The sequence below is a fragment of the Nelumbo lutea genome, chromosome 4, assembly GCF_056320005.1.
Source record: "Nelumbo lutea isolate HS-2025 chromosome 4, American lotus-T2T, whole genome shotgun sequence".
Lineage (NCBI taxonomy): Eukaryota > Viridiplantae > Streptophyta > Magnoliopsida > Proteales > Nelumbonaceae > Nelumbo > Nelumbo lutea.
This window is the reverse complement of record NC_142687.1, coordinates 29,751,296-29,823,384: the sequence shown is the minus strand read 5'-3', so window position 1 is coordinate 29,823,384 and position 72,089 is coordinate 29,751,296. Positions and strand designations below refer to the sequence as shown.

At 39.0% G+C, this 72,089-nt stretch overlaps 2 protein-coding genes across 9 annotated transcripts; one reads left to right on the top strand and one right to left on the bottom strand.

Annotated features, from left to right (window-relative positions):
- The first annotated feature begins 4,188 nt into the window (after nucleotides 1-4,188).
- Nucleotides 4,189-34,962, top strand: LOC148854907 (LEAF RUST 10 DISEASE-RESISTANCE LOCUS RECEPTOR-LIKE PROTEIN KINASE-like 1.2). Of its 8 annotated transcripts, none has more exons than XM_088986549.1 (4): nucleotides 4,189-5,119; nucleotides 33,343-33,654; nucleotides 33,765-34,597; nucleotides 34,734-34,962. In XM_088986549.1, exons 1-4 carry the CDS (start codon nucleotides 4,342-4,344, stop codon nucleotides 34,773-34,775), a joined length of 1,965 nt encoding a protein of 654 aa, XP_088842675.1. In that variant the 5' UTR covers nucleotides 4,189-4,341; the 3' UTR covers nucleotides 34,776-34,962. The 8 variants fall into 8 exon arrangements, with proteins under 8 accessions (XP_088842675.1, XP_088842671.1, XP_088842672.1 ...); XM_088986546.1 differs by lacking the exon at nucleotides 4,189-5,119 and adding an exon at nucleotides 11,989-13,171; XM_088986550.1 differs by lacking the exon at nucleotides 4,189-5,119 and adding an exon at nucleotides 28,680-30,210.
- An 11,824-nt stretch (nucleotides 34,963-46,786) lies between these two features.
- LOC148854906 (nicotinamide adenine dinucleotide transporter 1, chloroplastic-like) lies at nucleotides 46,787-65,672 on the bottom strand. Its single transcript, XM_088985104.1, has 9 exons — nucleotides 64,919-65,672; nucleotides 64,571-64,666; nucleotides 62,461-62,567; nucleotides 61,311-61,359; nucleotides 61,055-61,167; nucleotides 48,884-48,978; nucleotides 48,543-48,631; nucleotides 48,363-48,457; nucleotides 46,787-47,315 (listed from the first exon to the last, which is right to left on the bottom strand). The coding sequence occupies exons 1-9, from the start codon at nucleotides 64,989-64,991 to the stop codon at nucleotides 46,920-46,922; spliced, it is 1,113 nt and encodes a 370-aa protein (XP_088841230.1). The 5' UTR covers nucleotides 64,992-65,672; the 3' UTR covers nucleotides 46,787-46,919.
- Nucleotides 65,673-72,089: the final 6,417 nt, after the last annotated feature.

The window sequence follows — 72,089 nt, the reverse complement described above, 5'->3', positions numbered from 1 at the left end:
ACCACCCATGTACATTCCTAGTCCTTGGACGACAACATGTTCATAGAATAGCTAAAGAATCCTCCTTCTACAATTGCAACTCCAAGGGACCAGCCAAAGCCGATCTCCGAGAACGTAGATCAAATTGAGTGGGGAGACTGTCACAAGTGACTCGTCCACTGCGCCTACAAGCACCTTTGGAGTGTCACCATGTACGTCATGGGTGGGCTATGTATGTATTTTGTATGGGGGGGGATGGCCAATGACATTATTGTAAATACTTGGTATAATTTTCACTATTTTGATGTTTCCTTTTATCACTCCTCCAAAAGATTAACTTACTCTTTTAGATGAGGTAGGTACTTGAGTGGTACCAATATCGTGTAAAGGTTGAGGCCGGATCTGCTCCTCACACATGCCTCACACGCACATCCTACAACGCATTCAGAACATCTCTCATACATATAAGTTATTATTCATGGGAGATGTTTCTAATGCACGGTGGATGTGCCTGTGAGGTGCCCATATGTGAGGAGTAGATCCCGTTCCACAAAGGTTAAGCACGGGGTCCCCTTGACACAAACTTGTATGCTTATACTTATCAATATTTAATGTAATAAAAAGTGCCTTTTGACTAATTTGTATGTCTTCTTATTGTCTTTTGTGTATTGTTGCTTGCATTCGTAGGCTTAGAGGTTGTTTGTTATCGATGGCGTTTATAAGATAAATGTTTTGTACAATTTTGTCTTGAAAAAGGAGACAAAATCTGCTTTAAACGTTTTGTACGATTTTTTTACACCTCAACGCCAATAGGCGCCGCTAAACGCCATTAGGCACCATACAAATAGTGAAAAATCGGTATTGAAAATGAATAATATCAAATTTGGTGTTTTTTTAATAAACGGTTTACACAATTTTTGAGAGCATATAAATGACTCAACCAAATAACTTTTTAGGTGTTCTTCTATTAACCGCATATCCAATGATGAGCTGACACTGTTTCTTCAAAAAGCTACATCAATACCAAATACCATCTTATTCGAACCTATTGAGTGCCGCATTGTCACGGTGGTAGTTCTACAGCGGAAGAAACCTGTGTGGCATCCAGACCAAGGTAGGCCAGGACAAGCCTTTGTGTGCTCGGAGGGTAGGAGTTGCCTGATGAGATCGCTCCACCAAGGTCAGTAGCACTAGATCATGACCTCAAGTTGCATGGCCGAGGCACTCGGTTGGCTCTGGCCGGTCCATGGGAGGCGCCACTTACGTGGTAAAGGGGGAAGGCCATGATGTGAGGCGACTGTGTGCCGAAGAGAGGTGACTGGGCACTGATGTAAAGGGTCTCTTGTATGCCGATGATGATGGGCACCTGTGTGCCATGTTGAGAGGCAAACACTTGGGCCGGAACACACCTATGCGCTAAGGGCAACGGGATAGCTCAATCAGCTTGGGCAAGGGGCTGGCGTGGTGAAGGGTCATGCATAAGCAAGGCCCGCCTGCCAAGCCTTCCTTGAATGTCGGTAGCGCAGTGGCGATCCGTGCACTGTCCCCATGAGCATGTGTGCGCTCATGAGGAACTCAAGTAGCCATGCTAACCATTAACCAGGGCCACCCCGCATGGGATGTTGGTTTAGGAGTGCCAAGGTTAGTTACCCAAGGAGGTCGACCACCCCTCCTCAAAGAGTATGTTAAGCTTTTGGTGGTTTGCCTGAATATAACGTCAATTCTCCCAAAAATCTTACAGGTGAAAATGACGGTGATGTCCCTTAACGTAAGCCTGCCAAGCGTAAGCAAGGCTAAGCCTGTGTCAGACCGTAACAGTCTCCCCCCACTCAACCCATTGTCGTCCTCGATAGTGGTCCTTTTGTGAATGGACGTCTGTGTCCCACACCATCCACTTGTCTACCAGTTCCTAGGCTCGCCTAGCCAACCCGAGTCTTGCCTATGTTGGTGTCCATTTATGGGGACGTAACCATTTCACCATGCCGGCCTACCTGGACTTCACCCCCTGTGTTGAGGTTACTCAAACCGCGCAATGGCTATGCCGTTGAATTGTGTGAGAAGGGCCCTCGAAGAAATTGGATGTGTGTGCTTCGCGGAGGTCCACCCCATGTCTCATCTTTATCTCAAGGCTCGACCGTCTTCTTGGTAGCTTTTCGGTGGTGCTACCGAACACATTGATAGGTCTACTCCTGCTGTTGGCGATGTGTCCTGGGTACCCTTTCACCATGCTGGCATGCAGACTTCACCTCGCCGTGTGCGGGTTACTCAAACCTAGTCCATGGCTTATGCTCTCTTGGCCCTCGGAAGTACACTTCACCACGCCGGTTCGGGCTACCTCTTCGCTCTGAGGGGGCCTCAATGTGTTGCTGCCTCAAGGAGATTTGACCACAATGAACGCGAGTGGTGGCAACTTTTACCCTGATGTTGCCGAACATGCACTCGCCTTGTGATGAGCTGTTGCTACTGCGAATGTTCCGACTTATTGTTGAACTGAGCATGTCCTCCTGATACCTTATCGATGCAGGGCCGCCATGCTCCAACGGCTAGTGTACCCACATTCCTATCATTTTAATATGTGGCTTCAACCGATGACCCATGATGCAAAACTGCCACCTTAGTGATATAATCCTTGACCAATCGTCAACACCAACCAATTTTGGACTGTTGTCCATACCTTAGTAGTGCCTTAGATAAACCTACGAAACAATGGCTCATCCGTCATGAAACCAAGATGTAGGCGCATCACCCAACAACTCACTAAAATGAACAGCAACTGATGTCCATGAGGGAGCATGGCACTCCCCCACTCAAACTGCCACAATATGCCTTCCACAAAAAGGCTCACGCATCTGCCCCCGCATGAGCACATCAACCAATGTGTCTGCCCTCACAAGGGTGCTGATTTTGGGGTCATTGGAATGGGGACACGAATGAATGGCCTCTTGGCAGGCCTGATTTGAATTCTAGCTTGAACCCGAGTGGAAATGCCTAGGAACCACACCCCATGATGTGCTGCTTGTCGGGATGACCGCTTCAACTGGCTCTGGGCTAATCTTCTTTGACAACTGCGACAACACTTGCTAGCTCGCTCTAATACCAACTGTCACGGGGGTAGTTCTACAGCGAAAGAAACCCATGTGGCGTCCAGGCCAAGGTAGGCCAGGACAAGCCTTTGTGTGCTCGGAGGCTAGGTGTTGCGTGATGAGATGGCTCCACCAAGGTCAGTAGCATTGGATCATAACCTCAAGTCGCATGGCCGGGGCACTCAGTTGGCTCTGGCCGGTCCATGGGAGGCGCCACTTACGTGCTAAAGGGGGAAGGCCATTATGTGAGGCGACTGTGCGCCAAAGAGAGGTGACTGGGCACCGATGTAAAGGGTCTCTTGTATGCCGATGATGATGGGCACCTGTGTGCCATGTTGAGAGGAAAACGCTTAGGCCAGAACACACCCGAGCACTAAGGGCAACGGGATAGCTCAATCAGCTTGGGCAAGGGACTGGCGTGGTGAAGGGTCATGCATAAGCGAGGCCCGCCTGCCAAGCCTCCCTTGAGTGTCAGTAGCGTAGTGCTGGTCCATGCACTGTCTCCATAAGCATGTGTGCACCCATGAGGAACCCTGGTAGTCATGCTAGCCATTAACCAGGGCTGCCCCGTAAGGGATGTTGGTTTTGGAGTGCCAAGGTTAGGCACCCAAGGAGGTCGACCACCCCTCCTCAAAGAGTAGTTAAGCTTTTGGTGGTCTGCCTGAAGATAATATCAATTCTCCCAAAAATCTTATAGACGAAAATGATGATAATGTCTCTTAACATAAACCTGCCAAGCATACGCAAGACTAAGTCTGTGTCAAACTGTAACACCACGGTGCCTCCTCAAATAGAATTGTGAGAATGAGTTCAGGCTAATCATCACAAGGACAGTCGGTTTGTGCCAAGAGTTTTTCCACATCCTAAGCTATGTCTGTTTACACTCGAATCGAATCAGATGCGACCAATTTTTCGCTAGCTCTTGTCATATTTAAAAATTAAAATACACCAGACCTTTTGATTTGATTACTCACAACGATACCATTTAAATATGTTTGGGTGGAATATCTATGTGGGCTAGCTGGGCCCAAATCCAATCGCGAGACTAATCCAAGCTAACACGCACAATGGAGGTCGACAACGACTCCAGGACCAAGTATTAGTGCATGCATTATACAGCAAACACTTTGAAGAGTCTTGAGACTCTTGACCAGATACACTGAGAAGGAGCGGTTTTGTGATTCCCATTGGAAAACGAAAAGCCTGTCCAGTCCAGCAGAACACAACAGAGCTTATTTCTCTTAAAATTTGTTCTCTGGTTTTGCCTTCCGACCCAGCAATGTCTCGACTCTCTCTCGTCGTCGTTTCCCTCATCCTTCTCGGCCTCCAAACAAACAGTGATACCGTAAATTCATCGTCGGTGGTTTGCAGATCATTTTACATGTGCGGTAGCGTTAACATCAGCTACCCTTTCTGGTACCAAAATGATAGTCTAAGCATAAGCGACACCGACTACTGTGGATATCCTGGCTTCGGCCTCTCCTGCTCAATTGCCGCCGGTGGAATCTATAAAACCATCCTCCGTCTGCCCAAAGATACCTACCATGTCACCAACATCAATTATGCCCTTCAAACTCTCACCCTGGTCGACGCTGACGTTACGATCAATGAATCATGTCCAAAAGTACGGCACAACATCACCCTCAACACCGTACCTGAATTACACTACTCCAAATATGCTTTAAACCTCTCCTGTTTCTATAATTGCTCTTCGATCCCTTCTGATTTCTATTTATACTATAGTGGTAATAGGCTCTCCTGCCTTGCAAACCATGCGAATCAGCAGTCGTTCGTTTTCCAGGAGGGAAAAGTTCCGAGGGGGTTTGATTGGTACAAGAATTGTGAGGAGCACGTTGTGACCACGGTTACCTCGCCGAATTCGGTTTTGATTAATAGGATTAATCGGTTGCTGCTAGCTGGGTTTGAGTTGTACTGGGGAAGATTAAAAGATTGTTTTGTATGCGAAAACTCTGGTGGGCGTTGTTTATACAAAAAGAAGGAGCTGCTCTGCTTTTGCAAGAATGGAACCCAAAGGACGGAAAGCTGTTCCGGTTACGGTATGTTTAATTCCTCTCTACCCCTTCTTTTTCTTTCTTTGAATTATTGCGAAAATTTCCGTCATAATTCCATGATCAGTGCTGGTTAGAAGTTCAGTCCACTTTGGTTGGCTCCTTCAAATGGTGGATAACGCGCATCAACGTAGGCCATATTTAAGAAAACCTTAAACTTTGATGATAACATGGAATATCCATCATGGAAATTAAAGGAGCATTCCCTCAGAAAAAAGTGAAATTAGGTCCTACCTCTCAAATCTAATAATATTGCTAGTTGCTACTGCTCCTGCTGTTATGTTAATTTATGTGGAGTATTATTATTATTATTATTAATTTATGTGGATGGATTGTTTTTGTTTTGACATGCATTTACTGAATCATTCTTTAAGTTTGAAAATATGTTTGCGTATGTTGATAAATAATCCTAGGTTGCTCTCAAAGAATGAATCATTGACTGAATCATTCTTTAGTGTCCCTGTACTTGTCTACTGTCCGAAGATCAGAAGAAAAGCCTCATGGCTTATTCAGGACGTTTGTGGCTTTCGCAGCGAGCAGGCGACTAATGCGATTGAGCCATGACAATTGTTGTTCTAATTTCTAGAGCAACTTCTTTACTTCTAACTAGCATGAGCCTATTTGTGCTATAACAGTTGGGAGAATAGTTCTTAGCCCTTAAGACAGATGTAATTGATTAATCGCGGTTCAGTTTTATGGTTTTTATTTTACACTCAAAATTAAGAAAAAAAAGGGAGATGAGAGATGAGAGAGACAGAGACAGAGCGTAGGAGGTGGCGGTCCTGGTGGAGTTGAGGCGGCTAAGCTGACTTGGTGCTTGCCGGCGAGGCAGCGACCGGTTTTGCTGTATGGCTGCGTGCTTGTTTCCTTGATGGTTGGCGCGATGGAGATGGAGATGACATGCAAGAGAGAGAGAGAAAGAGGCACAGGAAAGCACCGAAGCAAGAGGAAAATTGGCCACTATGTGAGATTTGAGACGCCATCGGTCGGAGGACGACTGGCGTCCGAGGAAAATTTGGGGATTGGGAAAGACGAAGAGAGTCAAGAGGCAAGAGAAAGTGAGAAAGCCAAGGGTTAGTGACTATTGCCTATTACCTTTACTGGTCCCGGTGTACAGGGGGATGAATCTTGGCCATGGGTTGATGTCAAATTCACAGGTAGGATGTGGTTTATAGGGGCTACTAGTAGACTATGGCGGGTTGTAATTCAGAATTCTGCATTGGTCTGTAGTGTATTTAACCCTTTGCTTTTTTGGTTAACTAGCGGTGACTCTGCGGTGCACGGGATGATGTATTTTTACCTTTTTTATGTGTAGAATAATAGAAAAAATTTCTTTTCTCTTTTAGTTATTAAGCTTCAAAATTTTCTTTTTATATAATTTATATATTATGAGAAGCACATAAATCAATTGATGGTGTAATTATTAAAAGTACTATATTAATTAAAAATGCTATTAATTAATAAATTTAGTATTTTAATAATTACTTTTAATTAATTAATAAAACTGTAATTATTAAAAATACTATATTAATTAAAAGTATAGTTAATATTGTTAATTAATAAAATACTGTAGTTGTTAATGTTGTTTTTTAATAAATTATAACTTACATTATATTAATCAATAAATACATTAATTAATATTATTTTTGAATAAATATTGATAATTATTTAAAAATGCTATTAATTAATAAATACAATTAGACTGTTAATTATTAAAAAGATTTTAATTATTATTAATACTGTAGATTTTAAAATACAATAATTATTGTAATATGTGTGGGTTGGAAGTACTATTTTTAAGCGGTGTCTTTTTTCTGTTTGGAAACGTTGCTGCCAGGTAAGATGTTTCCTGGAGTAACAACAACACTTTCTGTTTGGTACCAATGCTCTATGTTTGTTTTTAGCACTAGTACCCATTATAGGAAGTCCATGTCATTGACACATCACATCATTGTTGGCAGCAACAAGCTGCAATATGAGAAAATGCCAAATTCGGCATTGCTCCAAACCACACTTTCTCGATTGCATAGCTTGGAGCACCGATTTTTATGGAAAACGGTTCCAAACAAATAGACATTTCTTGGAGCACCGTTTTTTTATTTTTTTTTGATGTGGCGTTGATATATCACCATTTTTTGGAGCAAAGACATCAATGCCAAATAGACGCATTATTACTACCCGTCTCTCTCTCTTAAATGTCTTTTTTCTCTATTTAATAGTGTGCAATATATATATATATATATATATATATATATATATATATATATATATATATATATATAAGGAAGAAAATTTGGTCAATAGGGTTGTGGTTGTCATTGATCACCAATCCCACTTGTGGTTAATAAAATAGATCACTGATTTTTTTTGGTAATTAAATAGATCATTGATTAACTTAAGAAACACTTTTTCACTTACCCCATACACATGGTTTCCTGAAAAATGAATGGGCCGTAATTAGTTTTTTCATAATTGGATAGATGGTAAAGGCTGTGTTTGATTTAATAGAAAACAAAAGAGAACCAGAAATATGGGGAAAGATTTTAAGAAAATTTGGTTTTCTATCAAAATCAAAATGTTTCTATCTCGATAAAACACAGTTGGTCATGGAAAGTATTACAGTATAAAATTACTATACTGTCACCGTCAGACAAGCTTTAAAGATTTGTTGGCGACTTTCCGGCGTTATCGTTGCACTGGGCCTGGAGCGCATTTCAATCCCATTCTGTCCTCATGCATGCGACCGTACTGTTTATATGAAATGAACTATCAACCACACACCCTCGCCCTTTTTATTTGCAATTTTGCATGTGTCCCGCTTTACGATCTCAGGTTTTTTTATTACCTTATGTTAGGGGTGACCATGGCCAAGCTGAATCGGGTTTGGCTCAGGTTTTGTACTAATGATAAGGGCTTAAGCTTAGGTTTGGGCCCGGCTTGGCCTGGATTGCAAGTTCAAGCCTAACCTTTATACAGGCCCGGACTGGGCTTACGGGCTTTCAAGCAAGTGATTCATAGGAAAAAGTTGCCTTAATAGCTTTCGGTGTTGTGTTCGGTTGCGCTTCCATTTACTCGAGTAAAGACAGACGGGAGAGAACTAACGTTTTTGGCGTGTGGCCACCCTCCACAGGAAAATTCTTTTTTCCCTAAAGACCCATTATAGTGATGCGAGAACACTGGAAAGTTGCTCAATTACACAACCTAGACATGTGTTAAGCAATTAAACCCATTACAAAGCTTCTAGAGCACTTCAGTCATTTGGAGAACACCGTAAAAGGCTATAGAAAACTTCCGCTTTGGCTAGTAAATTTACATATAGACAGGACAATGGGCATGACATTAGGGTTATAGACCAACGTTATGGAAAATTAAAGACTTGTTGGTGACCGACTTATAGGATCTTCGTTGCCTGGGCCTGGTGTGCATTTCCCAAACCCATTCTACCCTCATGAGTTGCAGCCACTACAGAATGGGATTGGCCACTTCCTTTGATATTCTTTTTTATTTTTATTTTTTTTTATTTTTCCATTATTTGTTTTTCCTTAGTTCCTAGCCGGAAGATGACCTAGACCTTAGTCGTGTAATGAGCTGAACCAAACTGCAAGATAGAGGACCAAAGAATTCGGGGTGGTTAACTCGGCGAGGTCGTTCTAATGCTTAAGTCAGTACTGTATTATGATTGCGAGCTGGACACTTGAGTGTTAGAATGCTAGTGAGCAAATAATTGTGCATACCTGAGTCTTGGGGGTTGAGGCCCTTATATAACTGAGATGCTGTAGGTCTCTCGAAACGTTCCCAGAATCTTTGGCCCGTGAAGTTAGGATTCGTTCTGTTTTGGTAGGAGAGTAACATGTCAATTAATGAGATTTATCGTTTCCCTCTGATTCGGACGGGGAGAAGATAAGGCATATGGTTATGTGATGTGATCTTGGGAGATTTAGAGATAACTGGCGACCTTCTAAGTTCGGTTACATGACATCTTGGCGTGTGTGGGTACCGAGGTGCTCTGGTGCCGAAGTGCTCTGACGTACCACCTAAACTCCTTGTACCACCTAAACTTTGTAATGGTCTCTCAACTAAGACGAGAAACTTTGTAATGGTCTTCGACCGATTCACTCTGACGTACCACCTAAACTTCTTGTGTGTGACTCCTTTCCGAGCTGTGGTGAGGCGTACTGTTGGGTCAAGTTTCGGTATTTGTAAGCACGTTTCATTGAAACGTTTGATGTAGCTCCGAATTGACTCACCTTCCCTCTGTACCACGTTCAGAAGGCTCTCTTGTAACTTCGGGCACTTCTTACTAGTGATGAAGTGGGCTGTGAACTTGTCTATGAACTGTCTCCAACTTCTGATGGAGCCTAGCGCGAGGTTACTGTACCAAGCCCGAGCTAACCCTTTGAAGGTGGTGGAAAAAGCCACACACATACACGCTTCATCTGCCCTGACGAGATGCATTTGAGACTGGAACCTATCTACATGATCACTGGGGTCGTAGGATCCATCGTACTTGTCCAACGGAGGTACCTTGAAATCTTTCTGCATTGGGATTGCTAGTAGCTCGGGTGACAGGGGGGATTGCCGGCTCAACAAAGCTGGAGCCACTTGTGTAGCCATTGACTTTACTTCTTTCCTTTCCTTACTTTGTTCCAACGGTTGGTTGTTCTTCGCTGGCAGGCTGTTCCTGACCTAGGAACGGCGAGTCTTGCGACGTTGCTGCTATTGCTTCTTTACTGGCTCAGTATTAGTGTTGCTGACTTCTGCATGGTCAGGCACCTCAATTTTGGTCCACTCTCACTCCCCAACACTATCATGAGGTGGATCGGGGCTCCTTCTTGCTGCTTCTTCTTAGTCTCGAGACTGGTGTTGGCTCTTGCGGGGTTTCGAGGGGTCTCGTCTTGAGCCCACACCTTGGGCCCCAAGCTGACGATCATTGCGTCGTGATCCATTGTTCTCCTACTGCGAAAGTTGCTGCTAGTTGTTCCTCTTGGGCTAGCTGACTTCGGGCTTGTCCTTTGGATTCCCCCTTTGAGAAACTGGGGAGTGTGCTGTCCGTTTGTCCTGCCCCAAGGTGGGGTCTGACCTTTGGGAGGGATTGGTACCTGCGAGGTCCCCTCACCCCGATGGGGAGATTGGCGGACATCTTGACGGACCCTGTGCTGATTTTGGCTCTAGTTCTATCTTTGAAACTAACCTGTGTGCTGAGGTGGAATATGCTATTGGCTTGGTTGTAGTGGTGGAAACTACTATTGGTATTGTTGGTAGAAATAATACTATTGGAACTATTAGAATTGGTGGATCTGCTGCATCTAGATCTGCATCATCCTGACGCTCTGAACGATGTCGTCGAATTGAGAATGCCCGACCCCAGGAGGGATCACAGAAGGCTCTAAAAAGGTGGTGTTCATCTAGGGCAATGGGACATTTATCTGTTGGGTTGTTTGAGGCACTGACGGAGAGGGGATCCTTGAAGCAGTCAGGGGAATGGTAAACTGCCCGATAGTCACTGAGGGGCCTTGAGGGAGTGACATTTGATGATCTTGCCCCCTAGTGGCATTCATGTCAATGCCCTTACCGGTGTTGCTGGAAGATACCTTGAAAAAGAGTGTGGCAGTTGATGAAATGTAGTGTTGACTTTTCGATCGATACCCACAGACGACGCCAATTGATAGTGTGTGATATGGAAACTCCTAGCTGGAAGATGACCTGGATCTTAGTCGTGTGGCTAGTTGGACCAACTGCAAGATAGAGGATCAGACAACCCGGGGTGGCTAACCCGGCGAGGTCGCTCCAATGCTTAAGTTAGTACTGTATTATGGTTGCGAGCCGAATACTTGAGTGCTAGAATGCTAGTGAGCAAATAATTGCATGTACCTGAGTCTTGGGGGTTGATGCCCTTATATAGATGAGATGTCGTAGGTCTCTTGAAAGGTTCCCAGAATCTTTGGCCCATGACGTTAGGATCCGTTCCGCTTTGGTTGGAGAGTAACGTGTCAATTAATGAGGGTTATCGTTTTCCTCCGGTTCGGACGAGGAGAAGATAAAGTCTACGGTTACGCAACGTGATCCTGGGAGGTTCTGAGATAATTGGTGACCTTCTAAGTTTGGTTATGTAACACCTCGACGTGTGTGGATACCAAGGTGCTCTAGTGCTGAAGTGCTCTGATGCCTAGGGGACCAAGCTCTCGAGGCCCTACGATCTAATACCGATCCACCACACACTGATCTGTCGTCTGACTAGCAGGCCACATCCACATGTCCTTACTCATTAGATCGGGCCAAATCACTTCTCATTAATGCTAAATGCTAATGTTATTTTGCTTGTGGTCTGGCGCTCTGATGGCCCAAGGGTAAGGCTAAGGGCTAAGGCAGCACTATGTTCTCGCTCGCTTTCTATGGGTGGGTCGAGCTTGAGCCAATTCCTCTCCTCTAAAAGAAACGGAAGTGAAACACATTAAATAAATGAGCCCCGGAGCTAAGAGTCAAAGATGCTGTTATTTGGTAAAGCGTTCAACTCAGTGATAGAATAGTTGAAATTGGGGGCTAGTGCAGTTGAACATAAATATCATAAGCTTGCTACGTACCAAACACCTTTGTTATATATAAAATATATATTAATTACTAGGCCCATCACCATACATGAACAGGCCTTGATTTTTAACTTAATCGGAGTATGAGCACATTGTGTAGCATAACAGTAATTAGGTTACTCTGTTCGAATGACTCAATCTTCCTCGCACAAAGACCCCGTTGCTGGTGGGATAGTAGGTCCACCGTCCTTTTTCTTCACTTGTTATTTCTCCCATAATTGCGTCTTTTACAAGTTAAAACCCATTTGGACTTCAGTTGGTAGGTAACGTCTCTCTTTTCACTTCCCCTGTTTTCCATTTTAATATTTTCCTTTGTGAACCACTTCCCCTGTTCTACATTTTATTTCTAACTACTTCGGGATCACTGATTTTGTTTCAAATTTTATACTTTTAGAGGTGAACCACCATATATGAAATCTTTGAATAGTGCAGATGTATAGTCTTTGCTTTACTTTGCCAACTTAATTTACTTTTGTCAAAGAATTTCATGTACTGAGAGTGAGAGGTTACCTCAGTGCTCTAGGCTTTCGAGAGATTCCTCTGCCTCACTCCATCTCTTGTTCCCTCTTAAGAGATAGTTTGTTGCTTTAGCCTCACAATCCATACTTGATCTTTCACTCTCAACTTCGCCCAATGCAGCCTCACGTATTCCTCCCATCTTCCCTGCTAGCGCTCTTCCTGTTTACAGCTATCGTCTTCCTCTCCATTGAGGTTCCATCAGCTTTATGCGGTGATGATCCACAATACTTAAACTGCAATCGCACTTTCGACTGTGGAAACGTCCAAGGAGTCGGCTACCCTTTCTGGGGAAATGGTCGACCCAGTTATTGTGGCCCTCCGGAATTCAGGCTGGTATGCGGAAACAACAACCTAACTTCCATTGAGATCATGTCACAAAGTTACCGCGTTTTGCAGATCGATACCAGGAATCGAATTCTAAAGGTCGCCCGAGTGGATGTGTTGGACGACGGCATTTGTAAAACGCAACCTGTAAACACCAGCCTCAATTTCACCCCTTTCACTTCTATTCCGAGTGATCTGTACATGAATTTGTTCTACGGGTGCTCGTTAGGGTCAGGGGGGCAGGGGTATCCGTATGATAAAATTCCGGCCAAAGTCAGTTGCCCCTACAATGGAGATCCAACTGAGGTTCTCTATATCATCGATCAGGTTCCAATACACGACGACTACAGTAGTTCTAGTGGAGTATTTGGTTGGAGTTGCAAAGCAGGAGTATCTCTCCCAGTTCCTCCAATACCCATGGAGATGCTTGTAAACAATATAGAGTCGAACCTCAGCCAAGTTATAAGGCAAGGTTTCCAGTTGGGGTGGAATCTAAGCGACGCTTCCTGCACAGAATGTTGGCAATCCGGTGGACAGTGCGGATATAACTCCACTTTGAATCGTGCAACTTGCTTTTGCCGCCATGGATCCTCCGCAAAATCTTGTTCAGGTACCACTTTCCTTCAATCACTCATTGCAGCGGTAGGCATGCTTAATTAATATTTAATTAATTTGATTAAAATTAGGGTCGTTTATAGTTAGAATTGGAATTGGAATCCGAATGGTGTATTTTCATAATCTATTTGGTTCACATATGAATGGAAATGAAAATTGAAATCAGTAGGAATGAGTTTTCATTCCCAAATCACAATAAAAGGAGAGAAGAAATGACCATTCCCTCATTGTTCAGAATAAAGTAATTGCAGTGACCAATTCCAAACATCCTCGGGGGTTTCAATCTAGCTATTAATTTGTAGAATTGTAGTTGGTAAGACAAGACGACAAGACACGGCTTGGCTTCATCTGGAATCTGAACCGAGGAACGTGTGGATGGCAAATTAGTTATTTGGATGGGTGATATGGATATTAGGAGAAATGTCAATGTTAGTAAGACTTTGTGGTATATATGTTGAGATGTGCATATCAATCCCAAAATTTTCCTCATGCAGTCGTTTTCATGAAGGAAGGACTACTTCAGAGTTCAGTCTTGAGGTATTATGATTATTATCTATTTTCACCCCTCTTCCCACTACATTAGGTTTTGAGATAATTGGTGATCTTCTAAGTTTGGTTATCTGACACCTCGACGTGTGTGGATACCAAGGTGCTCTAGTTCCGAGGTGTTGATCAAGCTCTCGAGGTCCTGCAATCTAATATCGATGCACCACACACTGATCTATCATCTGACTTGGCAGGCCACATCCACATATCCTTACTCATTAGTTCGAGCCAAATCACTTCTCATTAATGCTAAATGCTATGAATTGGGTTTCATATCAATTCCAGTGTTTTCTCATCCCTTCTCTGAGTCATTATCTCATTCACCTTGCAGAACTTCTTTTCTTTGTCACTCTTCATTTCAAATAGAATGCTTAGGCCCAACAGGGATGGAAATCCAGTTTCCAATGTAGGAGCTCGTCTTCAGCCACTCTTATCGAACGTTCAAAGTATACTACCAATATGGGGCGTATCCATGGATATGGATACACCACAGCTAGGTATGCATTCCATTCCACAAGTCGTGCTTCCATATCGGGTTGTATCACGGTGAATACAATTCGCTACACACCGATATGGAAGCAGTATTAATGCCTAGTTTGAAGACCTTGTATATTTATTTGTAATTTTTCGATATTTTTAATATTTTTTCTGCAAATTTTTTCTATTATACATCTTTGTAGTTTCTTTTTTTCTTTGCATCTTCTGTGCTTTTTTATATTTCCTACTTTTCCCCTACAATTTCTATTTTTCTTTTTTATATGTTTTCTATAATTTTTAATTATACTTTTCTGCAATTTCGATTATTTTTTTTGTATTTTCTGTATTTTTCTATTTATTTATTTTTTTGGTGTTTTTAATGAAATAAAAGAAGTTAATGGGTTGGGTCAAAGAACCCATTTAATAATTTTCTCTAAATGGATCAGTAATGGGTTGACGGGTTATGAAGGAAGAATCTAATCCAAGTCGATTATCACATTGACGAGGAGGATTGCAACATTTATCTTTCTACGATTCTCACTTTTTCCTCTCTCTTCGTTTTTTCTTTTTCTGGAAAAGTCTTGGAAGGTGCCTGGCTTTCTTTTAAATGTTTCATCGATTAGGATGAAATTAAGCTTAAGCCATTCGTCTCTCCGACTTCTCCCTTCCCCAAAACCAAACACATTTTATCCTCTCTCTCTCCGCTAAATGCATACTCAACTCTTTCCATCTTCCCAATTCTTCCTGTCTGTCATCACCGTGTTCCTCCTCGTCTTCGAGATCCCAAAGTATTTGTGCAATGTTGAGCATCTAGTGTATTCAAACTGCAATATCACTTTTAGCTGTGGAAAGATCCAAGAAATCGGCTTCCCATTCTGGGGAAATAGTCGACCCAGTTATTGCGGCCTTGTAGGTTTTGAGCTTGTCTGCGGGAGTGGTAGCCTTACTACCATAGTGATTGCTTCACAACGATACCGCGTTTTATACATCAATTCTTCGAACCATAGTCTCAAGGTCGCCTGACTAGATGTGTTGGACTCTATTTGTCAAAACAAATATGACGCAATGTGGAAGCAATAAACTGGGCTGGTTATGCAAGCATCGGGCGTTCGCTAGTTCCTAGTGAAGAACACCGAATTTTTTAGGAGAGAGAAAAGGTGGCGAAAATTGAAGAGAAAATCTGAAGAAATTCTAAAGTATGAAATTGATTAATAATTCTGGGAAATAGCAGTATTTATAATACATTGAGAAATTATAAAAGAACTAGGAAAAGAAATTAGATTTGATCTAAACATCTCAAACTTGTAGATAGGATCGAACTCTTCTTGACTTGATCTCCCCCGTCCGATCTCCCTTGATCTTATCCATGCATGAATCTTGGGTTATCTAGAATTCTTGAATTCTTGATGAGTCTTGGATTCTTTGAATTCTTGATGAGTCTTGAATTCTTAAATTCTTGATGAGTCTTGAATTCTTGATGGATCTTGAATTCTTGAATTATCATGGGATAATCTTGAATTCTTGAATTATCTTGGATTCTTGAATTCTTGATGTATCTTGAATTCCTGAATTATCTTGGATTCTTTGAGTTCTTTGGCTTATCTTGAATTCTTCCCATGAGTTGTCACCCATATGATGAGATGGGCCTCCATCATTCTCACCCACTTGGAAAAGACTTGACCCCGAGTCGTGGCTAGGATATGCGAGGGTCGTCTCTGGTAGGTAGCGATGAAAGTCAGCAAGTATTAAAGCACTAGGAAATTGTGTAGTAGCTTCCCTTGAGAAATTGTTAACATAAATTCCAGACGCTCTCTTATCACATATACAGTCAGCAGACCAACATGGATGAACTGTTTTGGCCGCTTGCTCAACATCAATTTCCTTCCCCGATTCTGTCATCCAATAAAGGGCTTGGTTCTGATACAGCTTTAGACCACACATGAGTGTTTTTGGGGGATCCATTTCCTCTAGATTGTATGTATCTGCAATACCAACAAGCTTATTTAGAGTTGACTTTGAGATAACTTGTTTATCATTACTTTGCTTAGGATGTTGGCCCCCCTTTCTTCGTTTCAAAAGAGGCAAGAGTGTTGTAGTTTCATCTGAATCACCCTCTAGGCTTAAGGAACATTTTCGCTTGTCAAGATCATTCGGATAACTTCTACCTTCTGATATGGCTTAATTTTCAGCAATTTGAAAAGAGCTAGAAGAGGACAAAGAGTAGAATTGAAGTATGAAGGAACTTCTAACTTCCATGAAGACTTATCACCCTCAATGAAAATGGAACTGTGAATGTGAAAGCTTACACACAGTACGATTTCTTGCAACAAACTAAGGTCTTCTGGCGTAGCTACACATCGACCACAAACCTTAACCTTTGAAGAATTTACAAGGGGAATTATGATTCTAGTACCAAGAACAAAATCAATGTGATGCTGTATATCTCGCATGGGTGGGAGTTCATGTGGTAACTCATCTGAAACTGCATCATGGAACTCATCAAGTAGTCCCTGCACTTCCACTGGAATTTTGTTTTCTTCCAATGTTTCATTCATATTTTTTCCCTTCAACAAATGTACCTCATGGGTATCCTTACATTCTTTCATAAATTCAGCATGATGATGGGTAATAGTAAGAAAATTTCTCTCATTGGCTTTTGGGGCCTTAGGAATATTCTCTTCAGCCATGGGTAACAAAGTGTAACGTATACCCTCTTTTTCAAGTTGGTAGGTATTCATCCTACCCATGTGCCTTGCATCTGTATCAAATTGTCAAGGCCTACCTAACAAAATATGGCAAGCATCAATGTCTACAATGTCACAATATACTTCATCATTGTACTTACCAATAGAAAATGGTACTTTGCAGTGTTTCTCCACTCGTACGTTGCCTCCTTCTTAATCCACCCAATTGTATATGGGTTTGGATGTTTTTCAAGAAGTAATTGTAACCTTTGTATGACATCCTTGCAAATAATATTTTCTTGACTGTCACTATCAATAATTAAATCAAATAATTTACCCTTGATAGTACATCTAGTACGAAACAATCTGTGCCTTTGAGAAGTATCTTTATTTTTCTGGGGCAACATTAATTTTTTCACAACACAGGTATACTCTTCATGTTCGTATGGACCCTCTTCATCTTCCCCATCAGGTCCACAGTATACTTCATCCTCTACATCTTCTTCCTCCTCCCTTTCTACCATATTAACTGCCTTCCTCTTGGGACAGTCACTGGATCTATGTCCAACCTCATTACATTTAAAGCATTTAATAGGAGCAGGCTTTGCATAGGGATTACTGGGTTTATGAAGGTTGGAAGGGTTACCTCGAGTATGTCCTCCTGTAACAACCTTACCGGCGTTATCCGTACTACGTGCCTTATCTTGGAACATCAATTCTACTTTCAAGGCTAGGTTCTTTGCTTCCTGCACACTAAGAACCATCTGTACACCAATTTTATCTCTGATGGACGGTCTTAAACCGCTTAGATAACGGGCTGCCTACTGGTTATCACTTTCAGATAATTGATTTCTTTAAGTTAATCTAAAAAATTCAGATGTATATTCATTAACACTACGAGAACCCTGCGCACACCTCTAATAAGATTCAAACATATATTGTTCATAATCAGGAGGTAAAAATTTACATCTGATTAATTGTTTCATGCGCCTCCAGGTTCGAACAGGACCCATTCCTTCTCTCATCCGGGTCTCTCTCATCCGTTCCCACCAAATAGATGTGCCTCCCTTTAATCGGAAAGCTACCAGTTTTACCCTTCGTTCCTCTGGTATCTCCATGTAATCAAAGAACCTATCGACTTCTGTGATCTAATCCAGAAGTCCCTCTATACCAAGATCTCCACTAAAAGTAGGAATATCTACATTGAGTTTAAATTCATCATTATTCATACGAGGATTGAAATTACATTGATTGTGCCAATTTCTACCGTTTTTGTCATTGCCGGGAAGAACTGGAGCACCACCAAATTCGAAATCATCATTATTGTCATCGTCAAGGATTGGACGTCGGGACGCAGTAACGACGGGTGGTCTGTCGTGGATGTCTCCTTTGATCTGCTGTGGATTTTCCCGGTTTCATGGGACAACCTCTCGTAACAAAGTTTGCAGTTGCTCAGTCACCTCTGCCAACTGCCGTTCGATGTTACGTGTGGCTGTACGCTGTTCTTCGATTGCTCTCCAAACAGCTGGAAACCCCTGATCTCCGTCACGGGGTGGGTTGCGACTGCTACCGTCTGGGTTGGACATGACTGGGCGAATTCCCTGCTCTGATACCACTTGACGCAGTGTGGAAGCAATAAACCGGGCTGGCTATGCAAGCACCGGGCGTTCGCTAGTTCCTAGCGAAGAACACCGAATTCTCTAGGAGAGAGAAAATGTGGCAAAAATTGAAGAGGAAATCTGAAGAAATTCTGAAGTATGAAATTGATTAATAATTTTGGGAAATAACAGTACTTATAATACATTGAAAAATTATAAAAGAACTAGGAAAAGAAATTAGATTTGATCTAAACATCTCAAACTTGTAGATAGGATCAAACTCTTCTTGACTTGATCTCCCCCGTCCGATCTCCCTTGATCTTATTCATGCACGAATCTTGGATTATCTAAAATTCTTGAATTCTTGATGAGTCTTGGATTCTTTGAATTCTTGATGAGTCTTGAATTCTTGAATTCTTGATGGATATTGAATTCTTGAATTTTGATAATTCTTGAATTCTTGAATTATCTTGGGATAATCTTGAATTTTTGAATTATCTTGGACTCTTGAATTTTTGATGTATTTTGAATTCCTGAATTATCTTGGATTCTTTGAGTTCTTTGGCTTATCTTGAATTCTTCCCATGAGCTGTCACCCATATGATGAGATGGGCGTCCATCAAAATATATTAACAGCAGCCTCGATTTCTCCCCCTTTGTTTATGAACCTGATGATCCTTATCAAAATATATTAACAGCAGCCCAAATTAATTGCTCGGATACTTTTAATTCTCGTGAGGCACTTCTTTATTATGGTATTGCATCAGCGACCCAATTACACAATCAGGTTGGGTACCCAGGTATGCCGTGCGAAATAAGAGTGATAGTCCCAGTTCCTCCAACAGCTAACCAGACGTTGGTCAAGAATTTCTCGCTACTCGGCGATGTTATTAGCCAAGGGTTCTGGTTGCGGTGGGATGATGGTGAGTATCTAAACTACCAACCCTGCAAGGAATGTTGGAAGTCCGGCGGACAGGTGCAGTGTCCAGGTTGCTCTTGTCCCTATCGTATTAGTTCTGAGACCAAAGCTACCTGTTCTAACAATACTCCGGCTGCAGCCATCTCTCCACCTTCGGTAGCTACAGATAGAGGTATGCACATGGATGTTTCTTTCAAAGCTTTGTATTGTTTTTAATTTTCTATTTTCTACACACCCTTAGGTTAGGTTAGAGTCGTTAGACATAGGAGGTAGGCAACCAGCAAGAATTCTTACAGGCAGCGCTCTCTAACACCACTCCGGATCCATCTCCTACAACCTACAGGCTACAGATAAGATGCGGTCATATATGATCGGGTTGGGCTGCGATATCTGTTCCAATTTACAACTTTCAAACAAGATGGAATTTGGATTTCCTCCCCATACCAACTTTCATTCATTGATGATCATGGGGAGATGTTCCAACTGCGAGGTTGTGTCATCGCAGCATGTTTTCAACATAATCAGTATCCATACATCTCACCATAAGACGGGGACCTACTATTTATAAGATGTGCGAACACCAATAATATTGGAACATGTTCCAAGAGTTTTTTGTTTTTTTTTTTTTGTTGGGAGGAGATGGGACTAGTGATTTGGTGCCTATGAGTCAGTATTAATTAATACTTTGTATTGATAGCGAAGGAAACATAGAAATTGAGTACTCAGACGGTAGACTTCCTAACTTGACCGCATGGCATGTTGACTGGGACAGTGCTTGTCACCTTCCTTGAACTTGAAGTTGAAGAAGCGACTTTTAATGGATAACTTTTGATCAGTTAGAATGGTAGATATAAGTGCAAGGCCTGGCAATCGGGTTGGATCGCATTACGGCAATTTCGGGTGAAGTTTTGGGTTGGATCGGCAAAGGTTAGATCCTAATCCTAAATATCCACGTTAGGGTTGACCCATAGGTTAGATCATGATTTTGAAAATTGGAATTCTTTGAGCCTTTGACACCGGTTCTCAGGTCAAATGGTCTGAACATCATAGTCCAAACCCTGGTCATCAAATGGTTTTTGGGTCCAGAAACAGACTCGGAGCCATGATCGATTTTTGAGTCGGTTGGTCCCATCGTTCGATGGGGTCTGGTTTTCAAAACCATGAGTTAGAATGATTCAATTATTTAGATGATATTTGACTGAAGTCAACAGTTTTTAACAAAAATATGGATTTAATAATTTGGTGGGAATAATTCAACCATTCAAACGAATGCTGATTTGAAAATTAATGTTAGTGTGAAAAAGGAACTGACAGTGGCCCATGGCTCAACCCATCCGATCTAAATTCTTTTCGGGTCGGTCAGGTCATATCACCTTAATTTAGTTCTGATCATTAGATTGGGGATCTTAAGTTTGTTTTTGGTCTGGTCTGGTCGGAATCATGGGTTGAGTCCACTTTTTGCCAAGGCCTCCTCCTACGTTCCCTCTCGTGATTTCCCAAATACACCTTTGAATCACTTATTTCTCTCAGCTTCACGTAATTCAATCTTCAGCTCTTCCCATCTTTCCTGCTTCATTTACCTGTTGATCATCGTCGTCTTCATAGTAGTTCAGCTTCCTTCGTCTTTATGTAATGAAGAGGATACCATCTTCAGTAGTATGTAAACGACTATAAACGGTTCAAATCGTATGCTATACTGTCAGAAGCAGTTCCAGCAGGCTTGATTTGAACTTGTACTCTGTAGATGGTTAGACAAAATGGCATGTCTTCACCTGATGCGGAATTAAGAATTTTGGATGATAAATTTGTGATTTGGACTAGAAACCAATGTTCACACGAAGTAGGACAACTGTCAATATTAGTTTGATAAGCTAAGATTATTTGATATCTTTATGCTTTGTTTTATTTGATATAAAATAAGAGACAACTCAACTTTTATCAAACCAAAAGCAACTTTAGTGTTTTATGTTGAGGCCCATGTCACTAAGGATCTATTCTTCTTATCAAACCAAAAGCAACCTTATCATTACCTTTTTTTTCTATTTCACTTTTTTCTTTTTGACTTAACCTTGCCTCCTTTTAAAAGTAGATATTTTTGCCTTTTCAGAATTTGATATAAGATTCAGTTTGGAGAGAGTATAAATACAAATATGTATAGTACAAATATATAGGATTTTAGAAGGAATGCAAATACAAATATGTACAATATAAATACATATAAAATACAAGGTTTTGCACTCTGCATATTTGTATTTGTACTCATTCCAAATTGAGCTTAAAAGGTTAGATGGAGAAGGAGCCCAAATAGAAATGTGTATTTGTACTCATTCCAAATGGAGCCTAAGCCACACAAGATTTTGCACTCTATACATTTGTATTTGTACTCTGTCCAAATTAAGCAAATCACATCAACCAACATTTAAACTTTTTTTTTTTTTAAATAAAAAGAAGAGGACCTTGTTATTCACCCTTAAAAAGCTAAATTAATTACTTTTTAATAAGATTCAAAGTTTTTTCCTCCTTTTTCATCCATTCGTTGACATGCTTAGCAGGAGTCCTTTCATTGGTGCTTCTCTCTAAAGCACCCAAATGTTGGACTGGCGCTGGCCTACATGTTTCATCGTAGTGTCCTGCCAAGGGCTGTCAATGGATCCAATATTGGTCCAACTTGACCTGGTCCAATATGAATCTATTATAGATGCTTTGATTCAATTCAATCCAGTGAATGCTCTGAATCATTCTGGACTGCTCCAATTCAATGTTTAGATCATCCAATTTGTTCAAATTGGTTTTAATTTAAATTGTATTCAACCCAAACCTGGTCTTTTGACACCCATACTCTTATCTTCTGTCAAATAAATCGGATATTGGTTCAATATGATCCTGCCCAATATAAATACATTACATAAGAACCAGGTCCAATCCAATAAATACTTTGGACCATTAAGTATTTATTGATCCATCCAACCTGTTTAAATTGATTTTGATTCGAACGGTCCAATTCAAACCTGGTCCGCTAATACCACTAGTTCTGTCGACTCTGGACCCGTGGCCGAGCTTGAGCCTTCTCACTTCTCTAGAAAGTAGAAACTGAGGTAGCCCTTAGCCTAATCGCCTAAATTGATGACTAACCCAACACCAAACTTAACGCCTGATCCCAACTACTTAGTATTGAACTAATGGGCTTGCTGGATATTGAAGTTTGAAATTTTGGGGCCAAGATAGATTCGACTATTCTTCTCTACATAATCTCTCTCTCTCTCTCTCTCTCTCTCTCTCTCTCTCAATTAGCCCTCAAATCCTCGCCAGCCATGTTGCCCATCCCTTTTAGGCTCAAGTTTGCCCTTCTATTAAAGGATAATAAGAAATAAGGGTCTGTTTGGTTTGTGATTAGAATTGGAATCAGAATTCCTTAGAATTGGAATTGGAATGATCTATTCCTCTTACCTGTTTGGTTCAGATAGGGAATTGGAATCGGATTCTGATTTATGCTGTTTGGTTCATTAAGAATATGGAATCAGAATCAGTCATGATTTTCAATTTTGCTCCTAATAAAAATAAAAATGCAGAAAATGCATGAAAATATCAGAAAATTACAGAAAACTTGTTGAAGTTCTCTGCTTAATGCAGCCTTCAGGTTGGGCCGATTTGGTCGAACCTTATAAGCCGGAATCAATGTTGAATAGTGTTATAAAGCAATATTAATTAAAAATATTATATATAAAATAATATTTGTTATTTTAATTTGTCTTTAAAAAGTTAATATTCGAATTCAAATATTAATATTATAAAAAATTAATATTAAAATTAATTTAAAATAATATTTATAAAATGCTAATATTATTAATATTATAAAAAATATTAATAATCACTTAAGGGGAAAACATTGAATGATGCGGTGAAGTAGGGAATGACCCCCATGAATAACGAGGAGAAGTAGCGATGACGTTCATCGGACCATCATCACCATTGCCGATCGAACAAGGTACCAAGTCTGGGACAAACCCCACATGAGGTTGAGTCATCCCGGCTTGGGAAGAGGGGACGATCACTCCCACTGCCATCGTTGTCATCAACGACATTTGAAGCTAGAAACAATCGTCACCATCACCATCTTCCTCCAATCCTTCACCGTGCTCATCCTCGAAGTCTCGCAAGCCTTGTTTTTACAAGACCAGCACCAAAACAACCCACTCTACCCTTTGATCGTCTGCATCATCAACATCGACATCTCGATTGACGACCTATAAACCGATCATTTCTGATTAGATAGAGACATCGCCGTTGCTGGGCTCATCGATTCAATTTCACTATGGTCAGGTCTGGTCTGCAATAGAGAGACAGAGGAGGAATGAAAAAGAGTGTGAGAGAGAGGAAAGGAAGAAGAAGAGAGGAGAGAAGCAAAATTGACGGTGATTTACCTTGTTGTTGCCGGAACCTCAGTCCAAATCCGTTTTTCAAACTTCAGCTGTAAGGGGAGAGGAACGAGAGATGAGGGAGAGAGGGTTAGAAAGTTGGAATTGGATAGTGAAACGGGTTTGAGGGCTTTTATGTTATTTCATTTTTATTTTAAGAAGCGGGAATGAGATTCCAATTCCTGGGGGGTGGGCGGGGGGTGGCCATTCCCAGGTTCCCTCAAATGAGGGATTGCCATTCCGCCAGAAAGGAGAATCAGATTCCAATTCCACCCAATCAAGTTCCTGAAATTATTCTGATTCTGATTCTAGACACCTATTCCTGTGAACCAAACGGGACTAAGTATTGTGTTGTCATTTTTATTAAAATTATATTATTAAATAAATAAAATTTGAGTAATATAGGGTCCGACCCGGTACAAACAACCTTCTCTCCCTCTGTTAGTCATAGAAATGGAAACATTATAGTACAGAAACAGATATTTCTTTTATGGACGGTGGATGATGATATCTGAAAGTTCTGTTAGTCCATCTGTGAATTGCAACCACATCTTTCTTTTCTTGTCAAATCCAACTTATTGTTTCAAATTTTCGCATTTGGATTGCCAATTGGCCAGTGCACATCACCCTACAGCGTCATAAAAAGAATAAAAATTAGAAAGGGTCTTTGGCGTTAAATTGCTGCTGGTGCTGGGTTGCCCAATCTAATCTCCGATGGTAATAACTGTGGTCGTAGGTGCTTATAACAGCCATCTGATGATCTCTACCAAATCAATGAAGGTTTAGTGATTCCCGATTCATACCAATACCAAACAAAACCCCCACCAGATTCTAAAAATACCAATAACAGCCATCCGTGTATTGAAGATCAAACAAAACCCCCACCAGATTCTAAAAATAGCAAGGCTGGACTTCTGGGATAATAGCTGTCAGGATAGACTCGATAACAGGACTACCCTTGATTACAATCACTTCGACTATGCTCACACTGATGTAAACCTGACGCTATACTATGATTGTCCATCATACAGATGGATACCTCCGGAGCCCATTCCTAAATTTAATTGCTCCATTCATGGTATATCTGACGACGTTTACCCTTGGATGGAATCCACCCCGAGCACACCCAGTCAAATCCAATTATCTACGTTGTGCACTAGCGTCCTGATACCGGTTCTCCCGATAAGCTACGCCTCTACAACAGTAGTCATTGCCAATGAATCAATTTTGCAGACGATTCTGAGAAATTTTGCACTAGCGTCGTGACAGCTATTAGCATTTTTGTTAAAATTATTATTTATTGGTTAATATTCAATTGCTAGATGCCTTTTGTTTCAATTTATTTAATCATATAAATTGCAAAAATCAGACATTTTATGATCAACTGTATAGATTACTACATAAATACATAGGGGTGTCAATGGTATTAGAAAGTCTGATTTCGAATTCAAGACTCAACATAATTGAATCGAATTCGGATAATTCGACTATTTAGTCAATTGAATTCGGATGTAACCTAATTCGATTCGATAAATATTCAAATTTGGTTGATTATTTAATTCTTATATATAATATATAAAATATTTAAATATTTTATATAATTTATATATATATATATATACTTTATATAAATAAAATATTTATTTTATATATTTACTAATTACTTAAAATATTAACTAGTTGAATTCAAAACGAATTGATTCGGATATTGTCTTATTCCATTCCTTAATTGGATTTTCATGAATTCATTGATCTGAAAGGTATCGTAATATGAATATGATATTTATTTGGGAATTTGTAAAACAATGAAAGATAAAATAGACATTTCAATCTTTTTCATCAACCAATCGTATTTATTTGGAAATTTGAAAAACAATGAAAGATAAAATAGACATTCAGTATTTTTCGTCAATGTTTGATGAAGATACAATTGCCAAACAAACCTAGAGATTCTTCAAGAGGTTGTGCAAACGGTTACTTTTAGTCCATTTCTAAAGCGTAGGGGAAGGTAGGCAAAACAAAAGAAGAAATCGCTTATGTATACATCTCCATCAGCTTGTTCGCGTGCTTGATCACGGTGAAAAATGGGGAAGGTGTTTCTACTTTTCTGATATTCGGTTCAATAAACCATTAATAATATAGGGCTGTTTGGTAAGTCTTTTGAGAAGATCTTTTCGTGGCTTTGATAGTCAATAGATGTATTGAGTTTTTTATATAAGATCTGAGTAGCCCGAAAATCATTTGACAGATGCACATCTTTTCGTGCATCATTTCTGGTCTTTTTGCACAAGATTAAAATTTGGAAGACACGGAAAGTTTCATTTAGAGTTTCTCAAAATCAGCCAACAATGGGCCTTCCACATCTTTTTGGCGCCCCATCTTTTGGTGGTGAGATTATTTGCATACCAAACGGGAATAAAACGATTTTCGTCTTCCCGGCTTGTGAGCTGCCAAAAGACCGTGCCATAAGACATGCCAAACGGGGCCATAGTTTCCAGTCTTCCACTGATCGATAACACCAATCAGATTTGCTTGTTCCACCTTATGCTTTCAATAGATTCATCCTTCCCACTCCTATCACAACAACCTAGTAGCAATCAGCAGATTAAACAAGAAATGGGTCTTGACTCTGACTGAAAAACCCATTTCAACTCAAACCAACCATAGAGGAAGAAATTATCATTCTTCCTCCCCATCTACTTCTTCCTCCGGATCTTCTCTTCTTTCTTTGTCTGTTTTGTCCTGTTTTCTGACTTTCTCCCATCGTTTCCACGCAGATGGATCGAACCAACTTCACCAAGTTGGTTTTCCCTGTATCGATCAATATCATAATCACCATCATCTTGTTCAGCACCCTGGTACGAAAAACTCAATCAGCAGACCCAAAATTCGAAGATTATGAGCCTCGAAACTGTGGGAAAGGTCCAAACATAAGCTACCCGTTTTGGATACCTTCTCTCCAGAAATCTTATTGCGGATACCCAAACTTTGAGATCACCTGCAAGAACCGGCAGTCCGTCCTGAACATGTCCGACGATGATTATCTCATCTAAGATATCTTCTATGGAAATCATTCTCTTTTGGTGGTCAATGCGTGGGCATTGGGGAATGAAACCTGCCCAGCTCCTCTGCACAACTTTACCGATCGAACTCCCTTTGTGTTCGGCCCAGATCACTTGGAACTCTTCTTCCTCTACAACTGTACTGCTTCTGCTCCTGCATCTCATTTGACATTCTCCGTTACTTGTTTTGACAATAATACCTATCATCACTCCTTCGCAACAATTGGGCATGAGTGGCAGTTGGCATACCTGAATTCGTCTCTTGGGAAATGCAGCGATTTTGTTACTGCTCCTATAGACATGGATTATTTTACAAATACAGAGAGAAAGGACTACAGGGAGTATTTGAGGAAGGGGTTTCTTCTGGAATGGACTGCAAGTAATTGCAGTACATGCGAGGAGAGCGGCGGGCATTGTGGCTTCTATAATAAAGAAGTTGTGTGTTTCTGTCAGGACGGGAGGTATCGCCTGAGCTGCAGTGGCGGTAAGCCCATCGGAGATCCCTGATTTTGTTTTTCAATTATCTTAGAGTATTTCCCTTTAAGCATTATATTTACGCATGTAGAAATTGCCTGGAGAAGAAACAGAGAACAAGAGGTCTCTCTCTTCTTTCCTTCCTTTTGCTTTCCTGATCTTAGTTTGCAGCATTCAGCTTGGAAATTTGAATTGTGAATTAGGAAGTTCAAGGACTAGAGAGCTCCACTGGGTGGCACATCAGCGAACTGCTAAGTGATTCCTCCCCCTTCAATCAATTTTTGGTCCAGATATTAGCTCCATGTGAAGAAATTAATATCTGATACAGAGAACCATTCCCTGGTTAGAAAAGACTTCTGTATCATAGGTCTAATTCTTAAAAGGGTGCCTGAAACCAAAAAGTGAATTTGACCCACATCCTAACTCTCTTATTAATGGAAAGCTTTTTGGTTATATATTGGATCATTTACCTTATATGTCCAGTTGTTCAAAGTTCAAACATGACTATTGACCAAATGGTTCATTGCTTCCATAGTTTTTCTGACCAAAGAGACTCACACAGCTTTTCTGACTAAATTGACTCGTAGAAAGAGCTTTTGAATTACGTGAGTTGTGGTTTGTGAGAACCGGGAAGTGCATATATAAGGGGGCCTTTTGTTTTGAAAGGGGAAAGTTGGTAAATGTGATTTTGGTTTTCATTTATTAAGAATATTATATTCTTTTTTTAAATTAACGTGGAACTAGGTGTGAGTAGTGTGGTAAGGGGTCAAGAAGACTGAGGGCCAAGGGTAGGTTAAAGGCTCTGATTGACAAAATGGTAGAGGGAGAGATCCCAAGGTCTTGAAAGGAAGGAACTAAAAGGGTTTGATTCCCACTACGAAAGGGAATCTTTGATTCGGTATCGGTTGTCAGGGGGACACCGCTAGGATTTTGCCACGTGTTTTATAAGATATCTCAAGGATGAGGTTTCCTTTTGTCTGAGGATTCTCATAATACATGTAGGTTACTCCTTTTGCGAGTCTCATAGGCCGATGTGGCACGGATGACGTCAATACTAATCTTATGTGTTCTTTCTAATCTTATTGGGCATTCTATCATGAGGGATACTTTATGCTCTGAGGTTATTGTAGCCTCGCGATGGCTTTATGTTCATTGCAGGCCCGTGGTGACTCTAAATTTGCCTGTACAAGCTCAGAATTCATCGCAGGTTTATGCTTGAGTCTTGAACTCATCACGGTTACCTTTATGATATCAGTTTAGTACTTTTTGCGCTACTATGGTTGTGATGATCAAAAAAAAGTTTATTTTCCGAAATATCATTAAGGATAATGACTTTTTCATTTGGAAAAAAGTTACTAACAATTAAATAGAACAAAAATGCACCTTTTATGACTAAAATGATTACTGAAAAACGAACGGGCCTAAAATTAGTAAGCACAAGGATCTTCCTCATCGAATGCCTTTTTATCTCTTCCCTCCATCACAGCATTTTCCTTTTGGTACATACAATTACTACACGTTGGTGTACCCGTAACCCGTTTATTGCACCCTCCTGCTTCCTTTCTTTCTGTGATATTTTGGGTAGCATTTCTCAGCTTTGACCTTTACCAAAGAATAAAGAAATAGCCAGCCCTTTGCCTTGTATTAGGGTCACCTTAGTCATTTGCCTTGGCCGTCCGGTTTCAGTTGTCTACGTGTAGCCATTTGGACCATATGTAGTCGGATGGAACTCCCCCAGATAGAGACGGGCACAAAGTCAAATTGAACCTTTATGATCTTTGCATCAAGCATCTTTAGGTGATGGTCATTAATTTGAAGTATTCAACAATCAACAGTTGAATACAAACCCGTTACTTTGAGCATTAAAGTCAATATTTAAGGCAGAGAAGGGCCACTGTGCTCCATTGAAGAAGCATGGAGTCCACGGACCACCGGAGGTCAAGCCAAGAGCACACCAAGAACTTCCAAAAGAAAAAGATCCGTCAAGCCTACCCCTAAGATTCATCGCCCATCACCACCCTTTCTATCTTCACTTCTGCACCTATAATTCCCTTCACTCCTTCCTTATCATCTCTTTCTCCCCATCTCTCTGCCTTTCCCAAATGAAATTAAAAACACTCTTCATGTTCAGAATCTCCTTCCTCGTCTTTGTACAAAATAGCTTTCTATTACTATTACTAATAGAAACGGTTCTTTGCGTTGACCAACGATTCGGAATTTGCAAGCCTCAAATCTGCGGGAACCAGAACATAAGCTATCCATTCTGGATCAATGACACTAACATACTACCTCAGTACTGCGGCTACCCAGGCTTTGAGATTTCCTGCAAGAGCGACAAGCCTATGCTCAAAATCTCTGAGAATGATTATATGATTCAAGAAATCAACGACCAAAGCCAATCTGTTAGGGTCACGTACCAAGGGGCTGCAGATGATTATTGTCCATCTCCACTTTATAACGTTAGCCTGGATCGAACTCCCTTCAGATTTCACAACGACCAGGCTTATCTCTTCATCTTCTTCAATTGTAGCTCTCTTCTGGATGATGCACACTCACGCTACAGGATAAATTGTACACCCCATGATAACACCTCCTCTCCATTGGCCTTATTTAACTCTTCTTACTTATTCCAAGAATGCGACAAGTCGGTATTGGTACCGGTTGAGAAGGAAATTGGGGATGAAATATTTCAGGGTAAGATGTACCGGGAGATTTTAAATAAGGGGTTTTTGTTGAGATGGAGTGCTGCCAACTGTAGTGATTGCTTAGAAAGCGGGGGGCAATGTGGATTTGACTGGAAAGCATACAAGTTCAATTGTCTCTGCCGCGATCGCCCTCATTTGAAGAGTTGCCTAGAAGGTAAGCCTTTGATCTCTTTCGTTTTCCTAGGTAGACAGACTCTTACATCTATTGCGAGTTCACCTTTTGCTATCGTCACTCCCTTCGGAGTTCGGAGTAGTAGAACATGCCGTCACTGAGGACATGTGTCGAATAGAGGAGCGGCAATGCCAATAAATGAGATGGCAATAGCAATGCCCTTCCTCACTTATTCTATTTTATATTCGTTATGGTTTTTATTGGTTCTCATTCTTTTCCCCATTTGATCGCTAAGATGGTTTCCATTTTGGGCTTTACATTTTTCGTCGTACAATTTGCACTATTTTCCAATATCAAATTTGTGCTTTATTGCTCTCCTGTCCAACACGCTTTCCGGCACGAGACATCACAGAAATTGTCATTAAAATGTTACAGTAGTACGAAATCAAGCACTGAACCAAGATTCGACCAGCGGCTAGCGTTATGTCAAAAGAAAGGGGATTTTCACACCAACGTCTGCTTCCTGGACCTGGCCAATCAGCAAAATCTCTTGAGTCCTGGTTTTCCTACCCATAAATATCGAGCCTGAACCTGAAGCGTGGTCCGTCGCGTCAATTCGCTGTAGACTTTTCCCTCCAAAGTCCAAACACCTGAGTTTCCTAGAAGAAGAATTTGGGTAAAAATCGTCCACCAATCACATAACTTTGTTTCTAGGATTCTGCATTATAAAAGATTCGATAGCCACAATTCCTGTGCTGGCATCCCAAGAACCTTTTATGTTTGGAACATGTTTGAAGGCTGCTGCCCTGTTCTTCCCTTCTGGTGAGAGAATTTGCCTTTAAAAATTACAAAAGCTCTTTTTGTCAAAAGCGAAATCAGGCAGAAGGTTCAGAGTGGAGGAGTCATGTGTAGTAACCCAGTAAAGTATAGAGTCTCCAATTTCCATTGGTTCCAACACTTTTCATTTAAATTTTTAAATTGACTCTTTTTGCCGAGTTTAGCTTCCGTCAGGGCAAAGCCCATTAGAGCAACCTTTACGGCCTTGCATTGATGCTTTATTTCATGGAGATATTCCCAATGACGGTTGGAATGGTGTGGCCACGGGTGCCCTGAGGGAAGCCGATCTTTTTGCCTCGGAACATTCCTCTACTCTACTCTACCCATAGTTGGAACTTGGAAAATCATGACATGTGTTGTTGCATGACCTTTCATTGTTTGAACTTTGAACTAGGAACCCTTTCATTTAGACAACTATGAAAATTGTGAGGGCTTATGAAGACAAAATTAGGAGATCAAAACCTACACATCCATAATACATAGGAAATGGAAGACAATGCCTTTTTCTTCTGTCATCCTTCTGTTTGATTAAATGCTCATCCTTCAACTTCAAATGGATATCTTGTTTCTCTGTTCTACTTGGGGAAGAGATACAGAGTGATAACCAAGAAATTATCGTGTTGTAAATTATTTTATTGGGGAAGACAGAGACCCAAGTGATCAAGTCTCTCCGTCTGTGGCACTCTCAGTCTCATCTCATAGCTATATTTCTTCGTCTATGGGTTTTCTTTTTGCATTCCCTTTGAGCACGGAAATGTATAGCGTACAAAGGAAGGAGGTTGCTTTAATGTGCCATTGCTTCCCGTCGGTTCTTTTCTTGACGTTTCAAACCAGTAGAACATGCCAACGATTTCTTCGTGGACTTTTCCTACGTCCATTGTTTGATTTGATTGGATATTACATAGTGGTGGTGAGTGTGAAGACTGGTCTTACTAGTCAACGGAGAAGGTGAGTAGGAAACTTACTCAACCTGCTAGGATGCTAGCCCGGTGACTCCGAAGTCTGAACTACAACGAATGAGAATGAGAGAGCCCGCTGATTGGATCACCGCTCTTAAAGCGGAACCCAATACTCATCACTCCTTCACAAGTCTTTGGTTCTGTCCAATCAACTGACGTGGCAACCAAGAAATTAATTTCCATTGAGCGATGGGATGCAAGTGTCAGGACCTCTCTTCTCTGATAAAATGCATATAAATAGAGAAGAGGGAACATACGACGGGGTTGGGTAGAAAGATCGGGACTCTGTTAGGTGGGTCTTTGTGGTTGTCATTCGTCTAGTACTGTGAGATGGACACCCATGGCTTTGTTGTTGGTGGTGTTTACTCCTTCCTCTTCCTTGTGTCATTTCACTTGGCTCTTCATTCAGCTGATGACAACTTGGAACAGTCGTGTCTTCCATTCCACTGTGGGAACAGTGTCTTCTCCAACGCTACCCACCCGGAATGCGGACTGATGAGCACCTTACGTTTAGAATGTCCAGATGGAAGACCCACGATCCTATTCGGCTTTGGCGAAGGAGAAAGATCTTACCAAGTTCAATCTATTTTTGGTGATAATAACACAATTGTGATACGTGATTCCTCACTCCATCGCAGCTTGGAAGTTGGCTTATGTGATGACATAAAGAATTTCCCATCATCCACTTTCGATTCTCTCTCCTTTAGAGTAATTAGCCCCAATTTGACTTTGTTCAGTTGCAAACGTGAAGATCATCATCATCATCAGTTTCAGCCCCTACAGCTCCCTGGGTTTCATCAGTACCCACATTGCCGAGACCATGATCTATTCTTCGGTAATCACAAATTTGAACAGAGTCTGCCGTCTATTCCAGATAGATGTTCGGTCTACCAAATTCCCGTGCGTGAACCAATGGATGGGGATGACCAGCTCCTGCCTCACTTGGAGGCCGGGTTTTCTCTTCAATGGGAATTCCCCCCGCAATGTAACAAGTGTGACAGGAAAGAACTCCGTTGTGTTAGAAAACATCAAAATGGAACCTTGACATGTCCAAGTCCAACTACAGGTACAAAACATACAACTTGGAATTTGGGAACAAAAATTTACTTTCTTCATCTTTTTCACTTTGCTTTCTACGTAAATATGTTTTTCATCATCACCCATTCTGGATTATCAGATCCCTAATTCTACGTGCTTCTAGAATCTTGCCACTCGCTTTTGTTACAGGGTGGTCTCTGGTCAATTGGTCATATCATATCTAGACCGGCCTGCCTATCTATTTACTTCTAAGAGGAATTTATAATTTTTTTTTTCTTTTTATACTTGTATCCAATGCGTCTAATACTGAGTTGCTGTTCTTTTTTTTTTCTTTCTTCAGACAAGAAAAGATTGGTATGGAGGGTTGCACTAGGTATTGGCTCCGGCGTTATAGCGGGGGCTTTCCTTGCAATATGCATCGTCCTTCGCCGGAAGAAACTTAAGTTTGGCCTAGTCAAAAGCAAAGATATTTCCACACCTTCAACTACCGTCTCTTCTAATCCATCGTCGAGGACCAAGGACCTCGAGAGAGGAAGCATCTTCATGGGAGTCTCCATCCCCATCTTCACCTACGAGGAACTTGAGGAAGCCACTAACAATTTCGATGCCTCTAAAGAACTTGGCGATGGTGGCTTTGGTACTGTCTACCATGGTAAGTTCCACTTATGGCTGCAACAACAAGAGGAATTGGAAAGAATAAAAAGATAACGATTAAGGAATACTATGTTACATTGATAGCTGTTGTTTGATTTCCTTAACCAGGAAAGCTCCGGGATGGACGTGATGTTGCAGTCAAACGCCTCTACGAGAACAACTACAGGCGTGTTGAGCAATTCATGAATGAGGTCGAGATCCTCACCCGCTTGCGCCACAAGAACCTGGTCACCCTCTACGGATGCACCTCACGACGCAGCCGTGAACTCATCCTTGTATACGAATACATTCCCAATGGCACCGTTGCCGATCATCTCCATGGCGATAGAGCAAAAGCCGGTGGACTGCCATGGTCTATCCGAATGAGCATTGCCTTAGAGACCGCCAGTGCGCTGACCTACCTCCATGCTTCCGACATCATTCACCGTGATGTCAAAACCAACAACATTCTGCTCGACAACAATTTCAGTGTTAAAGTCGCAGATTTTGGACTATCTCGTCTCTTCCCCACAGACGCAACCCACGTCTCGACCGCACCACAAGGGACTCCCGGCTATGTCGACCCCGAGTATCACCAGTGCTACCAGCTTACTGGCAAGAGTGACGTGTATAGCTTTGGTGTCGTCCTGATTGAGCTCATATCATCAAAGCCGGCAGTAGATATCAGTAGGCATCGACACGAGATTAATTTGGCCACCATGGCCATGAACAAGATCCAAAACCGGGCGTTGCACGAGCTGGTTGACCCTGATTTGAATTTCGAATCAGATAGTGCAGTAAGGAGAACGGTGACAGGGATGGCAGAGTTGGCATTCCGGTGCTTGCAATATGACAGAGAGATGAGACCTACAATGGATGAAGCATTGGAGATTCTGAACGCAATTGGGAATGAGGATTACAATGTGACGAAGACAGAGGAAGTGAACACCCAATCAGATCAGGTGGGCCTGTTAAAAAATAACAAACGGCCACTGACGTCCCCAGTCACAGTGACCTATCCATGGTCCAGTGAGAAAACTACACCCAATACCAGTAGTTAGGTTTTCCATGTCAATTGATATCTACTCTCTTTTGCAGGTAGATGATAAACATTGTGTTCCAGCACTCCCAATCAGATGAAACTTAGTGGGTTGCAGCTTCATTTTCTTTTCATCTACTTGATTTTGCCGTGTTGTTCATGTTCAAAAAAAAAGGGTACATGAGAGATGTCACCATTGTATTAGCTATAAGTTTGAATGGCCATGTACATAATGAAAAGAATTGTATTTTGCTGCCTTTATCAAGTTGATGTTCATATTCGAGATCAGGTTGTTTGCTTGGCTCTCTTTTATTATTAATCAACTAGATATTCAAGGCTGTTTGATTAATGAACTCTCATTTATTAATTAGCATTCTGCTGCCATTGCTGGATATGCTAACCAGCCGATCATAGATGATTCATCAATCAATCAATTTTTTTTTTTTTTTGAAAGGCCTAAGCCAAAAATCATTCAATAACAAGCAATCGTTCAATTGGGAATCCTGTTGAAATTATGGGAAACCATTAAATTATCAGCGTTCACATCCCATAATTTCAATAAAAAAGAGAAAAAGAGAGGGCTAGTCTTAGCCACGCGGTGCTATGAAAGGTGATCGTGTGGGTGTGACTAAGCTTGCACTTTTTTTAGTTCCGAGTACGTAAAGTAATGGACCGTTTGACAAGTTTTTGAAAAATCTTCTGAAAGTTTTAACAGACACTTAAAAGACAATGTAGGCTTTTGCATCAATATCTTATCAGTTTAAAGGCCATTTAGTTAAAACGTCTGTGTGTCTTTTCGCACGAAGATGAATTGAAAAAAAGAAAAGAAAAGAAAAACTTTATTTATAATTTCCCAAAAATAGTTCAAAATAGATTTTCCACGTCTTTTTTGACGAATAGAACTTTTCCCAATCAAGGGAAAAGACCAAAATAATGCCAGACTTCTAAAAAACTGACAACCTACATGAAAAAACACACTAAATAATGCAAAGGTGAAGCGGGAAATTAAATTGGGTTTAGGTGACCTGAGATACACGACGGGAGACGGGACTTCACTAGGTAACAAGCCCATCCCCCATTATATTTGAGGTTTTAACGTCGATATCATTTACCTACCCTTTGCTGAATATAACGACAGAAATTGCATACTTGAAAAGAGATGTCTTTATTTTCTTGACTAACCCCTGTGGAAAAGCATTAATTTCTTTGATCATGGTCAATAACTAATTGCTTGTACAAAAAGGAGTAAGTGACAGGCAATTGCTTGACTTTAATATTAAGGTCCCTGTTTGGCAATTGTTTGATTAAACTATTTAAATATAGCTATGGTTTGATTAAACTATTTAAATATATTAAAGTACAAAAAGGGTCAATTACTTAAATATAGCAATGGTTTGATTAAACTACTTAAATATGTTAAGGTGTCCGTTTGGCAAGATTTCCCAATAGCCTAAATGGTCCAATAATGTAATGAGCTTCCGGGTTTTGTCTTTAAAAATCTAGACCATTTGGTAAGTATTCCAGTCCATCACGATCTGTAGAGATGCTTAATTAAATATTTTAAGTGTAGAAAGACAAGACATTTGATTTGAAGCTTCCATATTTTTAGTCATTTTATGCTTTTACGAGATTTTTAGGGTATAGGATTTTTTGTTCCTCTGTCTTTCACTGCCAAACAAGGAAAGGTCACATTTTAGTTTTCCAAGCTTTAAAAATCCTAAAAAACCACACAAGAAGACTTACCAAACACCTCCTAAACGTAACTTATGGGATGGATCTATTTGGCACAAATAACACGTCATATACTAAATTTTCATGCTAAGTTGCTAATTACTTCACCCTTAAAATAAATATCCCATTCAATTCAATTCAATTTTCCTTTAGATATTGATTATTTTGTCTTTGCTCTATCGAAAAGCTTCAAATAGATTCAGTTCAGATTAGGAGATCCAATCCAAGTATCCAGCATTTTGGTGAAAAGGAAAACATTTTGGAGGCCTTATCAGAGAATGATGCATACTTGAAAGACAACTTGATGGAGACTTCACCTTATGTTTAAACAAGATAATTCGTCTTTGGGTTCTTATCATTAATGGAGTAAAAAAAAAAAAAAAAAATACAAGCAGAGAGAAACAGTTCAAGCGGACAAATCCTCACCTTAATGGATGATCGCAAATTCGTGGTGGGTAAAATAAAATAGAAGGATAGGCTCAGTCAAATATAAATATATACAGTACAAATACATACAAAACTGAGCCAGCCATATTTGTATTTGTAAGGTTTTATACTCTACATATTTGTATTTATACTCCTTCCAAACTGAACCATAAGAACAATAGATAGGGCAAATAGAACCATAAAAACCGTAGATAGGGCAAATAGAGCCCTCGCTTTGATAAAAAAAACCCTTAACCTGATAGAAAGAAATATGGAGATATATAGCAAGACAGTGAGAAGAGAACTTACTGAATTGACCAAATTTGGTAAAAAAAAAATGGTTTTTCTCCCATTACTGTTTGTGCAATTATTTATTTTCAAAGTCAAATGACCAAATTTGGTCATTTAATATGTAAAAAGTAAAAAATGATTAAATTATATTGTTGGATCATATCAGATTGTATAGGGGTGGGTCTATATTTTATAAATGGATTGAATTGACTATCCTTAACTTGATAGAATTTGAATCAAATTCAGACAAATGGATATTGTTTGCAGCCGTATATTGTGATACATAAACACATAATTTAGCGTTACTGCACCACCACCATGAAACTTGCAATATGAGTTCTAATGTTGCATATTACATGTTTATAGAGTTCAACTACATATTAAGTCAAAATTTCAATTAATTATATTATGTTTACTTTCCATCAGTTTTACATTTTAGTATTTTGCAGGATGTATTTATTATTAGACTTTTTTTTTTAAAGAGTAAAGAAAAAAAAGTCTGTTTAAAGATTCAACCGTGACATATGCTTTATTAATTATTTATATGTTTTTGAGGCCCTGACATGTCACTTCATCACTGTTTCAAGTGTTTTGCTTCACAGTGCAGTTCCCATGTTTATTATAAAAGTACTTCTAGAACGTGTTTGTTTTCTTAGAACTAATCCAAGTTTAGAACTTACAACAAATTAAATAGGGGTTTTCTAAAATTTAATGTTAACTTAAAAACGAGATGCCTTAGGCCCTAAGAGTTTTATTTGATAAAATTAATTTGCAATTATAAAATTTTGAAGAACAAGATCAAAATAAGTTCCGAAATTTGCACTGCGCCTAATAGCAGATAAGCATGTTATTTCACTGTTTGCAAAGGCCCAATTATTCATTAATGGAAATCACGAACTCAAACAAAACAAATGGAGTGTGGGTAGATGTTCTCATTCCCCAAGTTGAAATGCATCAAATTTCCTCCATTGCCACAAAACTGAAAATTGCCATCTTGTCTTTTGGTTGTCGATCTGTGTTTTTTTTTTTTTTTTCTTTTTCTAAAACTGAAATAAAAAATATATTCTTGACTTTTGGGTTTAAAGAACATGTTTTCATCTAATGATATGTCATCATGTTTCATAAATTATACAATTCCAAAATTAATTTGTTTGTATTCTAAAAATCATTTTGTCGATTTTAAAAACTGTTTTTTGTTCTTTTTAAAAAAAAGGCACTGTTCAAGTTTCTATGTTCTTTATTGATGTATCATTAATTTAAAAAATAAATGAAGATGTTATCAATACACGAAGGAGATGTGGGCAACCTTGTGGGGCTGATTTAAACTCTTCGAAATCTGCCCCCAACCAATTTGCGCCCAAAAAACGCCCCACTTACACACCATTAGCAGACGCCGCGTGTCCTCCCACACGCGTACATCTCAGCCTCGTTAACTCGTAACTTGTCCCCCCTTATCTCCTATTTCACCCAAAAAAGTGAGTTTTACTCTTTCGAGTTCGAATCACCCTCTTACTCCTATCAGCCTGTCCAATCTCCTCCTCCATCGGATCTTGTCGAGAAATCCGATGCCGATGATCTTTCCGGCAGATACACCGGAGATACATAGCTCCCTGTCCCTCTCATCTCAGATATTCTCGAATTTATTTTTCTCAGTTTTTTAACATTTCTTTTTGCAATAGAAAGAGCACACAAGGGAAGAATCGCCAACAAAATACAGGTGCTGGCTCTGGTTAAGACTCAAAGGCCTGAAACAACGACAACAATGTATTTTTATGTCATCCCCAGAAAGCTCTTTGATTTGCTCTTCTCTTCTGCATTTTTTCTATTGAAAAAAGTTGAAAATGGTGGGGGCATACAATGTGAATCATCCACTGAATCTGGATGTAGTCCCAATAACACAGGATCATTACAACCAGTTCCAAGTCCAACAGCCATTACAGCTGTACATGGGAAACATATGCCATGAAAGAGAAAGGAAATGTTCCCAATGACCATTGGGACCGATTGTTGGGACCCTGGATTGTGCCTAGATCCGAATCCATTTTTATTTACTGGCCTCTTTGGCAGTAGCATTTGGCAACATGATTATGTTCTTTCAAAACCAAAAAGACACAATTAATACAAAATTTTTAGTATCTGTATTTTTTCAATTTACACAACTTATAACACATTATTTATTGGATCTTTTCCAATTAATATTGAAATTAGGAAAAATTAGTTTGGCCACTCTGCAAATAGGCAAAGGCTACGAGTTTAACTTGTAAATTGTAGATTGTAATTTGACTGTTTAAGTTGCTTTACTTACATAGTTCTATAATATCTAAAAATTATAATGTTTAATATAAATAAAATATTATTTATTATATATGGGAAATATTATTTATTACATAGTTCTATAATATCTTTTCCAACAAATCCTACATTTGTGGGCTCACCAAGTTGGACTTAACTTTATGATAATTTTCCTTCTTGTTAGGTAGGACCGTGTCATCCGAATGGTTGAACCAATGATGAATTCAGTCCAAGTTTTAAACCATTTGGTTTCAACGTGGCATGATTATACACTGCTATGCAGCTAATCCGGGCTCTGATTACCTTCATTCTTGTAGTGGAGGTTATTTGTCTACCCCAAACTTGCCACGTGTATCATAACGATTTGATATTCTGAGTCCTACATAAGAGCCAAATCCTTTTCATAAATCCAATATAAAATGCATAACCGTTAACGATCACTCTCTCCCGGCTCCAGAGTCCAACACAATACCTCTATCTCGGGGTTCTCTTCAGTCCTCAGTCCTCCCCACTCTCCCAAGCGATATTCTCCAATCTCCACCACCATACAAAAAAGACATTAATTGTTTAGAGATGGATTTTGAACAGAGACCGAAGAACCCAGAAAATAAAATCATGGAAACTCTGCAGAAATTCAAACTCCTCGCTAGGCGTTGTGCCGTGGCCGGGAACCCAAACAGGAGGCCTTTCAGAAGTCCCGTCATCCACCTCCGTCGCCGGAAAACTCCTCTACTAGTTATGCTCGGACGTACAGGCAGCGGATGCAGATTGCCTCGCCGGGAGGAATCGCCGGATCGGAAACAAAAACGAATCGTCCCCCATCCACCCGAGATGGAAAAGAAGGCATTGCTTAAGCACAGCCTCAGGGATTTGTTCGCCTCCTCCCCACCTTCGGAAGATGTAGGTGTCGAACCTCCACCCAACGAGAAGGTCAGAGACGTCGGCAATAAGTCCCCGTCGGTGATTAATCGAGTTCCTGTCTCGTCGTTGGCTGGGCGAGGTGGAGCCAGTACTATATCGTTTTCAACGATGTTCCGGTATCGGCTGCTCAGGATACCGTGGCAACCTGTACTCGACGCCATTCCAGAAACAAAAACTTTCCCTCCTAAGGATAAGGGAGGAAGGAAGCGCTCCTTGCGAAGATGGATAACAAAGCCGTGTCGCTCATTCCCGAATGAATCTTAAATGGGCAACGTGACCGTGGATTTCACCGGCCAATGGTCCTCGCAGAATTCTTGATCGGTAATCCGAATCAGAAAGAAAAGAACGGAATTGCGTGATCCAATTTTCTTTATTTTTTTTCTGAATTTCTATCCTTTTTTTTTTTTTCTGTTTTCGTTTTGGAAAAAAAAAAAAAGAAGAGAAAAGAATGCTCCCTGGTCTCAACTTTCTTCTGGGTATAATGTAATTGTTGCAAGCTTGATATATACATGTACAAGTTGTGAAATTAACAGATTTTGCTTACTCTGTAGCAAGCAGTTCTGAGTTAATTTAGATGTGATCATGGATGGAAAACTAAAATATGAATATCTGAATCTGAGAATGATCGGTTTTTCAATCGGAGTAGCTAGCTACTTGTTTGCGGAGTCACACTGTGTTGTTTGTTGACAATGAGAAAGAAAGGTTTGGTACATATACTCGCCGAGAGCCTGAGATTGATTTTTCAACGAAATAGGTAGTGATATGGACCGAGTCAATGGAAACAATAATGAGGAAGGAGACCAACGAATCTTCACGTTCACGGGGGACGGGGGGCACCCAGAGACAGACTAAAGAGTAAAGAATGGCGTGGTTGTAAACATCATAATTACAAATTAAGAAAAGATCTGGCTGGGTGTAGCGGGATAAAAACTAGTTAACAGTGGCTTCTGTTTGAAGTTAAAAAAAAAAAAAAAAAAAAGGGAGTTCATCATCATCATATCAGTGATTATGTAGGCGAGGAGGGCCGAGGGGAGGGGGGAATGGAATTGAAGCATATTAATCTGTCATGGCTCATGGGCCTAAAGGGTTAACCTTAACCATAATGAGAGTAATTGACTCCCCGTGTGCTCCCTTCATAATTCTACAACAATTAATACTGCTTCACACTTTGGACTGTTTTGTATCCAAATCTCTCAAAAATCAAAATCAGTGGGACCCATATGGGTCGGGCCTTAGAACTTAGAAGGATCTCCACCACTTAATTTTCAAATGGATGGTCCGGATCATACTTGAAGTTTGTTGGACCCCACCAGGATGTGAAGTCTGGCTTGATTTCTTGGGTTTTCCTTTTCGATCTACATGGCCTGGGGCTGGGGTATGGTAGTGATTAGCTTTAGTCTCATGCACCTACAGTAGTAATTAAAGCCCGACAACTGAATTGAATCAAAGCAGCATGCAGTGTTGTGGTTTCAAACTTTCAATACAAATCCTCCTTAACCTCATCTGTTTTAGCCTTTTTATCTTGAAAAGGAATCCTCTTTTTGTTCAATTCGTGGATTCCGAGCATACAGTACTAGTGATAAGCAATGTTATCCCAAGAACATGCTTTCACCCTTAAAGGAGCATTGTCACCCTGGAAAGTATGACCCATGAAAGCTCACTTTGGAAGGAATACAAAGGTACAGTGTAAATACATATAAAATAGTTCAAAATACAAGGTTTTGCACTGCACATATTTGTAGTTTTATACTCCTTCTAAACTGAGCCAAAGTGTTAAACTTATAATAACAGAAGCATTATTAAACTATATAAATTATATATTCACTGTGCAGTGTTGCTTAGACGATATTTACTTAGTTTTCTTTGCCATTTATATAAGGTTGTAAACAATTAAACTTGAATATGATCTCATTAAGGCTATGTTTGGTTTGAAGGAAAAGGTAGGGAAAGAAAGGGAAAGACAGGGGAACCTATACAAGGTTTGTAAAAGTTTCCCTACCTTTCCCTGCATTTTTCTTCAAACCAAACATAGCCTAAGGGTGATCCAAACTCCAATTCATATAATTGCATATAGATTCATTCCTATATAAAGGCCATTACCCAGTGTTGGTCCAAGCTATTTGAGACCTTGAGACGGATAGACTGAATACCATCTTAACCTTTGGTTTTTTGTTTTTTAATTAACAATTTTTTTTTTTTCATAAAGTGGCTGCTCTCAAATTTATAATCACGTTCCCACACTTGCCAACCTCAGATTAGATATTTAGGTCCCGTCTACGTACGATCCAATAATATTTAAACATATATGCTTATATCCACTTAAAAGTTATATTTTATCTATTAATAAACCTGATTTGAACGCTAAACATATGTTTACTAAAGGCTCAAAGGTTCAAGTCTCATGCTAGCCTCAATTTATTTTATTAATATACACAATATCAAAGTCATTTCTGGTAGTAGTATAATGTGTTCAAATTTTTATATATTTTTTACACTACAAAAAAAATTGGCTTTTAACAACAAACAGGTGTTGCGAAATATGTTTTTCATAACAATTTGACTAACTGTTGGTAACAATAGCGTTCTGCAATAGTCAGTTGCAATTGTTGCCAAAATTTTTGTTTCCGCAACAATTAATAAAAACCGTTGCCCGTATAGATTTTTAACTTTTGAATTTTGCTTAAGGGTACCTTCAACAACAATCATACTAGTTCTTGTTAATTATAAATTTGCAACAATTGGAAAGTTGTATCTAATAATCATATTAAGCAATAACCCTTCTAAACTATTGTTGATTGGGAAACAATCAAGCAATTGTTGCTCCAAAGTTCCATATACAACAATCATGTTAATGGTTGCCAATTGTAAATTGAAAACAATTGGACAATTGTTTCTTATGCTTATCTATGGCAACAACCTTTACAAACTGTTGCTGAATTAGTAACAATCATGCAATTGTTATCTTAAAATTTGGTACACAACAATCAAGTTAATGGTTGTTAATTGTACAATGGCCACAATTGAAAATTTGTTTTTGATAAATATTTTAAGTAGCAAACCTCCAAAGCTCTTGTTAAATGGGAAACAATCAAGTAATTGCTGCCAAATATTAAAAAAATAATAATTGATCATATTGCTGTCTATTATCATTTTAATTGTTGCTATTTAATTTAATAAATTATTGCAAATATTATAACAATTATTGTTAAGCATCTAAACAAAAGACACTTGTGAAATGCCGATATGTGGGCTCATTGATATTATAAAAGATAAAAATTACATTCCAATTGTAATTTATATGCAACTAGGTTAAAAATATATTACAATTTCCAAATCCTTCTCATACAAATAATACATTAATTAAAACAAAATTTGATCTAATGCATAATATAATTAACATGAAATTTGATCTAATGCCTCCATCTACATATCTGGAGTTATGCCTTTGGCTAAATAACCATGGTAGCTAGTCCACTAAAAATGATGAATAACTCATGAGAAATTGATTCCACATCCTGAAGAGCACCAACTTTGCTTTACATGTAGTTGTCTTATGATGGAACACTTGGATTAGGTCTCTCATTCCTTCAAGGAAAAAGAATATAATAAGTTAAAAATATGATTATTGTTGAATTTTTCAATTAGAGAAAAGAGAAGGAAAATAAACAAATAACAACTTTTCAACTTTTGTCATTACAATTTAATTTTCACCAATAAACCTCTCTACCACTCCACATGGAACCATTTTTTACTTTCCAATTACAATTTCGTCTCAATGGAACCATTTGTATGCCTATCAAGTTAGATGAATTATTTCCATGTGCATAAAATAATTATTCTTTGTCACACTCATTTTTTGTTTAATATGATGAATATATAATATTAAAGATGTGCCCAAACATTCTCTAAATAGTTTCTATGTTTATTCTTTTTTGTCTACTATTTTATGAATTTTATTATTTAATTTTAGAATGAAGAGTAGACATATTTGACCAACTCAAATGGTTGAATGACTGACTTGCCACCAAAAAGGAAAACAATTTCATTTTTGGGACGATTTTAAATTTTGTATTTCATTTCCATTATCAATAAAAACAATTCCTTTTTATCACTTTTTTTGTATTTAATATGATTAATATAAAATATATAATATTAGATATGTGTCTAATTGGATTGATCCTTTTGATGCAAATGGTTAAATTGCCTACTTGATACTTGGATGGAATAACAATTTCATTTTCAGATTGATTTTAAAAGATATGAGTTTTATATTTTCAAAAGTATTGGATATTGATCTGATTAATAGAATTTACTGATAAAAAATACAATAAATATAGGATTTAATAAGAGAATGATTATTTATACAGACCTAATAAGAGGGAAATATACAAAGTGAAAAGTATTAGTTCAAATTACATTTCTTCCCTCACAATTAGAGAGGGACCAAATTCAAAACACAGGGGATACTTTATTAGTTAAGGAGAGTTCAACAAGCTCATTCATACTTATACTAGCAGTATAGATATAGATATAAATCATTTTAGTTTGATTAATTAATTAGTGTTATTCAATATCCATATTTAATCTGGATTTGATCTAAATCCAATGGATAAGATCCAATTCAACATCCGGATACTAAAGAATCAAATTTAAACTTAGTACAACTAATTTGATCTGACCATCTGCAGCCCTACATTTACATCAAAACACATTAGAAGGGATAAAAACCAAAATTCTCACTATAAAAGGGATGAAAATAAGTGCTTTGGTATGCCCTACATTTACAACTCCCATGAATGACAACTGAGATGTCTCTGATGCGTGGCTGTAGCTAATAGATACCGGACTCTAAAAATAATAGCCAAAACATTTCAGTCTGAAAAATATATGATAATGAAAGAAGGTACTTGGAACCTAGAGACAGAAGCAAGAAGCATTCTCATGAGTCATGATGACCATGTACATGTCTACCTGGCAAGGTGGAAAGGCGGTCACAAACATAAATATAAATGACTTTGTCTGCTTATGCATCGAGTGAAAACTAATGCTAAAGTTTGTCTTCTACTCATAAAGCAAAAATAACCTTTTTTTTTATTTTTCTACTTTGAAAATATGGGCTCGGTTTGGGAAGAGAGTAAATACAAATATGTTCAGTGTAAAACCTCGTATACAATATTTCTAAACCTTATGTTTTCACATAGTAGAAACTAGAAACAAGAAGAAAAAATAGCCAAAATTTTCTGAATCTTTTAAACTTGGCTAATAGGATACAGCAAGAACAAGCACAGAGGCAGGAAATATTACCCAACTAATTAGCCATTTTAAAAAGAAGAATATATGAATGAATACGAATCTAACATAAGGGTAAAATAAAATAAAATAAAAGATTAGGAAATTTTAACCCACTGCCTTTTCTTCACATGCATGCAAAATAAATATAAAGATGATTTTACTTGACAAGTCTAGTTGAAATATTAACAACCTTACATGGGAACCTGCAGTTTTCGAAATTTCCGAAGACTACCTAGTCCAGTCAAAATAGTAACCTCTGAAACCCGAATAATTATCATCGACCTACATGCATATAAGTCTTCCACCTTTTTTGGTCAAAACCACAGCCATCAGAAAAGAAAGTTGTATGGTTATTGGGTAGTACTTGATATTTCTGGAAGACAAGACTTGATGCTTGATGGCATTTTTTAAGACCCATTGACTTATCAGTTGACCAGTCAGTATTTACATACAATTTTTCTCTTTGTATACCTTAAAATCATCTTATGTCACAAATCTGCAACACTCTTCCTTTTGAAGCGAGTCCCCTAAATATAGGATGTTTTGTCATACAAAGAAAACAGAATTTTGAATGCTTAGCATTCTTCTTTTAAAACTGCCACAGCCACGATTATCACTGCAAGCAAACCATTGGCATAATTGATAATTCCATTAGACCTGTTTAATCCTTTTGATTGTACTGCTCTGCCTTTTATCTTTTAATATACATCCTCGTTTAATAAAAAAAAATCAAATCATTGACACAATTCCATTTATTTTATTTTATGGGTCATCCAAAATGACGTCGGTTGAGTCTCGTATGATGTGATCAGTGGCGAAATTTAATGGGAAATTTAGAATCCAGTCCATCTCATGGACTTTTATTAGTTGCTGGATTGAAAATTTAACCCCTCGAATCAGATACTTTGGAATTTGGACACTGAATTTTATTTTCAACCGCTAGAACAAAAGAACCCACAATGGTCTGCGGCCTTAGCGGTACGATTCATATCCTTTTAGTCTAGTCCAGAAAGACAAAGCGACAGCATTTGTATCAGGGCCATGAAATGCTTCATGACACCCATGTAGATGCCGGGTACCCACCACACTTAAATGTTTTAGTGATGGAGTCTCTACTTTCCATCAGCAAGTAAACTCAGAAGAGAGAACAAAAAGAGGGTAAGAATAAACAAAATAAATTAATAAATAAAAATGATGAAGGGAATTTTTCAAAAAATGCATCATTTTATTCACCTCCACAGTTAATTATGCCTTTCCCTTTCAACCCAACCCACAGGCGAAAGAAGAGTCGGTCAGTGTCTAGCTGTGAGTTGCTCTTTGCCCCCCAAAGGGATTGAAGAGCTCATCTTATTTAATTGGGTCTGTGAAGGCTGCAAAATTTCATTGTCTCTCTGTTCTTCAGCCCCTCCAGTTTCTGGCTGGTGCTTCACACGATCCGACTTTGGGTGGGCTTGTGAATGCTGCTGTTCAGGAGGTAACACACGATGCAAGAACCTTTGAATCATCTCAAAACTAGTAAAGGTAATAATAGCTGCAGGAGTTGTTCTCAACAGATTAGTGGCACAGCCACGGTAAAAGCCAGGTAGACCATCTTTGTGGAAGACCTTTTTTATGCAGTCTGTAACACCTGCATAGTGGACCTCAGGATTGCGAGCTTGCCCCTGCTCTTGCAGTCTTGAACGCACAACCTGATTTTAGGGGAAAACATTACAGAAGGGAACATGCAGAGAATTAGTTATTATTCTTTGTTTGGATGCAGGTGGCCCCCCCTTTGAGTGTTCAAAGCTTGTTTTCTTCCATGCCTAATTGGCCAACTAAAAGGGCTAAAATCATGTGGAGATGTGGTAGAGCTGCAGTATGTTGGACAGTGTGGGAGGAGAGGAACTCAAGGATCTTCTCAAGTAAAGAAAGAGGTATGGAAGAAATTAGAGAGAGCATTCACATTAGAATGACACAATGGTTGAGAACACTGGAGCTGTTCAAAGTGTTTTCAGTTGATGAGTTGTTAAGGAATTGGAAGGAGATTGCAGATTCAGGCCTATGTAGAAAGTTATTAAAAGCTTGCTGGAGTCCACCTATTGGATTCACCAAACTGAATTTTGATGGTAGCAGCACAGGCAACCCAGGGCCTTCAGGAATTGGAGGTGTGATAAGGGATGGAACAGGGAACGTGTTCCCTGTTCAAAGGGTCAAGGGCTGAGATTCTTGGAGCTATTGAGGGATGGTAGCAGCACAGGCACTCTGGGCCAATTGGGGTGGGAGACTCATTGAGGGCTGAGATTCTTGGAGCTATTGAAGGAATTCAAAGGGTCAAGGAAATGAAGATCAAAAAAGTGGTTATAGAAGGTGATTCTGCAATGGTGGTGAAATGGCTAACAGAGGACAGTGCTATGATGTGGAAATACAGCAATGAAAAGAGGAAATACAAATGGTTAACCAGGGACATGGAAATTCAATGTAATTGGATAAAGAGAAGTGCAAATGCATTGGCTGATGGTCTAGTTAGGCAAGGGGTAAGTAGAGACATTATTCTGGGCTGTTTTGTAATCACTACAAGATCAGAAAGTTCTTGGGTAAATGGAGTTAAGACCTTTTAGCTCCATTGGGTTGTAATCTTGTTTTTATCATTAATAAAATTTCACTGTTGCTGATAAAAAAAAAAAAAAAAGAATTAGTTATTTTTCTGTGATTGATCATCCCTTACTGAAGCAATGGAAGCATCTCTAAGACCATACCTCATGGGGATAAGTCATTGTGGAAGCAAGTATTTTAGACACTGAGGATGCTATGGCGACATGCCCAGGACTAAGATTGTCAACGGTTGTATTTTCTGCACATTTTTTGACAATTATGACTAGTGAGATCAATTCTACCAAACAATTTAAGATTTGACATTCAACAAACATCATAATTACCTCTTCTTGCCAAGTAAGCCTTCATCTTTTCATACACTGGAAATTGGATGGCAACATGGCTTACCCCAGCCAGTGCAGGCAAAAGGCCACTGTTTTCACCATATGAAAACGACATTATGGTACTGAATTATTGAGTGGCCTATCTAGGATAGAGAAGAAAAAAAGAGACTTGGATCATAATTGGTCCAGACTTGAGATCTGACTGGGTTCAGGAGACAATGTTGGACTCAGTTGGACATAGTCAAGGTGGAAAATAGTTGGACATATATGCATAGATATACCACTATACATAACAAGGACCCTAAAGTCAAGGTCTAGTAATTCAGTATGAAACAACCAACCTGTACAATCCTTTGATCCCCTCTTCATGTGAAATCCTTCTCAAAGCAGAAAGAATGCTTTTATAAGGTACCACACCTGATCTCATTCCCTGTGTCTTAAGAACAAAAAGCAATTGAACATAGAATTCAAGTTAGCACCATTATTACTGAGCATGACATTGTATTTGCTTCTCACCATATCAGATATAACACACACAGCAGATAAAACAAGAGCTTGAATCATTTCTTACTACTTATACATGCCTTATCCCAACTATATGGGGTTGGCTATGTGGACCCTGTTTTGCCGATCCATTGTATTTAAAGTCATATACACTAAAAAATTATTAGTGCTTAAATAATTTCTTATTAATACCCATGACCTTTTTGGTCTACCCGACCTCTTCTAGCCCCTTCAATGTGTAACAGATCACTTCTAACTGCAGCAGTTGGCAGTCTTCTATGCATGTGCCCAAACCATCTCTCTCTCTCTCTCTCTCATTCTATCACCTATTAGGGCTACTCCTAGGTTTCTACGGATAACCTCATTCCTAATCCTATTCTTTCTAGTTTTTTCACTCATCCATCTTAGGCTGCATTTAGCATTCCTTATTTTAAGGATTTATCTCCTTTTTGCTGTCAAGAACTTAGTGTTCATAGGTGCATTTTAAATGCAAAAATGAGATAAGTCCTTAAAATAAGGAATGCCAAATGCAGCTTTACCATTTGAATTTCTACCACTTCCATTTTCTGAACATGTTGTTTCTTGACTACCCAACACTCCTGCTCCATACAACATAGCTGGCCTTACAATTGTTTTATAGAACTTTCCATTTAATCTAAGTCATATTCGCCTATGACAAAGTCTAGATGCACCCCTCCATTCTGCCCATCCTACTCTAATTCTTTGGGTGACATCCTCAATCTCCCCCTTGTTATGAATTATTAAACCAAGGTACCAGAAATGGTCACATTGAGTTATCTCTTGGTCTCCAATCCTAAGCGTATCTTGATTTACACTTCTATAGTTTATTACTAAATTTACATGTCATATACTCAGTTTTAATCCTACTTATTTCAAAACCTCTTGTTTCTAAGGCATTTGTCCATAAGCTCAATTTTGCATTTAATCATTCAGTAGTTTCATCAATTAAAACAATGTCATCCACAAACAACATGCACCATGGAACTTCCCCCTAAATATGTTTAGTCAATTCATCTATAATCAATGCAAATAGACAAGGGCTAAGTGCCTAACCTTGGTGAAGACCCATAGTAACTATAAAATCTGAAGTCTTTGCCATTGGTGTTCTAACATTGGTTGTTGCCCCTTCACACATATCCTTAATTAGATCCATATACCTATTTTGAACCCCTTTTGTTTCCAAGACCCATCATATTATCTCTTTAGGAACTCTATCATATGCCTTTTCTAGATCAATGAACACCATATGAAGATCTTTATTCTTCTCTGAACTTTTCTATCAATCGTCTCGAAAGAAATATAGCTTCCATGGTTGATCTCCCTAGCATAAAGCCAAATTGGTTCTCTAATAAACTTGTTTCAAGTCATAATCTTTGTTCAATTATTCTCTCCCAAAGTTTCACAATGTGGTTCATAAGTTTAATCTCCTGATAGTTATTACAACTTTGTATATCACCTTTATTCTTAAATACACCATACCATTGTTTCTCGAATCATCAAGCATCTTCTTTTCCTTCACCATCTTATTAAACAGCTTCGTTAGCCATAACAAACCTACCTCTCCCATACCTTTCCATACTTGTATTGGAAACCCATCAGGTCCTAATGTCTTTCCCTTCATCTTATCTAGTGCCTCTTTTACTTCAGTAGGCCTAACTCTACGAAGGTACACATTAATTTTAACACTACTAGCACTGCTAGATTCTATTAGCACACTCCTGTAGTTAATTTAATAATTTTTCAAATAGTTTTTCCATATTTGACTTAAATGAATAAGTATACTTGTATCAAGGAGTTCCTCTTGAAAGACAGTAAGCCGTCAATGGTGCCTTCTAGCGCCTTTTAGGCTTAGAAACTCCCTCGTCCTAGAGCTGATAGAAGTACAATAAAAGTATGAAGTTAGACTTCGTCAATTCACCGGTTTTTTGTTTTTCTTTTTTATCAGTAACAACAATTTCATTAATCAATCAGAAAAAAAATGGTACAAAGAAAGGGAGGTAAACTTTCTTAACTCTCCCCATAAAGAAAAAAATTAAAGTTACAACTGAGCCTAGAACATAGATTCCCTAACCACCCCTTGCTTGGCTAACTCATCAACAAACGAGTTAAAAGATCTCTTCACCCAGCCAAGGTTAATTTCCATGCCTTAACCAACCACCTGAACTTTTTCCTTTCATTGTTGTAAACCCATAACCCAGTCTTGTCTTCTTTCAACCACCCTACCACCATCTCCGAGTCCCCACAAGTCTTCTAATGTTGATTTCCTTTCCTTTTTGGATACCTTCCACAACTGCAAAGATCTCAGCTCTGAGAGAATCACCCATCCCAATGGGGCCTAAGAACAAAGCTGAAACAGCCCCATTCTCATCCCTAAGCACACCCCCAATACCTGAGTGCCCAGGGTTCCCACTACTACTACCATCAAAGTTTGGTTTTATAAAACAAGAAGGGGGAGGAATCCAGGACAAACTTAGGCCTGTTTTGACTTGGGTACACTCAGCAATCTCTCTCCACTTTCTCAGCAGATCATCCATTGCAAAGTCTGTACAACTCTAAAGATTTCAGCCACTGTACCACCCTCAAATGAATCAAATCTATTAGGTTTTCAGCCCTTCTCTCTTTTTTAGAGAAAATCCTTGAGTTCCTTTCTTCCCACAATGACCAACATACAGCAGCCCTTAGACATGTCCACATAGTCCTACTTCTTTTCAGCTGCCACCTGAAAAAGGAAGAAGAAAATAGGCTCTGCAAATTTAGAGTCGTCCAGCTGTGCCCAAAAAGGGAAAATGCCCATTCCCAAATAGTTCTTACAACCTGGCATGTCTTGGGTCTCTATTAGCTTTATAAAGAACACACCATTGAGGGTATAAGCATGTCTTGGGTCTCTTTTTTTGAAGCAAATCACTAGTGTTGATTCTTTCTAGAAATGTTTCCCAACAAAAACTCACAACCCTAGGAGGAATTAGCTTACACCAAATCTTTTTGATAGGGGAAGGAGGGCCTGTGGGGCTGGATGGCTGGGTTAAGACTTTAAAGAAAGAGGCACAAGAGAAAGAGCCCGAGGGGGCGGGAGTCCAAATTCTACTGTCTTCCTTTGCGAGGTACAAGAAAATATTTTCAAGAAGACCAAGGAAAATCGAAATGCTGTTCAGATCTGTGTCTCTAACAGCCCCTTTCAACCCCAAATTCCATCCAAACCCAGAGTTTGAAGATGATGCAACAAGAAAGGATGAAATTGGCTCATTTTTTCAAGTCGGAGAAGGCATATAATGATGGAAATTGATCCTTCAAAGGGGCACTCCCCACCCAAGTTTTTCCATCTTTGTTTGATTTCCTTGTCTTTTACCGAGACTCTTTGATCTTCATCTTTAATGCACCTAAAGTGGTTTAAATCTCTTTCCTTTTTCTCAACTTTGATAGTTTATACATTCCTTTTTCTTCCTCTTTAGTTCTTAATTTATGGTAAATCGCATCATAAGCCTTACATTTAACTTCATTCACTTTCTTTTCAACATCCTTTCTTATGTCATTCCTTGTAACATGCTCATTTTAATCTAATTACATTTCAACCTCTTCATTCCACCACCAAGTTTCTTTAGTACCTTTCCACTTCCCTTCATATTCTCCTAAGACATCCTTCGTTACTTTTTTTTTATATTGTTTGCCATTTCAAGCCAAATATCATTAATCTTTCCATCTAAATTCCAATTCCCTTCTATTATCAATTTGTTTCTAAACTGAGCTAGCTTCTCCCCTTTCAAAATTTCCCACCTAATTCTTGGACACACCTATTTTCTTCCCTACTCCTCCATTTCCTAATGTGCACATCTACCACCACTAGTCTATGTTGTGTTGTTATGCTTTCACCTGGAATAACTTTGCAATCTTTACACATCATTCGTTTTGTTCTCCTATTAAGGAAAAATTTTCTTTAAAGCTTATGTTGGAAAAATCTATATGACTTATGTCTGTCTTCTAAAATAATTCTTTCAATCTAATTGGTATATGCCAACCACACTATACTCTATATACCCTCTCCACTTCATCCAGACCCTCTAATTCTTTGGCAACATTCTCTTTACTTCTTTAGTCTCTTCCTCACCATACACTATTGAACAAAGGTGACAAAAATTCTGCCCCTAAGGAATCTCTTGGCCGCCAATCTTAAATGTACCTCCATTTTGTTTTCTTTAATTGCCAAATTTTCACTTTGTATATTCTAGTATAGCCTATCCTAAGTTTTTGCATTATAATCTGTAAATTATCTCCATAATTTTAGTTTTGCATCTAACTCAGTCTAATGTCGTTTTTCCTATTAAGGAAATGAAAGTTGTTACCCCTTTCGATGGATGCCTTCAACAGTTGATAAAGGTCTGTCCCCTGACCACCGCAACCCTAGGAATAAGAAAATCTCTACAGAAAGGCGAGATGATAACCTGGAAGGCAGTTTCTTGGCTAGTGAAGAGGAGTCCGATTCAGATGAAGCGGAAACGTCGAGCTTGGGAAGTTCCTGGCTTTCATGAGAATGAAAACTTTGATACAGAAAAGCTGTTTTTGGAGGACGAGGAGAAAGAGAACCCAAATATCACAGGTATAGATGTCTCTGGAGCCTTCGTAGGGCTTGAGAGGGAAGAAGAACTTCTGACTAGCAATGGTCATGCTCATTGTGCCATGGGGCCAAATTCTATCCCGGATGTGATACAAATCCAGGGTGTCCTGCTGTTGGGGTGCAGCTCCCCTCCTACACAGAACAAAGGAACTCCATTGAGGGATTCCTCTTTGAACTTAAATCAGTCTTTCCCGTCCCAAGCAACTCTTAGAGTCCCCAGTACTTGGGGAAAAGATCCTGCCGTGCCAAGCTCTCAGTCACCTATCTTCCTAGATGAAACCTTATCATCATGTACATTTGTCATTAATTTTAAGGCTACTAATGAGCTTCCTGTGCCTATAACAGATACACTTCAGTCCCAACCTTTGGCTGCAAGTGTCCATGAGGATTGAGGAGGTAGGAAGGGAGCTGGAAGGTAGAGCTATAGGGAGGGAGGAAGAAGATGATTGGAGGATTTATGGAGAGAAAAATTGGAAGCTATTGTGTGACTTCTTTGAAGATCTGATAAGAAAGGAAGAAGCAGGAAATACTACTGTAGAGGGATTAGGAAAACAAGAATACTTTCAGTCGGAAAGGGATACAACTGGGGAGCTTAGAAGAATGGAGGGGAACCAATGGTCGATTTAGTAGGGAAGATTGGGTTGAAGTTGAAAGAATTAAAGGACGTTAAAATGTACTCCCAAAAGAAGAGGGAGAAGGAAGCTCAAAGAAAAAGGAAGCAAACAGAGGTGGAAAGACTGAAATCTGATGTAGCAGAGGATTTGCGCAAGGGGGGATAGAAGGAAAGGAAAGAAGTAGAGGGAAGAGTGGACTAGGGGTGTTCATTCATGTGACATGAAGATAATAAGTTGGAATGTCAGGGGGGCTGGGCAGTGGTAGGAAAAGGAGGGTAAAAAAGGATTTATTTAGAAAGGAGAATCCCGATATAATGATGTTACAAGAAACAAAAGTGGTCGAGATGGATAGGAGACGGGTAAGAAGTGCATGGAGTTCTAGAGGTATAAGTTGGTCCTTTGTACCATCATGGGGAGTTTCAGGGGGCATTGTAACACCGTGGAGGAAGGAGGTGGTGGAGTCACTAGAAGAACTAATAGGTCGATTCTTGGTATCCTTAAAGCTCAAGAACTTGGGTGATGACTTTACTTGGGTGTTGACGAATGCTTATGGTCCCAATAGATATAGAGAGAAGCGAATTTTGGGACGAGCTTTGTGATATCAGAGGATTATAGAATGGGCCTTGGTGCTTAGGTGGAGATTTCAATGTGGTCAGGTTTTTTAGTGATGCAAACAACCCCAACCAGCTAGTCTCTACGAGTATGAAGAAATTTAATTAGTTCATTGAGTTTTATGAGGTTAAGGAAATACCTACTCAACAAAATGTGTTCACTTGGTCTAACTTACAAGCCCCCCTAGCTACTCAAAATTGGATAGGTTTTTATTTAATATTGAATGGAAGAACATTGGATAGGATTGTTGGCAAGAACTTTACCACGAGTTACCTCTGACCATTGCCCAATTAGTATTGGAACTAAAGATTTCTTAAGTGGTCCCAAACCTTTCAGGTTTGAAAACATGTGGTTGACACACCTGGATTTCATCCACAAGGTGAACGACTGGTGGAGAACAGAAGTGAGGGGAGTGTTTTGGAAAGGGATTAAATTTCACAAAAAAACTACAAAGGCTTAAAATTGAAACCAAAGAATGGAACAGAGAACATTTTGGAAGAATTGAGGAAAAGAAATTACTAGTAACCTCTCAAATAGAGCAGTTGGATTATAAGGAGTCAAGGTTTGATAAGAGAGGAAGACAAGGTCTTGAGATGGTCCTTGAAAAAGAATTGGAAGAAATTTTACTAAGGGAAGCGATATGTTGGAGGCAGAATTCGAGGCACCAATGGATCAAAGAGGGGGATGGCAATACTAAGTTCTTCCATGCACTTGCTAATGGTAGGAGGAAAAATCTTGTGGAGAAATTAGAAGTGAATGGAGAAACATTGACTGATCAAGAAGAGATTGCCAACTGTTTTGTCAATCATTTTAAATCTATGTTTAAACGACAAGATAATGTGGGAACCTCTGTGGATGGATTGGAATGGCCTGGGCTTAACTAGGAGTTGACAAGAACATTGGAGAGAGATTTTGATCTAGAAGAGATAAAAGGGGCAGTGTTCTCAATGGATAGGTCAAAAGCACCAAGACCGGATGGTTTCATGATGGCTTTTTATCAAGATTGCTGGGAGATAATTAAGTTGGATCTTTGGGCAGTTTTTGAGGAATTTGCAAATGAACATTTCATAAGCCTGGGGATTAATTCCACTTTTTTAGCATTAATTCCCAAGAAGGGTGATGCCACTCAACCAAGAGATTTCAGACCCATCAGCCTAGTGAATAGCATCTACAAAATCCTCGCCAAAGTCTTGTCTTTAAGATTAAAGTTGGTCCTCCCCGACTTAATTAACCACTCCCAAGGGGCATTCATTCAGGGAAGACAGATCATTGACCAAATTTTGATAGCTAATGAATGTGTAGAGGATTTGAAGAAAAGGGAAGAGATAGGCTTTGTGTGTAAATTGGACTTGGAGAAAGCATATAACATGGTTGATTGGTCTTTTCTTTTGGGCACCTTAAGAAATTTTGGCTTTGGAGAAAGGTGGTGTGGTTGGATTGAAGGTTACTTGAAAACTTGTCATTACTCAGTCTTAGTTAATGGAGTGGTTAGAGACTTCTTCCCTACAACTAGAGGATTGAGGCAAGGGGATCCTCTTTCTCCATTCTTGTTTACCTTGGTGGCTGAGGTTTTTAGTAAACTTATCTCAAAAGCAGATTTGTTGGATCTTTTTAGAGGTTGGAGGGTGGGGAGAGAAGGTACAATGATTACACATTTGCAGTTTGCTGACGATACAATAATTTTTTGTGAAGGTACAGACCCTGAGAAAGCAAGGAACTTGAAGCAGGTGCTAAAATTGTTTGAAATTATATCTAAGTTGAAGATTAAATTTGAAAAGAGCTGTGTGGTGGGGATGAACTTGGGGGAGGAGGAGGTGTCTAAGGTTGCCAAGACTTTAGGTTGTTCTACCACTAGATGGCCACTAAAATACCTAGGCTTGCCCTTAGGAGCCAACCCAAGGGAAGGAAACTTTTGGAACCCAATTCTTGAAAATTGTATTAGGAAATTGCCATCTTGGAAGAGGAACAATATTTCGTTGGGGGGTCGTACTACCTCGATAAAGTCTACCTTAGCAAACCTGACAGTTTATTACCTTTTAGTCTTTAAGATGCCACAAAGGGAGGTGCTGAAAGTGGAAAAGATAATGAGGGATTTCTTATGGGAGCCGAGAGAAGGAAGAAAAGATCACTTGGTGAGATAGGAGGTAGTCTGCAAGAGTAAGGAACAAGGGGGTTTAGGCATAGGTAATTTAGGGAATAAGAATGTAGCTCTATGGCATAAGGTTATAGGAAGTATTCATGGATGCGCAGAGAATGGTTGGGATTCTGGAGTATCTCGGCAGGCTACTTTGAACTCTCTGTGGAAGGTTATTAGTGGCATTCTTCCCCTCTTCTTGAGCCTTATCAGGTATGACGCTAGTACTGGAGATAAGGTTCTTTATTGGGAGGACACCTGGATTGGAAACTCCACCCTTAAGGACCTCTCCCTCTTTGTATTCCCTCTCCCTCTTCAAAAATGAACCCATTCAGAGGTTTGTGTCTTTCTCTCAGTCTTCTGGATTAAGTTGGAATCTAGGCTTTAGAAGGAATCTGAGAGACTCTGAGCTAGACCAAGTCGCTCTGCTTCTTAAAACCCTTGACCCAGTTTGCTTAGACCATTCCTAACCAGATGCTAGAATTTGGACTCCCAACTCTTTGGGCATCTTTTTGTGTGCTTCCTACTTCTCCCAATTGTGTACCCCCCACCCCCCACCCCTAACCCTTAATCTTTCTTTTGTAAAGAAATTTGGTCTAAACCCATCCCCCCCAAGGTTGGAGCTGCTATTTGTTGGGATGTTTCTCTTGGGAACATAAACAATTTAGACATCCTACAAAAGAAAAGACCCAATCTTAGTATTTCCCCAAGTTGGTGTATCCTTTGTAAAGCTAATGGAGAAAGCTGTCACCACCTCCTAATTTCTTGCCCTTTTACTTTGAAACTTTGGGAGAGGACTTTTGGTCTCTGTGGTTGCTGGTGGATGATGCCCTTGCAAATTGGGGGACTCTGAACCTACAAGCATTTGGTGGCCTAAGAGAAGAGGGAGAGTTTTATGGAGATGTGTTAGGGCTGCTTTGGGTTGGACAGTTAGGGAGGAAAGAAATAATAGAATCTTCAATGATAAAGCGAGGTATGAGGATTCTGTTTGGGATTGTTTGCTAAACAGGGCCATTAATTGGGCTAAAGCATCAGAACTCTTTGCACAATTCTATCTAGCTGACTTGTGGAGAAACTGGGAAGTAATTGCAAAATCCTCTTCTGTTAAGAACAAACCAGCTGTTGCTTGGAGGGCCCCTGAAGAAGGCTTTATCAAGTTAAACTTTGACAGTAGCAGTTTTGGCAATCCCAGGCCTTCCGGTATTGGAGATGCATTTAGGAAAGCAAAGGATCAGGTTGTTGTCTTGTTTTCTGGCCCAATAGGAGTGGGGGGTGCAGTTAGTGCAGAGGTCCAAGCAGTCTTACAAGGATCACAGCTAGCAAAAAAAGATTTAAACTTCACAAGATTGGTCGTTGAAGGAGACTCTAGACTTGTAATTGGGTGGCTTAAAGAGCCAGGGACTGTAGCATGGTCATATAGGGGGGTGATGAGAAAATTTAAGTGGCTAACATCCAATTTAACAGTTAAGAGTTCAGTGGGAAAGGAGATCAGCTAATGGGATGGCAGATCTTCTTGCCAAGCAAGGGGTGCATAGGGATCAATTATTCTGACCTCAGTTGTAATTTTGCTTTGTTTTTTAGGCAGCACCTCACTCCTCTCTGTGGGATCTCTATTATGCAAGTTTTGTTGGCTCATATTAATCATTCTTAATAAATCACTTTATTACTTATCAAAAAAAAGGGACCTCATCCAGCAGACATGAGACACCTAGTTAGCTCATCCATGACCATTGCAAATAAATGAGCTAGTATTTACCCTTGACATTGACTTAAGGTAAATGGAACTCCCTATGTCTCCTGCAATGTTCTCATGCAAGTCATTGCACCATCACACACATGTTTAACAGTTCAAAATATCTATTTTTAGCTTTTCTTTCTCAAAACCAATCATGCCTTGTCTGAGATAGCTAAACACATGCTGACTTCATCTGGAGCATCAGAAACATGCCACAAGAAGTGCCATGTCATGTATTAAATCTTGGCAGAGTCCAAGTGTTGGCTTGGCAAGACATATTAGCTTTGAGGACTCTCCATAACATTACAAACAACAATGAACTTAATTGACAAAAACAAAATTCAGCACAACTATAAAAGGCATCGTCCATGTAGCTGATTCAGAGAATATTCCATTAGATTCTTATATTAATAAATTCTGATTACCCATCAAGAAAGAATTTTCTATCAGATTGGCAGTGGATCAGATACACCATTCCTAAACATGGTAGAAATTGATGAAGGGGAAAACCATTTCACATATTACAGATACAGATTATGGACATGAATATCAATCTGAATTCTGAACCACTATAAAAGCGCCAGCGATGAAGAGAAAGATCTTGGAGAAAAACAAACCATGAATTGGTATGAAGAAAAAGAATAACATGTTCAAACATTATTTGATTTCTACCTTTTATTGGCCTACAAAAATAGGGAGAATTATGTGGAGATGTGCTCGTGCTGCTTTGACTTGTACTCTTTGGGAAGAAAGGAATCTCAGAATTTTTCAAGACAAGGAAAGGAACAGCCAAGATTTGAAAGATTGTGTGTTAAACAGGGCAATACATTGGCTGAAGACCTTGGAAATCTTCCATCAATTCTCCTTTAATGACCTTTGGAGAAATTGGTCAGCAGTAGCAAGGTGCTCATCATTAAAGGACAAATCAATTACAAGCTGGTCTCCTCCACCCGAAGGCTCAATAAAGTTGAACTTTGATGGAAGCAGCATGGGTAATCCAGGATTATCTGGAGTGGAGGGTGCTTTGAGAAATGAGAAGGGAGAGATTTTGTTGCTCTACTCAGGTCCCTTGGGAATTGGGAACTCCATCAGGGCAGAACTTTTAGCTGCTGTACAAGGGGTGCAATTTGCAAACCAGCTGGGGGTACAACACCTAATAATCGAGGGGGATTCCAAAATGGTGGTGGGTTGGTTGAAAATTTCTGAAGAGGCCATGTGGCGATACAAGAATGGAATGAAGAAATTTAGTTGGCTGACAAGGAATATGTTGGTCACTGTACAGTGGGTGGGGAGATCAGCAAATACTTTGTCAGATGTGTTAGCTAAGCAAGGGGTAAATAGGGAAGAATTATTTTGGGCTCAGTTGTAATTCTTGTTTTTCTTTCCTAGTTTACTTGTAAGATTCAAGGAGGGGCTGCAGCTCGTGCCTCTCGTTGGGATGATGTATGAACTCACTCTAAAGTTGCTTCTGAATCAATAAGCTTATCATTATTCATCAAAAACATTATTTGATTTCAAAATCCAGGATGAAAGAGGGGTCTTTTTTGGCAGCAGAGTTTGGTAAATCAAAGGCGGTGTCCCCCCATAAATCAGAAGACATAGCTGTGCTGGAATGTTTAAAGTTCCTCAAGGCAAAGAATCTCAAAAATGTAATAGTGGAAGGCGATTGCAAAGCGATAATGCAATAATGCTTGGCGTCTTTCAACATGGCTGTAGAGAATGATTCTGGTTTATAATCCAAGACATTCAGAAGCTGGTACAAGACCTTAATGTTAGTTTCGAGTTCATTGCCAGATAAGGAAACAAGGCAGCTCATACTGCTGCTACCCATGGCTTTCAAAGTTCAGGCTTGGTTATTAGTTCTGCTCCTGATTGGCTTTCTTCAGTATTGCTTAAAGATGTTAGCAGGTTTTCTGAGGCTGAGTCTTATACCTTTCTTTGGTCTTTTTCAGTGTTTTCCTTTAGTTTAGTAGGTTGTGTCAGTTTTTTTTTTTCCTGTTGCTCTAGCTTTGTGTTTGGCTTTAGTGGTTGTATCTCTGGTTTCCTCAGGTTTCGTTCGTTTCTGAATGAATTTGTTAGTTTTTCCCCCCCTCCCCCTGAAAGAAAAAGGAAAACAAATAATGCAACTTCAATGATTTAAAAACTAACGATAACAAATTGAAATGTAAAAGCTGCACTTACTGCTAATACTATTTTGGAGATTTCACATATCTGATATCATTGCAGTAAGGCAAATACACAAGACATAAATACAACTTATCCCAGTAAATAATCATAACATACTTGCAATCTGGTCTTCACAACCCATAATGGATTGGTTGCAATAGCTGTGGCAGCTCCAGCACCAGTTGCCGCTACCATATTTGCACCAACTGTAAGTTGGTTATCCCTATCCACTACAAATTGTTAAAACAATACAAACATTAGCAAAAATGAGGAATCAAGTACTTGCAAATTGTTAAGACCACTGAAGTGGAAAAATGCATTTCCCTAAAAATGAAAGAAAAAAATAGAAATTTTCCAAGGTTAGAAAAGCAACCATGGGAATGAAGCAGTCCTTTGAGCTTCTCATAAACTGTGAAATAAACCTACATAATAAAATAAGTACTGATGTTAATTGGAGAAAAATGAAACTATTTCGAGTATCTTAACCACAGGTTCAAGAAACCATTCAAATGAAGAAATCATAAAAGGATTCTAGATGGAATTTTTTTATATTTGTCAGACTTAAAAGTAAATATAATTTATAAGAAGGCATGTAGTAGCCTCATATTTATATTGTAACGGACTATAATCTGCTCAGGAAAAAAAAGTAAAAACAGAATCACTTTCAAACTCAACCACCCAAGTAAATGCCTCTTTGAGTCCATTGTCCAATGTTGATCACAGCCATCTGATGTGTTCGGAGGGGTGAACTGGAATCAACCTAGGATTCGGCATTTTCTTACACAAAGCAGCCACTCTGAGAATTAAACCTGGTTTCTTAGGTTTGCCGATCTGAGATTTTACCAACATGCAAAGCAATGTCTCCATAAAGGGTGATAAACCAAAGTTGGCCCTAGCTATCCAAGGTCTTGAGAGGGGTGAACTGCATAGCTGACATGCCCATTTGTTTTTCTTTAACTTCCATATTTATTATTGCAACATGGTATCCTTTTGTCTCTCTTCATAATTAGTAGATCATAGAATGAAAACATTACATACAAAAGGTACAATTGAAAATAAAAGATAGAAAAACATTGATTATTGCTAGAAATGGCTTGAGGCCTGTAGTCATGTGACAACTCTAGTTACAACACCCCTTTTTCATCATCTCAAAAAATTGGCTGTATTCAATCTTCCCTTAAAAGGAAAACAAGGATATAACTGATATCTGATCAATAAACATAAACAGAAGTTTGTGCACTACTAACAAAAGATATAATGGTAGAAGTCTATAGCCATGAAGGGATAAAACCATTATTTCCTAATGGTCCAAAATGAGTGGTTGTATCAGAGTAGGGACAGATTTCATTTCATGAATCCAGGACCAGTGAATGATAAGAAAGAACTAGTAGATTGTTCCTCAAAACAATCACAATAGGAAATACAAGAACATGAAAACTTTAAGAGAAATAAACAGATGAAACAGAAACAGATTAATTCATTCAAAGAAATAATGGCAGAAGACACAAGTTTCTAGTACTCACTGCCCAATTTGGAAGTAGTGCCAATATCGTTGGAGAAAGACCACGATACATTCCCTTCATACCCTCATTTTTAATTATGTTTTGCAGACTTGTAATGATGAGGCTACCTGATTTTAACCATAGTATGCAAAGCATCAAATATTTCACATGTTAGAGTGTAAGGCAGGCAACGGACAAAGAAAAAGTGAGCATGTGAAAAGAAAGAGATAAGAATGTCCATAGTTTTTAATTTCAAATTGAAGGAATTAATAAAGTGAGGGTGGCAGGACAAAGCAGATTAGCTAGAAAGGTAGTTCATTATTTGAATTGGTTCCTATAATTTTTTTTATCAGCAACACAGAAAAAAAATATATTAATTATGAAAGAAACATGATTACAACAAGAAATTGTGAAAGGAACCAGCTATAGAAGCTGTCCCAAATCAGTACTACATTTGAGCCCAAAACATATGTGTTCTATGTACCCCTTGCTTGGCTAAGCTATCTGCCAAGCTATTAGCAGTCCTCCTCACCCATTTCACTTGGATTAACATGTCCTGTGATAGCCATTTGAATTTTCTGAATTCATTCGTCAAATGCCATGCCACCCCCTCCCCTTTAGCCAGCCACTTAACCACAGTTTTAGAATCTCCCTCAATAACCAGCCTTCTAATACCCAGTTCTTTTGCCTTCTCAACCCCCAAAACTCTGATCTTGCCACATCACCCTGCTCCACAGGGCCAGAGTATAAAGAAATTATGTTCCCCTCTTCATCCCTAATGACTCCCCCAATACCTACCTGAGGGCCCTGGGTTACCCAAACAGATCCCATCAAAATTCGGTTTCTTCCAACCATTTATTGGAGGACCAAACCTAAACAGATCTTGGTCTTGTAGTTGAGGATGCAGCGATGGTACCCCAAGGCCCAAGCTCTAAAGAAATCTTCAATCTTGAAATCCGAAAACAGCTTCAACCAAGGCTTCCTTGCTTCATTCCTTCTCTTCAAATATTCTTGCATTTCTTTCCTCCCACACAGTCCAAATTAGTGCTGCTCTAGTGCATCTCCACAAGGTCCTACCCCTCTTTTTTGTACAGCTAATGCTAGTAGGGCTAAACAAACCCTCCAATCAACCAGATTATCTAGTCTGGCCAAAAGAATCCAATACATATGGGAACCTATGTGCCTCCTTTCAAGATTCCTTATACATGAATTATTTTAGTCAGATGGTCCTGGGTTAAGAAGTTTCCAATGAATAGGAAGGTCCTTCTTTTCTCTATAAATTATAAAATATATGAGACAACAGAATTTGGAGAACTAAAATAAATAATAGTTTTCCGAATTATATGTGGTTTGACCATGTAGCATGTGAGATGTTCAACTCCTTTTATTAGTTGTAACTTTCTGCTGTGATGTGATGTCAAAGAACTAACAATCCTTCCTATTAATGCATGCTGATTCTGTGGAATCAAGGACCCGGTTTCCAGGTTTTTACCAGACATCATTGAGATATTATTCTCATTTTGATGAGCAATGATGTGGAGTGCAATGACCAGGAGATGGTTCCCTTAAATGGGATACAATTCAATCCAAGGGAATCTGGTATAGATTCTTCAGTCGTCTTCCCATACCCCTCACTCAAGCCCTTAACTAATGATTCTTTAGTTCAAAAGGATTAACGTTCCAGAAATGAGTTACAAATATTTATGAATTTTAATAATTTAACAATGATAAGGAAATAAGCTCCTGGTATTAAGGCTGTATTAAGCCACTCAAAAACAAATATGTCAAGGTCATTGTTCATAAAAATTCTTATAAATCTCTTTATTTTCCTTTCAGATCTAGCTCTGGGGGCAGTTCAGGTTGAACCTGAACAAGTTTTGCTCTACAAACAAAGACTCAAAAAATTCTATTCTCAGGTCTCTTAGTTGTACTTTTTCTTTATTTAACAAGTGATAATCATTGCAGGGCGCTGCATATTTAATTCAAATGGTGATATTAAATTCACCAATGCGTTTGTGCAGGCAATTGGATTTTACCCATTGCACAACGCACAATGGAAACAGCTCTAGTGGAATAGAACGAAACATATAGTTCAAATAACCGCTAAGATCCTGAATCTGATCCTTCGTACCTCTGCTACCAGAATGGGGCAAATTGGGCAGGCCGTGGACCTGAAGCCTTGTCTTGATTACATCCAAAGGACACACAAACGTAGCAGCAATAGCCCCTACAATGCACAACTATTGGTCAAATTATGCAAATTAAACACGAACCTCAGCATGAACTAAAGTTCCACCTTTCCCTGATGTGTAAACTCTATAATTCAAAACTTTCATCCTACAGTGAATAGGATCACGATATGCAATAGCCAGAAGAAAAGAGGAAAACCTAGGAATGACTTGAACCCTAGCTTAGAGCGAATAGACCACAGAAAATTCAGAATTTTAATAGAAACGAAAGATGAGGAGTGAGAAAAAACCTGCGGCGGCACCGGCACCAGCGTTGCAGAGAAGATCTCTGGTGGTTGGACCTTCCGATGACTCTCTGGTCATCGTGAGAGCATACAAAGCGGAGAACTGGAATTTTCAGTAAGACTATGAATTTGCGGGTACTGATAACGAGATTCGCTGACTAAACAAAAGCCGATTCGCATGTTCAGACCATGAACCCTTTTAACAGTGACTACACCAACTTGGACTCGACGGCAATGAACGTCTGAGCTCGTTCTTCGAATCAATCAAAGCTGGAAAAAAGAGATTACTTTCTCATCTTCTTTTGTATTTTGCCTCGGAAGCAGTTTCGCGGTTATTACCCCTTCCGGTTTTAGATTCCTGGACTGCGAGCTGACCATCTGACTGACCCGTGTTGAGAATCTTTTTAGTGTCCACAGAGAGAGAGAGAGAGAGTGCTTTGAGCGACGAACTAGTTCTCCTAACGACGGCTTGATCTGATCCCGAAAACAAAGACAAAAAACCTCTCGTTTTCTTCGAAAACCAAGAAAAGGAGAACCGGCGATTTGCCGGTCCGGTTGTCTGGCTAAGCTTTTGTGCAATTGTGCTAGTAGCAACAACTTGCACCAACAGGGCTCCATTATTGGCCACGTCAGCCCTCCTCAGGCTGGGCCATACAGCTGATGTTGTTCAACGCTAAATATTGCTACCGCGAGAGGTGTGATGCATGGCCCCAACTGACGTGACGATAAAACTTGAGTCTATCGAGGCCACCTAGAGAACATTTTTATCCCAAAAGGAAGGACAAGATAATGAAAATCAATGATTAGACCTAACACTTGGTCGCGGAGATGGGCTTATCCGCTGCAAAAGCATCTGTTTTTCCGTTGGGCGTTGGATACGATTTGATTCAAGATGAACCCACCCCTATCCCGCTATCCGATCCGATTTGCTTATTCGGTAAATTTTGTTTGGTGTTTCATACAAATTATTTTCAATTCATTTATTCCACGGCATACAATGTCAAAATCATTTACGTTCATTTTATATAAAGGTAAATTTTATTTGAATCTGATATAAATCCACATATAATATTTGATTTAAATCCAAATATAAATAAATCTGATACATTTGCAGCTCTATACATGTATGTGTTAACCTATCCATTGGCAAGTTCTATCAATAACTTGGAAGAAGTCTCTTGGGTCGTTTCTCTTGGGAAGCGCCAAAGTCCGCCATAGAGTTGTTTGGTAGGATGATTCTCTTTTCCCCCTCTCGAGGTTTTTCTCTTTTTAGTGTTTTTCGCATCTTTCTATTCCTCACTTTTTTGTGTTTTTCCCCTTCTCTCTCGTTCTTTGTTTCCCCTCTCCTATGTTTTTCTCTCTCTCTCTCAATCTCAGTTTCTCTTGAGATGTCTCTAGATCTCTCGAGGATCACTCATTTCTTTCTCTGTTTTTTTCATCTTTATGTTTTTTTTGTTTGTTTTCTTTTTGCGGGCATTCTGACGTCTTAGTTGACTGAGTTAATGCTATATGGCCAAGATACTACTCCAATGATAGTTTGCTTTTTGTTTCTGTGTTTCTTTGGCATCCTAGATGATTGTGATAGTGCTCTGATGTCCTAGATGGTAGTTTCAGTTCTCCGGCTTTCCGAATGGTAATTACAATTTTTTGGCATTTTTCCGGCATTGTGAATGAATGTTCCATTCTTCGACATTGTGGATGGACATTATAGTTCTCCGGCTTTCTTTGGAAGATAGCTTGCAGTTAGTAGTTCTTCTGTGTGCTAGATGGTAGTTATAGATGATGTGTCTTTTATAGTTTTTTTTTTTTTTTTTTTTTTTGTAGTTGTAAGTTACTGTGGATATATAACTTCCTCTGTCAGTTTTTTGTTTGGTTGGTAACTCCTCTTATTAGTTTGCTCGCCAATTATGATGGTTTGGAAATGTTCTTATCCACTTCTGTTGGTGATGTTAACTCATCTTGCTTTGGTTGCAGAAGTTCTTCTGATTCTCCTAATTCCATCTATTTGTTTTATTCTTTTTGAGAATGTATCGTTCTTTATTTGGCCTGGGTGGCATCTCTTTGTACCAATGTCTTGAATGAATTTAAAAAAATCAAGAATTTTAACTAACTAATCTAATAGTTACCTAAATTAGTTCATATAGTAAAGCATATTATCATCCATTCATCATCTAAACCTTGTCCCAATTATAATGGGTTCAGCTATATTAATCAAAGTTCATCCACTCCGCTGCATTATGAGTGCTTAAATCATCTCTTATTGCTTTCATGGTTCCACCAAGGTCTTTTTCAGTCTCTCCTAGCTCTTCCTATTCCTTCAAGTTATAACTGATCAATTTTACAAATAGGTACACCATAAATAGTAAAATCTATGATGTGGGAAAGATATGGTATGAAAGAATTTTTGATCAATCAAAATCGAATTTGAAAATGCTTCATTATAAAGCTTGAACCTTGCAACCTTTTCTTTATAATTAAACTAGTGAATAACTCCGTAGTAAAGACAAGACAGGGAAATTTGTACAAGTTTGGATTTACCCTCAACATGCTTCCAACACTATGAGGGCATGCCACCTATCCCTTACACAAGACAAAGGCTCCCATATGCAAAACTAAAAGATCGCCCAATTTCTCTCCTTCTTCCTCTCTGTTGCTGCTATCAAGAGCATCATAGTTGTTTCTGTTTTGATTGCACTTCCTTCTCAATTATCATTTTTCTCTTTCCTTCTCTTTCTTGCTTTCCTCTATTCTTCTTTCTTTCTTCACTCTATATATCTGTTTTAGTGTTCAACAAGTTGATGTAAGGTCAATTCATTCACAGTTGAACCCGGGTCTCATGGGATTGTTGGAGGACGATTGTCTAGATCATTCATTATAGCACCCAAACCACCTGTTTCAATGGTTTCTAATCGCCCTATGTGCATGGTCTCAATCCCAATTGATTGCAAAAAACAAGAAAGGAAAATAAAAGAGGAAGGAGAAAAGAGTAGAGAAGAAGAATGGGATGAAGAGAGAGAGGGAGAAATAAATGAGAAAAGAAGAAAGAAGCAACCAGTTTACTAGTTCTATTTGTGATCTGTGGAGAAAAAGGGAAAAAAATGTGAAAGAAAAAGAAGAGGAGCAAGAAGAAAGAAAAATTGTGAGTAAAAAAAAAAAAAGGAAAGCCGATAAAAATTCGCCCACTTTCAGTTTGGTTAAGGTTGGATTGCCATCCACTGTTGCTAGTTTGGCATTCTTCAAGATTGAAAAGGTTGAATCTCCAATAGTGGAGAAGGGAGAAAGGGAAGTGAGTGGAGATAGAGGGAGAAGAAAAAGGAAGAAAAAGAAGTGGAAAAAGAAGAGATGTGACACATACCCATTAGTGGGCCTACCTACCTGGGAATTAGGATAAGATTTGAGAGGAAGTAAAATCGGGTGAGTAAAAGTGGGATAAATTAAGGGGATATGTTATTAGTAACGTATAGGGGTTAATTTGATTTTCTGTAATTCCATGTGAAACGCCTGAGTTTAGTGTTTAAGGCAGGGGGTTTAGTGTTTAATGCCTTATTTGTAGGGGGGGGTGTGTGGATTTTCGTCTCCCTTGAAGCAGACGAAACTCACATTACGTCCCTAACCGGATCGTAACAAGATGTTTGTGGTTAGGTTATAGGTTTGATCTTTGGTTTACAACGTGCAAGAACTCAGATTTCCTATTAACTTTAATATGCTCTCCTCTCTACTAAGAGAATGGCTTATGCAAGTCTATAAAGGTCGCTGGAACGAACCTTGGACTCACTTGAATCTGGTTTTTTCTATTAATCCAATTAAAACACACCACCTGTCCCTACCCCATGTTGCAAGAGATTTAACCTTCCAACAACTCACCACCTGTCCCTACCCCATGCGCCAAGGACGAATTTCCGTAAATGCAAATTTCAAACCAAGTTATATAGATTCACTAAATAACGAACATTCAGTAGCTTCCAACTTCACATCGTACTTTATACCAAAAAAAAGCTTTCACATCGTACCATAAATAATCATTGTTTTTATTTAATTGGTAATTTTGTGATCCTTCTTCTTTTTTTCTTCCCGGCATTTAATTGTCATTTTCCAATTAAGGAAAAACTGCTTGATTAAAGAGGAAATTTATTATTGGTATTCTTGAAAGACTTTTAATTGAATTGAAAGGTGCATATTAGCACAAGGAGCTATTAGGATTCTGTCTTATTTTACAATCGCTGGATTAATTTTAACCTAATGTTGGTGTGGTCCCTCTTTAGGTTAAAGAGGTTTTACATATAAAACATTTCTTTTATATGTAGGATTAAGGTTTTTTGAGAGAAAAAGGTGTGAGAGAAAAATATAAAGTGTTATTAGTGTGAGAGTGAGTTTTTTCTCTTGTTTTTATTTTTCGAGTTGAGAGGAAATGGAGAACGGGTGTACAAGGGTTAAGGGTTAGTTTGGGTTGCAAGCCACAAAGTACTTGTATTGTTCTCAGTTTTCTTTTATAGTAAAGAACAGATTTCGTCTCTCCCGTTGATGTAAACAGTAAGGTCAAACCACGTAAATCTTTGTGTTCTTTGTGGCACATGCTTTTATTTGTCTTTGCTTAGATTTTATCATTTTTGTTGCTATTAGATTTCTCGTGGTTGTTATTTCAAATATCTTGTGATTTTATACTGTGAGTGGTTATTGTGAGGTCCCAACAAAGTGGTATTAGAGCTCTCGGATTAGTGTTTATAAGGTGTCAATAAAATTTCTTGAGAGATAATGGCAACAAAAGGTATAAGTTCTCAATTCCAGATTTAGAAGTTTGACGGCAATGGTAGTTTTACTCTATGGTAAAGAAGGGTAAAGGGCATCCTGGTTCAACAAGGCTTGGCTAGAGCGTTGGAGGAAAATGATGGGAAGCTAGAAGAAATGAAGGATGGTGATTAGGAGGACATCGAGTCAAAGTGCGTTAGTACGATTCGATATCTCTTGGGTGATAACGTTATGTTTAATGTTATGGAGGAAGATTTTGCACTGGAATTGTGGGATAAGCTGGAGAAACTTTATTTGGGGAAAAAACTTAACTACAATGCTATCTCAAGCGGTAGTTGTACAGGCTAAAAATGGAAGAAGGTGGGAATCTCTTGGAACACCTAAATGTATTCAGTAGTATCTTGGATCAACTAGGGGAAGTTGATGTCAAGGTGGAAGAAGAAGACAAGGCCCTTTTGCTTTTTACCTTACTTCCTGATTCGTATGAAAACTTGGTGATAGCATTGTTGTACGAGAAAGATACAGGAGGTGTTTGGCAAGTCTTTTTAGGAAGATCTTCCAAAAGCACAAGACCTCAAAAGACTGATGAGCTTTTGCAGGTAGATCTTCAAAGACCAAAGACTGTTTGGTAGCAATTTTTTTTAAAGATCTTTTTAAAATCTAGAAAGATTGAAAGACTATTTGGCAAGCATACATATTGGTCCCTTTTACACACATATTAAAAGTTATGTGTAGGACCCAATAACACATTTAAAAATGCAAATATTACCTGTGGGCCCCACTTACGCATTTACCTACACAAAATATTAAAATGGGCCCCACTCATGCATTTCCTTATATAAGATGACAATGTAATCCCTATTTATACATTGATCTTTGTCGATGCCATTCATGCAGTAGGTTCTGTAGTCTATTAAGATCAATCATTGACAAGAAGAGCTTGTGCAAGGTCTGGATCAGTTTATAAGTTGTATAAACACTAGGTACAACAAAGACTTGTAAATCACAACAAAAATAAGGTTCAAGAAAACCAATGATAACTATGATACCCCTAGTAGGACTAAAAGATTTTGGGCAATATAAGCATTGGATATGATACCCCTTCCAGTTCTGGTGTGACAAGAACCTAAGATCTAAAAAAGCCAAGAACCCAAACCATAAGAGCCTTATGATGTCTTTTTATTTTTGAAAACTTCTCTTGTTCCTCTCTTTGCAAATGTCTCATACAATTGTATGATCTATACAAGCCTATTGACCATAGGCTTAATAAGTCTCTAGTTCCTTCTGGCTTAGGAGTTAGAACCAAGAGAGCTTCCATGAAATTCAACTTGACATCTTGAACAAGTTTCAAAGAGAGATGACAAAAAGTTAAGACAAAGTTCTTAAGGAACTTCACAAATTTTATTAAGAACTTTCCCTCAACTTTATGTTTCTTCCTTGGTAGTGTCACATATCTGACCAACTTTATTCCTATGGTTGCAATTCATGTTAATTGAGATGGATCTATTTCTGATTTAGTTCATTAGGTTACAAATGGTCCTAATGCAACATATTGAATGGCCATTAGAATCAATATTAATTAGAAAATGTTAAGGCAAAGGAAAATGACTATATATACTCTCCTAAGGCTATTATGAAATACAATTTTTACGGTTCTCTTCTCATTCTATTCTTAAAAATGTAAGAGACTCTTACATTGATCTTGTATCAATTGTGTAGACAATCTACAAGTTAAGAATTTTATCTCTTGTTTAAAATGATACCATCTTTTTTTTTTAATTCCAGAAACTAATCAATTGTTTGTTGCATCCAAATTAAGATTCTTTTCTATGCAAATCGAACTTCATTGAAATTCAACTTATTATTATTTTAAAATTTAAACCCTAGTAGAGCATTGAAGATCCCCTATTCTAGTCCAAACCCTGCAACCTGGCAAGATAGATGCTGCTCTAGCTGGTGTTTGATAATCATTTATGAGTGTAAATATTTAACTGGTAAATTTAATTCAAAATTGATGTATAACCGAAATCCCATGGCAACTTCTTCTTATTGTAGTTAATAGGTAAGTTAATGCAGACTATATGACAACAAAGGCTAACAGTTCAGATCTGCAACAAGTTGATTAGACCTTTTTTTTTTTTTTTTGCTTTACTTTGTACCCGACCTCTAAGGGCTTTTTTTTATTCCAAGAAATAGAATACAAGGAAACAAATTCTCAATTAAGTTAAAACATCAGTCAGAATCCAATGAAGCTTTTATAAACATGGAGGTAGTATGTATTTAGCTACCAATATTTGTGCCTTACACCCTCTCAGAGACTTCCTCTCCTAAGCAATCCTTGACAGGCAAGGGAATAAATTGTGTGGAGTAACCCAAATTACAAAGTTCTAGGGAAACCAACTGATAGTAAACAACATGAAAAAAAACATTA

What these genes read in the sequence shown, in the direction of transcription:
- LOC148854907 (XM_088986544.1), top strand. Translation starts at nt 12,352, where the DNA reads ATGCAGCCTCACGTATTCCTCCCATCTTCCCTGCTAGCGCTCTTCCTG. An exon ending in CTCCGCAAAATCTTGTTCAG is followed by an intron (nt 13,172 to 33,342) that starts GTACCACTTTCC and finishes TTCTTTCTTCAG; the next exon opens with ACAAGAAAAGATTGGTATGG. An exon ending in CTTTGGTACTGTCTACCATG is followed by an intron (nt 33,655 to 33,764) that starts GTAAGTTCCACT and finishes TTCCTTAACCAG; the next exon opens with GAAAGCTCCGGGATGGACGT.
- LOC148854906 (XM_088985104.1), bottom strand. Translation starts at nt 64,991, where the DNA reads ATGACCAGAGAGTCATCGGAAGGTCCAACCACCAGAGATCTTCTCTGC. An exon ending in GGGATCAAAGGATTGTACAG is followed by an intron (nt 48,632 to 48,883) that starts GTTGGTTGTTTC and finishes TGGTGAAAACAG; the next exon opens with TGGCCTTTTGCCTGCACTGG. An exon ending in CAATGACTTATCCCCATGAG is followed by an intron (nt 47,316 to 48,362) that starts GTATGGTCTTAG and finishes CCCTAAAATCAG; the next exon opens with GTTGTGCGTTCAAGACTGCA.